The sequence below is a fragment of the Thunnus thynnus genome, chromosome 20, assembly GCF_963924715.1.
Source record: "Thunnus thynnus chromosome 20, fThuThy2.1, whole genome shotgun sequence".
NCBI lineage: Eukaryota > Metazoa > Chordata > Actinopteri > Scombriformes > Scombridae > Thunnus > Thunnus thynnus.
The window spans coordinates 20,277,743-20,337,521 of record NC_089536.1 but is presented as its reverse complement, the minus strand read 5'-3'; the positions used below and the strand labels follow the sequence as shown (position 1 = coordinate 20,337,521).

Below are 59,779 nucleotides of genomic sequence, written 5' to 3'. Positions count from 1 at the left end.
CGAGAGTTCGTCCCTCTGGCTCATCCGATTTAGCATTTACCATATGTCAATATACTTGCTGAAGGTTGAACCGAAATGTCGTAAACTAATAAATATTCCAGCAGTGTGCAGGAGTTTTTCTCATTTTTATTCAAATTGTGCTTCCCTCTGACGCACCTGTTGCATATTTCTGTATGCAAAAGCTTTGTTTTCATTTAAAGTCACGAATAAACAAGCTGTTTTTTAAGTAATTTCATTGTAATGTGAGTGCCTTCATCAGTGTGACAAACTACAACAATTAGTGAAGTCAAGCAGCAGATGAGCTCTTTAAAGCATCCTGCACCCTGCTTGTTTGACATAAAAAGGTTAGAGCACCAACATTTTCTCCATGTTGTGTCATTGTTAAGAGATGCGTGTGCTGGTTTGTTGCCCTGAGGCCAAAGGATTGCTGTAAAAATAGATGCAAAAACAGCATTAACAATGAAAAAGTCTATTTGATGTTTTTTTTTTTTTCTTGAGCTACATTTTTGAAATCTAAAATGTATTTTAAATTCTAAATCAAACTCGACAACAGAAAATAACTGGATTTTACTCCATTCTGTAATAAGAATGAAATCGACATGACTAATTGGGTGGGATCTGAGTAGCCAGGCTGCGCTCACAGCTGACCAGTCGAGGTCTGTGTCTTTTAACATAACCTTGGGACAGCTAAACTGTGTGAGGCAGAGTTACGTAACGTTGGCCTGGTTTAGGGGTATTTATACTGAACTCCACAGATGTTGGAGAGGAGGGAGGGAGAGTAATGATATGTTGGTTTAACTCTTTTTTTTAAAGAAAGTGGAATATTCTGGATACATTTTCTATTTCAGATGAATCCCAGACTGCAGAAGAGGTTTGTGTGTGGAAAAAGATATTTGACTCTGAACGATGAAGCATGAATGTCTAGTTAACAATCGTCTGCTCTGTTAATTCTACTCCAGATCAATAGATCTTCATTAGCATAGAGGAGGTGTCAGACAGTTTGACACATGTTGCCTGTGTCCATTGGAGCTAATTGGGTCAAATCGTTGATATGGGACAAGTGGTTTTTGTACAGAAGTTTGATCAGTTTGTCCAGAAAAATAGAGAAACATATCAGATACATATATGGCAAACAAATTCATAATGAATTAGCAAATGTAAAATCTTAATTTATCAATGAAATATCATTCAAATAATGAATAACATGGTTGGTATTTCACGTTTCAGTTCAACAGTACAATACTTTTAAGAACTGAAATACGCTCTCCTCCACACAGTACATTTACACACAAACCCAGAGGGACACTGTGTCAGCGAACTGATATGGAATCAGTGCATAACGCTGAATGGACATAATGAGAGGACAATATGAAAGTAGGTTCATCACAATGGAAGCGTCAATTAATTGACTGGTTCAATCCAAACAGCCCAGAGATCTCAGTTTAATTGGAGCGAAGCTTTAGTACAGACACTTGATAAGAGTGAGAGAACAGAGACGTGATCAGACCGATTGTACTGGAAGTCAGTTACATTAATTAGTACAGTGGTATTAGCGGGATTGTGGGTACAGTAGCGGTACAGGACGTCTTCAAAGGATGTGTGTGTATGTGCACTTTTTTTTATGCTGTATGAATGAACTGCCAGATGCCAATGACAATTTTCCACCTTGATGGACAATAAAATTGAATATTATTCTATTATAAAAGTAGGGAAGATATCTTCAATATCATCTGTCAATCAAACAGAGTGGGTGATTCTCACATCTTTTCATTTTCACTTGATGAGGTTGGAGTTTCTGTTGATGGCTGACTTTCAAATCACAAAACTCAAGACACACAGTGTCTCAAGGAGACAAGCCCTCTTCACCCACCCACCAAAACGCACACATACACACACACACACGCATACACACAGGTTGTGCTGTATTATCTGGTGGCCTTTTGGAGCTAGTGGCTGGTCTTTTTGAGTAATGGTGAAGATCATGCAGAGTGTCATATGCAACAAAATACTGAAAATGTAACATAAAAATGTTCATATATTCACCTCAATCATGTTGGTCTTATTATAAAATCATTGGAGCTTAGTGTGCAGTCATCTTGACTTTGACTAATAAAACGTTACCTTCAAGGGTCGTCAGTTTTATGTTTTATGAAGTTTTATTTCAAAAATGTTGAAATTGACACATTTCAGTAGGAACTGATGAATAAAAATGACATTTGGAGTCTTAACCAATAGAATCGATAAGCAAAACTACAAAACTATTAGACCCATGTTGTAAATGGAATTATCCTTTATGTTTAAAAATATTTGAATGATGAATATTTCATCACTGATATTTGTTATATTTGATATTTGGACTGTAAGTTCCTCATGTCATGTGTTCAAAATTGCTGCTGCATAAATAGGTTCAAAGCACTGATGATGGACAGAGTTAATCTAATTACTGGCTGCTGATGTTTGTGTAAAACTGATTGTTTCAGGATTAGTGGAGGAGGGACAGATCTTTAAAAAGACAGTTCTGGGTGAAACTGGATTGGTGGCCAGGGAGTGATGTGGGTAATGGTTATTATTACAACACACCCAATATAATGACATTCAGCCCCAACATCCCTGTGAGACTCTGGGTGATTAACTGGGAACGCAGAGAGGGGTGAGAGATGTAAACGAGATGAGGGGAAGGCGATACAGATGTAGATATAAATAAAAACAAGGAGCAGCAGTGAGGGAGGGAGAAGACGAGAGCGAAGCCAGAAGAAACGGCAGAACCAGTGGAGGCCCCAGAGAGGAGAGAGGAAGGAGGAGCTGTGTTGTTCAGTGTGATTAACTCCAGAGAAAGAAGCCTGCTGGAGGACTTACTGAAATAGCTGCTCCTTATTAAAATAACTACTGCGACTGCCACTCACCTGGCTGCTGCTTAGCATTGCAAATGTACACGACAAGATGGTACATTACTTCATCCATAGGATGCTTGATGCACAGAGAGTTTGTCCTTGTTCCAGTGAGACACTGAACGTGCCTGATCTCTAAAAGAGTATGCACCAATTTATCATTGGACTAGTAAAACGTTGTTAGACTCATGATGGAAACTTAAATAAAAGGATAAAAAAAAATCGATACAGCAGAACAAGAGATATTGTCTTTTTTAAACGTTTTTCTTCCTTGTCAAAAATTTGGTGCCTACGTTACCCACAATGGAGCGAGAGGTCTGGTAACCTCACTTATTTCTAACTCCATGCACCCAGACTTTTTAAATTTTCAAACTTGCAGCCTTCAGCCCCAACCGACACTGACTTAAGTGATTTTATCAATTTATCACATTTTGCACAGCTCCCTCTGGAGTCATATGGCTTTAACTTTACTTTTTGTGGAATCATTAGAGTTTCCCTTTACAATACATTTTACACTGCTATGTTTAGCATTTTAACATTAATCAGTCAACAGATTAATCTTCAATTGTTAATATCATGACTGTGTATCTGCCTCTGTTGGCCTTTAAAGGATAGGTTCACAAGTTTTTCAAGTCTTTGTTAAAACAACAGTCACGTGCCCAAATGAACAGTGAAAGAGGTTTTCCTCTCTGTAATTATTCCTCCTGTTCATACTGGCCATTAAAAGATCTCCTTCAAATGTGCTTTCAATATAAGTGATGGAGGCCAAAATCCACAGTGTGTCCACACAGTCATTTTGAGCAAAAACACATTTAAAAGTTGATGTGAAGGTTATATGAGGCTTCAGCAGTCTGAGTTAGTCATATCGAGTGGATATCTGACACATTTACAGTCTTTTTAGTATCAAATTCCCTCTTTGTGTTTCCTTGGACAGTGTTTGACTGTTGAGTTGTGGTGGAAGTATAGCAACAAAAAGACGGACTTTGGCACTAAAAAGACTGTAACGCTGAAAGATATCTACTTGATTTGACTCATCTGGATGAAGCTCCATATTAGCTTCAGATAAACTTTTAAATACATTTTTGCACAGAAGGAGGACTGTGGATTTTGCCCCTCATCACTCACATTGTAAGTGCATTATGAAGGGATCTTCCAATGGTCAGTATGAACAGGAGAATGATTATGACATGTTGGCACCTGACTGTTGTTTTAAGACAGACGTGAAAAATTGTGAACTGGTCCTTTAAGCTACATTTTTACACTGAGAGGCATAGAGTCAGATTTTAGGGGGAAACCTGCTAGATCACTTTATGGCACAAAACAAGATTTGTCCACAGTTCATACTGCAGCATTTGCAATGGCAACTCCCTTGAGGACGAAAACACAGACGTACAGTATGTACATATTAGCAGTTGCAGACAGTGCGCACATGGCCACAGAAGTTATCATGTAGACAAACACAGAGGTCACGCTGAACCCTTAAGCAGAGGCGGTTTCCAAAAGGAGAAGCTACAAAACTTACAGCAACTAGAGCTTGATGAGGCCTGACTGGCGGTACCAATACCATTAGTGTGATATAATGTCTACAAATTAACTGCCACTCAACTATGTCTCATAATTAGCCACACTAGAGGCATCGCTCTATGGACGGCATTGTTGGTTGGTATGTCGGTCCACCACTTTGGTCCAGACTAAAATATCTGCTAATGAATAGATTGTCAAGAATTCCTGGTGCCCAAAGAATGATGCCTACTAAGTGGAGACTGTATTGTAACCATGACAACAAAAGTCCCCAACCTTAAGGAGGTAGTAATTTTAACCCAAACCACAATGTTCCTTAGCTTTATCAAAACACTCATTTTAACCTAAACCATGATCTTCCCCTAAAATGTCTTTTTCAGCAGTGAATTTTAACAGTTTTGGAAGGCACTAACAAATTATGTCATCCTGATGGTTACTGGCGAGTGGATGAGTGCAAAGCTTCAAAGCGGCAGATCAGAAAACACTTCTACGTGGCGTTCTAGAGTGCATGGACCAACAACAAATTAATTTAGAGGATTTAACTAACTTTGGTGATCCCATTGTTTTTTTCATAAGTTTTGCCTTTTTGGTTTTGAGTAAAGTATCTCTACAACTATTGGATGGATTACCTTGGAATTTGGTACATACATCCATGGTACCCAAATGATGAATGATGATAATGGTGATCCTCTGACTTAAGATTGAGAGTGAAATACCTTGACAACTGTTTGGTGGATGGATGGATGGATTACCCCTGATACTCTGACTTTTTATCTAACACCATCAGCAGGTCAAGAGTTCAGTTTGTCCAGTACTTTGGTTTATCTATCTAACAACAGAAAAAAATCTATATTGTCCTTGGAGGTAAAATGTCCTCTGATAATCCAATCATCATTAACTCTGCTGTCACACACAACACGCGCACATTGCATGTGAGTATTTTTGCACAGGTTATGTTTCTGAGTTTTAGGCAGAAGCAGCAAATCTCTCTCAGTGCTGAAATTTTTGATGGTTTTAAGGTTTCTGCTTCTACGCTCTTCCCCTCCTTGTCACAGATGTCAAAGCTTTGTACTCCTCTACTAAACCATCTCTCATTCTTATATGTTTTCTCTCATACACCGATTCTCTCATCTTCCTCATGCAAGTTGCATTCAGTCAGTCCTGTGTGCTTCTGTATCTTCTTCTTCTTCTGTGTTAATGAGAACCAGATTTAATTTAAGACCATCCATTGAAACATTCACACTATTCACAGTATTGTCACCTGCATCTGTTTCAGTACAAATCCAAGACATTTTTATATGGCTGCACTATTACATCACAAAGAAAACTGTACCATCTCCAACAGACAAACACTCTCTGTGCTGTCTGGACACAAAATAACATTTTCCTGACAAAAAGAAGCTCTGTGATTGGCTGATTTAATGGGAAACGTTGACACTTCGACCTTTTACAGCTACAGGTTAGAAAAGTCCGCAGCTGTGTAGAAATCGATGGCTCGACTTCATCAATGGATTTTATGTCTTGTGTAGTAAGGTTGAGTTGTTCTGGGTTTTTTTTCCCTTCCTAACAATCAAGATTAAACTTTTGCTGATTCATGTGGAGAAACTCAGTTGTTTAAGCAGCGTCATAGAATTCAAGCAAAAACAATTGAAACAAGCATAAAAAACATTGAGTAGCTATTGGAAATTTCTGCTACATGTTTGAGCTGAGAAACCAAACTCTGTATTATGTCTTCCCTTCTTGTAATCAGTCCATCCACTGATGTGTCCATCCATCTGTCAATGACCTGACACTGGATCACTCAGTACTTACTGTAAGTGTACAGCTGTATTTGTCTATGTTCATGTACCCATTATCTGTCCATCCATCTACTGTATCCATCCATGTATCCATTTGTCAATGTGTCCCATCCTCTTGCCCCATTACCATCATCCATGTTCTGTGGATTTTTATGGACATTGATCTAATAACTGTTTATATCATCACAGCAATAACTCATGACAGAGCATGTGCACTGTATATGAAACAATGATTTGCCCTCCAGGTTGTTGGCTATAAGCATTTCCTGCAGAACGGTAAAGTGCCACTGCCCCATATAAAGTGATGAAGATGTTGTTTAGTCTCTGGAAAACTTTAAACTTTAAAAGGAATGTTAAAGAGGCAGGTTAGATGGCAGGAGTATGTGCATAAAAGGTGATATTTTTTACAAAAAAACAAAAAGTCTCCCTCTGCTCAAAAATGTGTTTTTCTTTTTGTTCCTTCAGTTGGATGTTTGAGCTTCACTGTGCAGAATGATGTATGTGCAGATTTGACACTAGAAAGCTGTTTTCACATTCAGCTGCTAAAAGTGGAAAGTTTCTTGCCTTAAATCTGAGTTTAAGTCATGTACCTACAAGCATGATTTGTGACATCACAATTTGTTTGGAGCCAATCGTGGTCCAATATTCAACTTACACAAGTTTGATGTGGAAACTTGAATCCTCCAGGGCACAAACACTGAGAAGGGACTTTACAGTGATGAAGGAGACATCTTGCATCCAGCAGTTAAACTTTTGAAATGAAAAATATTTGAATAATGAGGGAGAAGGAGTAGATGTGATTTTACCAAGACAATTCTTTTTTAGTTGAGAAACCAAATCAAACACAAATATTCCACACAGAGATTTTTTATATATCTTAAAACATGTCTGGGGGAGATCTTTAATGAAACAGAGGCAAAAAATAAACCCTTGGAAATTCAACAAAAATAACTTAAGCTGAAGGAAAAGAAAAAAAAAACAACCAAACAAATAAAATCAGCAGCCTCACAGCCTGCTGCCACCATTTTACCATCACATAACTGGAACCTAACACCTGCTCAGGTGTAAGTATAGGGTGACCCAACCAAACAGATATATGGCCTCAAATCATACAAAATAATTAAGAAAACATTCATTTAAGATTTCTTTGTTACTGCTGACATCACTGTTCATCTCTGGGCAGACACGCACAGTCCAAAATCTCCAAAAATCTTTTGGTGATGCAAGTGTCTACTCATTGGTAACTTTATGAAATTTTCTGCTATAAATAATATTTTACCTGCACTTTGCAGGTTGGTTAATTCAAAATCCTGATGGCATAATGACATTTTTTGGCTAGTGTACAGGACCAGTCAAAAGTTTGGACACACCTTCCCATTCCCTTGAATGATAAAGTGTGTCCAAACTTTTTAAGTGGCACTGTTTTAAAAACATGTTACACCTTTAAAATCGCAGGTTGATCTTTTAGAGTATACATTCAATAAGATGACTACTGAGGTATGAGCGGTCTTTAGGTTTGCCAGCCAAAAATGTACAAAAAACAAAAAGAACAAGATTGGACAGGGTGGTAAAGCTCTGAGGGAAGGGAGACAAAAAGACTTTGGGGAAATGAGATTCATTACAGTTCTCTCTAGAAAATGATGTCGGTAATGGACAAGGCAGCGTCAGGGCTGATTTGTATCTGTTGAGGAGAGTTTGGGGGCCGGGGCCGAGGCCCTTCAAATTGCTAATCAAAGCTGGCCAAGAAGACTGACAGCTATTCTCACTGGGTGTCTGCACAAAGCTCATTCACTTCTATAAGTGTGTGTGGAGTTGTAATAGGCCTAAATGAAGCTGGATATTTGCATCTCCTTTGATTTGGTAAAGGTCACTGCTGACAGGGAGGTCCAGGGGGGACTCAGCAAAAAGAAACACACACACACACACACACACACACACACACACACACACACACACACACACACACACACACACACACACACACACACACACACACACACACACACTGCCCTGATTGGAGACAACAGTGTTACATTCTGCTTTCCCTGCCTTGTGTCGAAAATCATCCAAACTGAATCACTTAATATATTCATTCTTCTTTATTTCTCATTGTGCTTTTCAGTTTCCATTTAGCATAACGTCTGTTTAGATAGCGTTCATTTATTCACATATTATTCTTTATTTAGTCTTTATTTACCCCCGAGTCTTCCTTCTTCCCTTTTGTGAATTTGCTGCTCCATTGTGTGGCTGTTTTTCTCAATATGATGACTATTCATCTCCAAAGTTCCTCGACATCTCCCTCTCTCTGCCTCCAACTCTCCATATATTCCATAAAAACACAAAAACTTTGGCAGACAACCAATTTTTCTGTTTGACGTGTCCCCCTGTCCTGAAACTTCTTTATAAAAGTTGTTTCCCCTCAGGTGCAAACCAATTACTATATAATAAATGAATGTGACCCACAGCAAACAGACTTTAAATGTTCCTCTGCTTATCGTTTTTAAACCATACTTTCTCTATAATATTACTACTTGAGGAGGGGAAACCACGAAATAGGTTTACTATGCCTGAGTGAATTGAATATTTGTATGTGTGTGTGTGTTTGTGTGTATTTGTGTCAGGGGATGTTGTGGTCTTCCTGTGCTCTGATTCAGCCCCTCTGGGCTCTGCTGCCCTCTTTGCCTTTCCTTTTCTAATTGGCCGACTGAGTGCAGCCAAACAGTCAGAGGAACATCACTAATGATTCACCTAACCGACTCTAATAACTCTGCTGTCCCTCTCTGTCACCGTCTCTCATTCAACACCTTTGTACTGACTGTGATTTTGTAATCACCTCTGGTTGGCTTTTGATTGTTGGTTATTTGTAATATGTTCATATTAGTTTGGTGAGACTGTCCCATAGACTGTAAAAAAAAAAACAATGGATGTGGACACTGTGATGTCACCCCAACTCTGTTTTGAAGCCTCGAGTTTGCATTTTGACCGTTGCCATCTTGGATTTTTGGAGCCATAAGTGATGAGAAGTCACCATATTTAGACGAGAGGGTGGAGCTGACTCTGACGCCAGCTGCTAGCTTGGTTAGCACGGTGCATTTACAGTCTATGGTTAACTGTGATAATGTTAATGTTAATTTTCGCTAGCAAAACACAGGCTTAAAACCATTTAACAAAAATGCACTCACCGTTAAAAACTGAACATCCGACTCCTCAGAGGGTCTTTTAGTACAACCAAACGCTGAGCAAGACTTTTCTAGGTGACCAAAATGTTACAATTAACTTTGATGAACTGAAAACATATTGAAATAGGGACGGCTACAGCTACGCCTATACTCTTTGAATCTGGGGTTATGCTATGGTTACGTTACCGAACCAAAGTTGTAGCTGTGGTAGCAACTTTCCTGTGATCGCATCCACCTGTCACTCAAAGCGGCTACGCCCTTAATTATGCATAACTTTAAGCCTGAATGGGGAAATTAGCTATGGAGACCGAAACCGTTTTTTGTACCAAGCTGTTAACATGTTTATTTTCTGCGGGGATTTTAACATGGGGTTCCATGGGGATTGACTCACTTTTGGAGTCAGTCTCAAGTGGCTGTTCGAGGAACTGCAGTTTTTGGCACTTCTGTGTTGGCTTTATTTGTCAACCCCAGAGGTTGCCGCTTGGACTGTCCTCTCAAGAAAAAGGGCAGTATCAGTTGTTTCAGAAAATGCCAAAACAGACCTAGGTGAAAAAGCTCTCTTGTCTGTTAGTAGCAAAGAAGAGAGTAGAGTGATGTTATTATAGATCCACAAAGTAGGGAGGTGATCAGGTTGTATGAATGAGTGAACAAAATGTTGGACTTTGACACCAGAGATTGCTGTCCGCTTACCGTTTCCTACCGACAGTTGACATTTGTTTCTCTTAACCATGGACATGATATTTCCCTAACCTTAACCACGTTGTTTTTGTACCTAAAATCAATCAAATCTTAACTATAGCAGTGTCAGATCAGACATGGTTTTATTTTTGTAACAGTGATTTGTTTTGGAAGGCACAGAGTAAATGATGTTGTCCTGCCAAAAGGGGCGCCAGATCAGAAAATGCTTCTAGAAGGCAATTACGGACAATGTACTTGACTGTTGTTTTATTTGGAGAACTTGTTGGGTTTGAAGTATAATGGCTAATCTATGTCTTTCTCCAACTAAATTTTGTGCTCAAATCTCCAGTGAGCTTGTTAAAATGAAAGATCTGGCTATGTGAGTGTAGGACATTGGCAATAAATAAAGCAATGTTCTGTTTTTTTTCCAGGGAACTAGCAGGTTTGGGTTTATTTGCTATAAACAGTCTATTACGTGACATAAGTATCTTTGACTGAACAGTAATTTAATGTATCAATGAAACCCGTTCAATCTTTTCAGTATGATTTTACTGTGTCATGTTATTCTGAAAAACTTGTTTGCATTAACATTTCTGCTGCAATAAGGTTTTCTTCTATTCTCCGTACTAACTTCAATTTAGTGCACCATTCACTGCTCTATGGTGAGAGGCCCAACAGTCATTTAGATTATGTGTAAAGAAACCTCAGTGTTGTGGCTGAGACATTCACATATTCCAGCTACACTATTCAGCTCTCTAAAATTACAGATATGGATATGAGCTCATGCCAGCCATTGTAAACATGATACAGTTTACACGGACCAACCTTTACTTCAATATCAGGGTAAATGCACTCAGCAAAAACAATCAATGTCACAGTTGTTTTATAGATTATGTGCGGCCATTCTGTTAGTTCTGCCTGGTATTAACCAACAGCTGGTCAGCTGGTTAAGTGATAGACATATAAGCCAGTGATCAATATGGAGCTGGGTAAGCCTCAACTTAAAGGTCATTCTGGACCAATTAATATCTCAAAAGTCTGATAATAATATGTAAAGATATACACATGATAATATGTTGTTTTTTTTGATATGTCATACTGTGTGATGCAAAACTGCTGAATTACCACCGCACTTCGGAACACATTTACTTAAAAGGGATGTACTATGCACATTTCCAGGTCTATATTTTTACTCTGGGGCTCTACTAGTATGTCTTTGCATGATTTACAGTTTAAAAAACTCCTTATTTATTTTATACTGGCTCCTTATGCAGCCCCTCAGTTCAGCCTCTGTTTGAAACAGCTCCGTTTTAGCTCCTGTCTCTTTAAGCCCCTCTTTCTGACTAGCCCATTCTGTTCTGATTGGCCAGCTTCTGGAAGCTGCCCCTCACCATGGATGTATAATAAGATCTGGATATAGCACTGCCGCTCAGCCTTGCTACCAATTTTTCCTAGTAGCCACACAAATCCGCTGTGGCAAGCAATTCTTATTGGATTGAATAGGTGCCATCTTTGAGTCCAGTATCCAGATATTATAATGCATACATGCCTTTGACAGACTTCCGCCAAAACCCCCAAGAAATGCACCACGCCGTGAGCCAATTTGACATTGTGGCCAAACCATGTTATTACAACTTCCGGGTCCATCACGTGATTGCACACTGGCCCATAAAACATTTTTCTCACACATAATCATTGGAAAAGGCGTGACTGTAAAACGGTGAATAATTTTTCCTCCCTTCATTTTACTATCAGAATTTGATCCATTCAGTCTGATAACATTTGAAAAGTCTAAAAAAGCCACATGATTTGATGATTTTATCCCCATTCAAGTGAGCGGAGAGCCAACTGGAAGTTAGCTGGCTCAATCAGCAGAGGTCTGTAGTGCACATGCTCTATGGGCCCAAAAATCATTAAACGTAAGCAACATCTCTAATTTCTTTACATCAGGAATCCAATTTTTTGGCTTCATGCGTCACTGAGCAACTTTCATAGGAATGAACATGGCGCCATCTTTGTGTCCAGTATCCAGTTCTTCTTAATACATCCATGCTTCTGCCTTCTCCGTAGGCTATGGAAACCAACAGTAGTAGGTTTCATTACTTTTTCTCGCTCTTTATTCAAAATGGAAACTTCCAAAATATGCAAGTGGACAACACAAACAGCCTGTGGAACAACCTTAGCAACATGAAAATCTTACCTTGTCCAGCTTCGTAAAAATGTGTCAAAGTGTCTTAATATATTTTTTTCTGCACCACTATTAGGATAAAGAATCTTCTGCAGAAATCTAATTCATATATGCACAATAAACACAAGAACAGGGACTCCTCTAACGGCCACCTTTTTGCCTTTTGGTGCATAACGACCAAAACATCAAGCAATGTGTCACCTCTAGTTCCCTTATTAAAGCAGCAGCCGACGCATGACCTTATATGTTCTCTGTTGTGTTAATGCGTGAGGGAACAGACAGCAGCAGAGGGAGAGATTTAAATTATTCTCCAGGCAAACAAAATGGAGTCGCAGCAAACAGTTCCCAACGTCACATCTCATATCAACAAATCAAACTCCACCAACCCAACTAGCACTGAGAAGTCAGCAACATTTACTCTGGTCACAACATGTGGAGCACTAAATATCTTTGACTATAAACATTGTGTCAGTCTGTCAGATCCTCTGCTGTGTTGCTGTGTGGATGTGGCACCAAACGGGTTCAGTCCTGCAGCATCGGAAACATCAGACTCACTCGTTAGCTTTGTGTTCTGAACTCACAGTGTGGGCTGTCAGGTTTAGCACACACCAACAGTTCACACATGCTGTACACACACAAACAGACTGTATGAGCAGATGAAAGACAAAGGATTGATAGCTGGCACCTCAAAATCAAGCCAATCTAAGAAAGAGGAAAGAAAAAAACCTCATAACTGACACATAAACGTCACATCAATGCAGCATCATCAACAGTGCAAGTTATACTATTTAATTTCCCACCAAGTTTGTTTTTGTGTGTGTGTTTTCTGTGCATGTTCACACATGAATGCATGCACGCACACATACACACCGTTGCACAAACATCATGTGAAAATGACAAGACGTACACACACACTGAACCTCCCATCCACTGCCTCATAAGGTGATTTTAATTTGTAATTACCAATCCAGCTCCCTGGGGTATAAACTCTTTATATTAGAATGTGGTCCAATGAGACCTGAACAAAGGATAGCACACACACACACACACACACACACACACAGTCCAACCTATGAAAGCACAGACTCCAGTGTAGATTCATGACCATATAAATGCAGATAAAGCATTGCCTGAATTAACATATGTAATTGGTATTCATTAAAAGGCTCTTGCATGAGCAAAGCCTTCATCAAACTGAGACCATTAGAATACTAAAATATTGGCATTGCAGTTTTACTGAAATGTTCATCTTGAGAAATCAGTGTAACACAATCATCAGATAACTGTCTGCAAAGAGGCTACATATCATCTCCACTATGATCTAATTTGTTGACAGTTTTCATTTGTCGATCCCATCGTTCGATAAACTGTAAAAACATGTAAATGTATCACCCAGGACTGTCACACAAGCCCTGCATGGTAGGTTGCTGAATATAAAAGATCCATACACCAAACACACAAGCATGAAGCGCTCCTCTCATGATGTGGTTGCATGACATTACACTCTATAAGTAGAGATCGATGGGCTGATGTTTGTGATCAATCAGCTTCCTGTTTGAAGTGTGCGGTCAGTCTGTTTTGTCCCGGAGGAGATGACCTTATAATCATCTGACCCAAACCCCTACACCCTGTCAGAGCAGCTGAGAGAGACATCTGTCAGGAGGCACTAATGCAACGGTGTGTGTGTGTGTGTGTATGTACAGTATGTTACATGTTACGTACACAGAATTTCCCAGTTCATAAATGAACCATATCCATGTTTTACAGTAATTTAAGATGGACAAGTTGTGTTTACAGAAATCCGTCAGTTCTCAGTCGTTATAGCCCATAGACTTACAGTCTTATATACAGTCTCTGCTGTGGCCCAATAGCCAAGGACCTCCAATATGTCTGCCTTCATGTTATTACTTCAAATTAACACCTAGCACCACCAGGCATAGGCCTACATGTGTGTATGTTTGCAGTGAGACATTTGACTAAATAATAAATAACTGATGTTGTGCAGACCTTATTCAAAGGAAAGGTGTCTGTTTTACCAATTTACTTCCTTCAGAAAGTGACCTGGGCTAGCCTAACATAACATTGTTATAGCCGAGACTGTAGCATCAATGAAATAACACAATGAAGGCAATTTGGAGAACTTTGTACAGCAAAACCCACAAAGGCGACTTCTTGTTGTAATATAATAGGATTTATTCTTCTACTTTAACGATAACAACCACAGCCGAAACTATTGAAGAATAGCAAATATCAATATAACTGGAAATCCTAGCTAATGGTGTAATTATATACTGTGTGTGTGTGTGTGTGTGGGGGGGGGTGTCTTAGTAAACGATGATCGTCTTAGTAGATGATCAGATGTCCGTCTTTTTCTCTGGATCGCGTTGAGCGGGTCCAGCGGCACGGTACAGCGTGTGATCCTGTTGTCCTGGCTCGTCAGCTGGGTCTGAGTCATGTCTCCATCCAATCCGGTGTGTAGCAGAGGAACGGGAAGCAGAGATCTCGTCCACATTGGAAGATAAAAGGGATTTGATCGCCTCTTATGCCTCAAAAACACTGCATGGCTTGTATTAGTTAGCCAGTTATAAACTTGTAATCACTCTGGTACTGAACAAAGCTGAGTTAAACTTTGGCCAAGTGATTAGGATAAGAAAAACGTGACCCCTTTGTCCTTTGTTCTTGTCTGATCAGAAGGGCATCTCTGTCAGCTTTGCAGGAGCGCAGTACAGAAAGGGTGTCTCTCAACAGCAATGGGACATCGCACAGAGAGACTGGATTTGAAATTGCCCACTGGTTTTGTTGTTAAGATGATGTCATTGGTCGCAGGCCACACTCAACCAATGGTAGCTGAAAGCTGGGTCCGTGGGCAAAGTTAACATCCAGGTGTGACGTACCCACAGGATTCTGGGAGACTGAGTCTCTTAAGGACTCTCTTTGTTCCTTAGAGTGAGAAACACTCTGTAAGGCCCTACACATGTCTACAGCAGTCTTGGGCAAGTTACTTGTTACATATCACTAATTGGAACAGTAATTACATTACTTGACTAATTATTCGACAGCAATAGCGATTTGTTATGTTACATTTCTTTTGTTACTCCCAGCTCCATCAAAGGTGCCTTTAAACATCTCCAAAGCCTCCACACCCACACTTCACACACATCTTCATGTAAATAATACAAGCTGGAGTTACTGTGAGTAGCATCTCTCCTCTTTTGATAGAGGTTAGCTGCTAAGCTAACATGTCCCACACCAGTCTGTCTACTGAACGCACAGACACCAAACTAATATCAGCCCTCCGTCAAACCCCCGTTAAGACACAGAACAAGCCGAGCCCCAAATTGTTAAAGAAATTATTAGAATTATTAGAAATGATCACATTAGTTACTAGCAGCTGTGTGAGGCTGATTTCGCACACAGCGGGGCTTTGAACTAAATGCTAACTTTAGCATGCTGGTGTTGATGACGCAGGTAAATGTTTACCATGTTCACCATCTTAGTTTAGCGTATCAGCATGCTAATATTTGCTTGTTAGCATTAATCATAAAGTACAACTGCAGGTATTTGGTCATAAATCTTTTGGACAAACTGAAAGTTTTGACCTGATGATGGCACTAGATGCAAAATCAGGAGATCATCAAAGTGATTATGCTTCATCTTGACAGGGACATGGATGTCTGTACCAAATTCTATGGATCCATCCAATAACTGTTGAGACATTTCTTCCAGAACCACAATGTCAACCTCATTGTGGCTCTAAAGAAAAAATCAGGGGGTCACCAAAGTCAGTAGGATGCATCCTCTCTGCACCATGAATGTCTGTACAAGATTTCAAGAGAATCCATCCAATTATCCAATATTTCAATCTGGATCAAAGTGAAAAAACAAAATGGTTACACATACTAGCATCAGAAAAAAGCAGAATGCTTCCAGAGTCTCTTGCTCAATTTTTCAGGAGGCTCCTCAAATGGATTTTGTAGTTAAAGTTGACCACATGGGATTTTCCCAAGTAATACACAAGATAATGTCTTGACTTTTTGAAATGTAGCCCTCCAGCGTGAGTTCATCTACTGATTGTAGAAGTTTAAAGGTCACTCTCCACCCCCCCTCCTCCCTTTTATTTCCCAGGACCCCTGAGCACAGCAGCATCAAAGCCTCGCCTGGATCAATTCATTAAGGGGCTTCCCTCTGATCACAGCCCTGCACGGCTCCTCAACTGGAGTACACTGACAAACACACACACACACACACACACACACACACACACAGAAAACATTAATTTACACACACACATCCACGCAGACAGAGACAAACCAAGTGCTCAACAGCAGCAATTTAAAATGCTTTTTTTATGCTCAAAGTGCTTTTATATAGAAGCGATATGTCATCTTCTGTATATACTTGTTTTATATCTGCTCAGCTCTCATACAGGTTTATAAATCACTGTAGTTATATGAGCAAAATTTTAAGCAAGACCGATCGAAACTGAGTCAGAGCCTGGCAATATTTCAGCATTGGTTTACCCCTAATCAGATTATTTTTAGGTAGTCTATGAGAGAATAGAGTGGTAGAAGTGGAACAAACACACAAAAGCAAAGGGAATGTGTATGTATATCATTATATACAGAAATGTAAAATGTATTTCAGCTGCTGTTTCATTGTAGACTGTGAAAGTTCTCTTAACTTACTAGCATTTCCAGGAGCTTTATATCATGACAACTTCATGACATCTGACAAAACCCAACTGACTGTCGAGGAAGACCATGAGATGCTGTTGAAAGCCCTGGAAAAAGCCAGTGAATGGACCTTATGATAAGATTTTTTTCTTTCTCCTATTTTACTTTAAGTTTTTGTTCTAGCCACTTTCTCTGCCTGGTCTCTTTCTACTTCAGTTAGTAATTTACTACATCTCCCAGAATGCCATTGGTAGTTGACAATCTTGAAAATGGAAAAGGAAATATGGATACGAGAGATAAATGGTAGCGATCAACGTAGTAAGAGCAAGAGAAGGAGCTTCTCTATTAGCAAAACATGCTAAAGTTGAGTCTGATTATTAGTGTGCTGGTTGGCTGCATCGCATTCTGGTGTATTTTCTGCATCTGCAGGTGTACTGTAGAAATTAGTCTCTGTGCCTCTTTTACAGTGGTTTCACACACTGTGCCACTGGTTTGGCAGCTCTTGAAAGAAGGCTTTTGATGTTTCAGATCACTGGAAGTTTCTCTACTGTCAAACTCCTTTGTTTCTGCTAGAAATAATCTGAAAGTGATGTTTGTCCAATTATCCATATGAATGAGAAAAATTTACCAAAATAGACCCAAAACCGCCAATAACACCACCAGTAGCTGATGCAAACATGTGTTTTAGGATTAAGAAATTTTCCATTAACCCAAAGCCAAAATATGAATATTCATAAATGCTGTGAAGTCATCAAATGAAATATTCAACACATTCGGGATATTCAAAGTGTCTCCTAATGAAGGGGGCAACATTGCTCTAGTAAATCAGAGACCTGCAGGCACTTGGTGAATCTAGTTCAAGATGAACATTAATTCAACAGGATTATTTAGAATTCATTCAAACAGCCTCTCTGCTTTTTAAACCACACTCACACACACACACACACACACACACACACACACAGAAGGGGTACAGATTTGTTTCCCTATTTTTAATCAAATGAAATAGAAAACACAACATGCTTTATTTAGACACGTTGCCCTCTCTTTTCACGCAGGTGCTAAACTGGTAGAAATGGAAATGCAAGTGACATTTTCATTGGCTGCAAGTTCATCTTGTTTGTGCTTGTACCATTTAGGTGAAAAGGCAATTTGTGCACGTACAGTATTTCCAGAGCTGCCGCCGCACATAACCACAAATCAAGGAGGTGCTAGATGCAAAACATAAAGTAAATGAAAACAAGTCAAAGCACCTGCACACCTATTTCCATGCAAACACCCTGTTTATTTTCTAGGCTTTCGGTCACACAGCACGACACATGCCAAACACACACATAACACATAGTCTGTTACAAACAGAGCAGCGCTCATTAATTATCAGTCAGCACACCTGAGGTGATAGAAGACATCAAACACCCTTCATAGGGTGCAACATTCAAGAATATCACAGAGCATTACATAAAGACATGCTCACTTTCAAATGTTTCTTTGACAGGTAATGTACTGAAACTATCCAAACACAGGAGACATGACACAAGTGCAAACTTAAAGCCCCTAAAAACTTGGTTTCTAATCTTACATATTTCTCTATAACAATAAATATTCATGACTAAATAAGCAACAATCAAATTAAAAGTAAGTTTGAAAAATATTATTTAAGGGGCACCCCACAGATTTTACCCATGAACTTCAGTTTACTTGTCACAAGGAGTACTACTCAGCCTGTGAAAACAGTTGTTTAATGTCTACTGAGGCTCTGGAGGGAAGTTTCAAAAGTCTTAGAAAATAACTGATGATGTCATCTTGATACAAATTTATAACACAAGCCAGTACGAACTGGGCTTGTGTAGCTTGAAAGATGTGGGCATTTACCAGGCGGGGGGGCCTAATTAACTACACTGTCCAGTTGCATTATGGGAAATGAGGTCCAGGGTTTTTGGAGTTACTGCTTCAATTTTGATCATTCTTTAAGACTCAAGTCTACATTGTAGACTACAAGTCTGCAGCCATGCTAGTGGCTCTGTGAGGCTCAGCATAGCGGACCTTTGAGCTAGACAGTGATGTCATCAATGATAACATGCTGTTGTTTAGCAAGTATAATTTTTTACCATGTTCACCATATTAGTTTTAGTATGTTAGCATACTAACATTTGCTAATTAGAAATAAACACAAAGTACAGCTGAGACTGATGGGAATGTCATTAGTTTTGCACTTTTTTGGTTCAACAAACTGAACTTTTGACTCAATGAGTAAGCTAGATGAAAAGTCAAGGAATCAAAGTCATTTGAGTTCATCCTGTGGGCACCATGAATGTCTGAATCAAATTGCATGCCAATCCATTCAATAAATGTTGAAATATTTTAGTCTGGACCAAAGTGATGGACCAACGGGCCAACTGACATTGCCTTTCATAGATGCTGCTAGCTTGGCTAAAAAAATCATAGATACAGTAGATGAGTTTATGGCCACATTTTACTGGCTGAAAGGATGTGCAATATTTTCAGATAACCAAACTCTTCCACTAGTCCTAATTATTATGCCCAGCTAAAGTCAGGCATACCTACCTACAGACTATATGTTGGACATTCTCACTCCCGTGAAATTTTAATTCCAAAGAAGGACAAAACACACCAAAAACCTAAATAACTTCCTGGAGCTTCATTCAAATAAAAAATCCTGTGTTTCCTGTATTAATAAAAACAAATTATTTCCACGCCATGAAATCATACGATGAAACTCCTGATGCTCATTCGGGTTGTTGACAGCTCGGTGACCTTCTGCACATTGCCGTCCAATCAATACTCAGTGCTCATTCTTACATAACACACATCTGTCTAGTTATACTGTATTTACACTCTGTATTTCACATCATATAGAATCATATCAGCCTTAATCAGCCATCCTTCACTCATTTGATTTGCTCTTCTTGTCATCATCCCCACCCCCATGTCATCCATCTCTCCCTTCATTCCTCTATCCTCTACCTGTCGCCTCTCTGCTCCCTACACCCTCATCCCAAAACTCCTCTTCATTACTAGTATTTTGTATTTATATTTAGTACTGGTAAAATAAATAATGTTTATTTATTGAAATTTTTGTGTGTATTAATGATGTGTGCGTCTCAGCTGGAATTGATTAATCGGCCCTGTAAAGACAAACATGTAGACTGAGTTTGGCCAGTTTGGTTACCTCAACATTATGTGCTCATTGTGGTATAACCTTTGCCAAAACTATGATGGATTGAATGTAAGGATTACTGCTGCTTGATTGTGCAATGTGTAATATTTGTGTTCAGGTCACTAACCTCTGTTTTGTCTCGTCTCCAGGGTGTTCAAGCTAAGAGTCCCCAGGGTACCTGAGCACCAATTTAAAGGTTCTGGGAGATACCATGTGGTAATTAGTGTAGGGTGTAAGTGTGCTTTAATTTGCTGTTCAGGTTTTCTGTGATTCTATTGTAATATGTAGCATAAATTAAGATCCTGCAGACTATTTGATATTAGTGCAGTATAAATGTATTTTAATGTATTTGTTGTGTTTTGTGTAGTTTTGATGTCAGGTGAAGGGCTTCAGTCAGGACTACATGCTGCCTGTGGTCCATAATACTTTATGTGGTGACTTCTGTCTGTATTGTTACTATGTCTTCATTGTGGGTGAAATAAACACCTGGTTGGTCTGCACCTAACTTCTGCCTCAAGCCTCCTGCTTTTAAAGTTCCAACCGCTACACGGCCAACCCAACGCCATCTTTCTTTCTCTTTCTCCTCACATCTTTGGTCCTCAGCCAATCGTTTCTTCCTCCAATGTTCCACCTCTCCCTCCCCCACTTCCTTCTTCCCTTTCTTTCCTTCTTTCTTTTCTGTCGGCCTCCTCCCCACTGCCCTACATTTACTCTCTTCCTTTCATTCCCTCTACTACACTTTCCCTCGTCCTCTCTCTCTCTCTTACACTGATATCCAGCATGCAATAGAGTGAAAATCATAGGAAAGTGGAGGAAGCGTGAGTTTTGCTCTGGAATGACAAGACATAAAGGAGGGGATTTTGGGAGAGGCGATTAGCGGAAAGCAAAACAAAAAGCCCCTTGTCAATCTAGCTTATAATTCCATTAAAACTGTACATGTGGTAGTTTACTTTGAGAAAAGCTGTTATAATTGGCCTCAGCAGTGGCATCTGTGTGAGTGTATGTTTGTGAGAGTGAGAAAAGACAGTTTGAGCACATATGGCAGGTTTATCTGCACTTTTATACATTTTTTTCCATGTGCATGTGTGCTGATTTGTGACTGAACGTGGATGTATGTGTGTGTATGTGTGTACGTGTGTGTGTGTGTGTGTGTGTTTGTGTGTGCGTCCGTGAGCTGCAGTCTTTAGCAGTGCGCGCTAGCCTGGATTCCTGGTTTTGGCATCTTCTGATCTCCCGCACAGGTTGGAATTTAAACAAAAGAAGACGGCAAAGCTGGAGTTGGACCCTGCTGACTCCTGAATCTTTGGGATGCAAACAGACGCTCACAACACACACGCACACACACGCACACACACACACACACACACATAGACACACGCACATACACAGAAATCTGCAAACAAGTGTGTTATCTATGCCCAAGGCATGAGGGGAGGGCGGGGAAGAGACGCTAAGAGACAGCAGAAGAAAGGATGGCGAAGTGGGAACGAGGGGTTGGTGGTGGGGGAGAAGGGGTGGGAGGGGGGGTCGTGTGATGATGTTCGTGTGTGTGTGTGGTGAGGGGGGACGCAGGGAAAGCAGGAGATAGACGGGGACAGGAGGAGCGATAAGTAGATGATGAGCAGGAGTGACCGCAGCAGATGTTGACTGTCCTCCCTCTACCGTGCAAACACATTGGACATGCAGTGACACACTTGCAAACACACACACACACACACACACACATAAACAGGGATGGAGAGACAAAAAAAGACCAAAAAAAAGATAAAAAAGTGATTCTACTCACTCATCTACAATCCATATTTCAATTTTTTTCCCACCTCTTTTATTTTTTTCCCCCCATCTCTCTCCTCCCTCCTCTCTTTCCAGGCTTTTTTCCTCTGGGGATGATGGGAGATGCAGCTGGATATAACTCCCCAACACACACATACACACACACACATGCACACACACACACACACACACACACACATGCACACACACACACCCCCTCTCTCTCTTTCCTCTCTCTCTCTCTCTCTCCTATCTGGCACCGAGGAGTGGTAAACAGAGGAGGAGATCTCATTTGGTTCCTGAACTGTTGCAGCGCTCAGTGCAGCCACACACACACACACACACACATACTATCACTCAATTCCTCTCATATAAACACACATATATATGCACACACACACACACACACACACTCACACAGCGCACAGGGGTCTTGGCAGCACAAGATCCTAACAGTGCTGGACCGCTCTGGACTCGCACCTGACAGCACTGACTGAGCAGAGCTTACAGAAGAAGAAGAAGAAAAGAAGAAGAAGAAGAGGTGACACAGGAGGAGAAAGGGGGGAAAAAAGGGAGCTAAGAGGATAAGAGGAGCGTTTTGTGTTTTTCGAATCCACCGGATCGAGTCCCCCAGCTGACGATGGAGAACACATGAGGAAGAAAGAGAACTATGGGGACACTCAGGGGAAAAAAATGCTGCTGAGTAAAGTTTGTGGATATTTCTAGAGGGAATTTTTAACCCTTAAACTTTGGGGAAGGATCACAGAGGAGGGTCGACTGTGCGAACAGTGCAAAGAGGAAAAAAGGTGAGAGCACAGTCAGTGATTTTATGCATGAAAACACCAACAAGCTGCTGTTTTATTGTGAATCATGCTGCTCTTTCAAAACTAAAAAAAAATGGATTATAATCTCTTAGTTTAAAGGTAAGATTTTTTTGCAATAACCTTTCTGCATTTTTTTTGTTTTTAATGTATCATGTGTCTTACTTAAAGCGCAAAACGTCAACTTACAATCATTTTTCAGGAGCTGATTCTAAACACTTCATTTGCTTTGAGTTGCTCTTTTTTTTAAACATATAAAGTCAGGTGATGGTCATCTGTCAGCCTCCAGTAGTGATTCTGACTGACCTGTTTAAAATGTCCTCTGTCCTCTTTTCATTATTGATTCCATAAGCATGTAAGATCAATAGATGCGTCATGTGTTTAATCATTCTGGCTAAAATCAATTATTTCTGAGTTTTTACAGATGCAAATCAGTTTGTTCTTTGATTATCGCTGAAGCGTTGTCGCTTCAGCTTGATGAAAATTGAGAGCAAATGATAGATATTCAGTGTCTGCTGTGGCTTGTTATGTCATCATGACACTATTTGTAACCTGTTTTGATGGGTTTGTGATGTATAAAAGTCATTTTCTCTTCAATGACCTTTGCTTGTCTTTAACATTCTCCCACTTGTCTCCAAACATCTCTGCTTCCTGTTCAGAGCCTGCAGGTGGGACCTTTGACAAACAGGCTCTCCCAGCAGCATGGCGTTCATCAACCCTTCCTCCTGCCACCTTTTCCTCTTCTTTCTCTTCTCCTCCCTGATCAACCAGCCTGCCCTCACCCAGGACCCATCTGCCACCACAGTAACAGTAACCAAAGGCGACCTCATTGTCCCCACCACGGTGAACAACCAGACGACTCCCACTTATGTTGAGACGACCCAGAACACCCCTGTAGAGACGGGGCTGTCCACTCCCTCCAGCGGGGGAGACGCGGATGATGAGGACATCCCCCCTGTTGGCGGGACGCGTTGCCAGGGCTACTACGATGTGATGGGCCAGTGGGACCCGCCGTTCAACTGTAACGCTGGCATCTTTCTGTACTGCTGCGGCACTTGCTTCTACCGCTTCTGCTGCCAGTTCCGCCAACAGCGGCTGGACCAGAACATCTGCTCCAACTACGACACGCCCATCTGGGCCAACACCGGCAAACCCGTGGCCACCATTACAGAGGGCGACGAGGACCAGGACCGGGACCGCACGCAGCTGATTGTCTACATCATCTGCGGTGTGGTGGCCATCATGGTGCTGGTGGGCATCTTCACCAAACTGGGCCTGGAGAAGAGACGTGGGGGAAGCGGAGGAGGAGGGGGAAGCGGAGGAGGAGGAGCAGGAGGAGGAGCGGGGGCGGGGCAAGCTGACCTCAACTCCAGGTGAGGAGCATGAGGATGTGTGTAAGTGTGTGTGTGTGTGTGTGTGTGTGTGTGTGTTCGTCAGGAGGGGGAATACATTGGAAACATTGAATAGATTAGAGCAAAAATCAGAGTTTGTGTGTGCATGTGTGTGTGTGTTTATGTAAGCCTGCATGTATGTGTGTGTGCTTGCATGTGTTTTCTGACGCTTTGCAGGAAGGTTGGAAAGTTGGAAATTCTTCCCAGGAGAAATCAGACAAAAAGGAATCGTAATTCAGAGTAGGAAACTCAAAATGTTCAAGATGTCATTTTGAGTTAGTCGCTAGGTGACACAACCTGGCAGCTGCGAATTTACAACTTCCAACTTTGAATGGAGCGCATGCGAATCTGTAGGCCTTACTAACATGTGTGCATGTGTGTACGTCTAGGCCTTCTCCAACAACACATAACCACGTCTCTCCAGCTCATTCCAACCTGTTTAGCTATTTCCAAAACTTAGTCTCAGAAGCTGATCCATGTATCCTAGAGGAATAACTGGAACTTGTGTTGAACTTAATATTGACCTTGGATACAAATCATGGAAATTTTGTGCACCACCAAATTAGGGAAAAGTCAGACTTTTAAGTTGGAAAAATTCTTGATCTTAAAAATATTTTAAGAAAAGTTAAGTGTTTTCTGAGCCATGTAATTCTCTATATCACCCATCAGGTGTGTAAGCATGTTGTGAATGAGACCATCTCACCCCTACACGCACATTATTCACACCTTATTTTACTTTTGCTCATAATAATTCTTTTAAACATGTGTCTAATTTTTTCATTTTTCTTTGTTTTCATTTCTTTGTGCTTGTTTCTTTGTTTTTCCTTTTTTGTTTTTCTTTTTCATATGTATTTCACCCCTTTTGTACCATTTGCTCTGCTTGTAAGCATGACTTATATTTGAAATAAACATAAGATTAAAAAAAAGAAAAAGAAAAGAAAAGTTGAGTTTGCTGCAGTAGGTGTTTAAAGCGCTCTCGAATGAGAAACGTCTTTCTGTGCAAGAATTCCTTCTTTCACATTTGCTTCATGTGTGTTAAGTTTTTACAATGATGCAAATCACTTCTTACAGTTTTGGATTGAAAAACAAATTGTTATGTCATTAGATTTTTGTCTCCTTGAGCTGAGAAAAAAAGATTAAAAACACAACCTGGTGTAGAAAATAAGCTTGTAGCATCTACAGTTGGGTACTTCAGTTTTAAACCACATCTCTCTTGACACATGCACGCACACGTAAACACACACTCCTGCCGCAGTTGGGTTAAATACATGGTCCAGGGTTCAATCTGTTCCCCTCAGGAAATCATTACAGCAAACAGCGCACAGCATGGGCTCAAATCTTCCCGCTTTCATCCCAAACTATCTAACCCTCGCTGCCTCTCCTCATTTTCTTCTCTATCCGTAGCAAAGGCTTTTTTTTTTTTTTTTTAGCTCTCCGAGCTTCTTGTTTTTGATCTTGTTTTCTTCCTTAAATGTCTGTTTCATCACGTGCCATTTGTTCCTCTCTCACCCTTCGTCTCTCTCTCGCACGTTCTGCTGTTTACGTTCTTCAAAGTCTTCTTTCATCCAACCTTTTCTGCTTTCCGTCTCTTCCGTTCCTCCTCTCAAAGACCCGAGGCTTGGTTTCAACCACTCGCATCTTTATTCGTTCCTTTCTTTTCACCTCCATCTCCTCCTTCGTTTCACCTTTCAGCTCATCCTTTCCGTCAGTGACGCACCTTACTTGTCTCTCTCCTTCCGCTTTCGCTCACTTAGTGGTTTGTTTTAGCATTTTCAATTGAGAAAGTGGACACACGCAGACAGACGAACTCTCCCCACCGAACCCCCATCGACCGGCAGCTCCGTTTGCGCGTCTCCCATTAACCTGAGCCGCAAACTCATTCGGCGGATAACACACAGCCAGGATTAATATTTCCTGCAGGGTAGCACCTCACCGAAATAGAAACACTCTCCGGCTGCATAAACACCCTCCCTCTGTGAGCCCATCTCGACAGATTACCGCTCCTCCTCGAGATTAAACAAACTTCACCAAGATTACAGCTTTACCGTTTCTGGACTGCTCTGCCTGCACGCTCATTTAGTTATTAGCCTGCTGACATAAATCCCTGGTCCAAAATTGTACGTGTGACTAAGACTTCATGTACTCTACGCACTTCATGAAGTGAAATGCATAAATACGTACATTTAACCACCACCCACTTTTGGAAAAGCACAAAAGGCAACTTCTGCCCTTTGCTCTCATGCCGTCGCATCTCTCACACTCTGTTGTGCACCTACTCTCTTATTATTTTTATTTTTAATTTCCCACCGCCTCTTTCTCTTCATCTCAAAATTCTGCAAGCAGAAGATGATTAACGCTCTAAAATCCCACCAGTTCTCCCGAATCAGCTTTGAAACTTCAAATCCAAAGCGAACCCCCTCTCAGATTACCCTCCTCCTACGCACACACACACACCTTCTAATACGTGCCCAACACACACACACACACACACACACTTCTTCCAACCAAATCAAGTTCAGTCTCTTTGCATGTCGCACTAATCTTCAGCCAACAAAGGGAACGGAGAACGTCGCCTTAGGTCATACGTGTCACGTCTAATGAAAGGCCTCAAATGGAGAGGGGTTGGCTTTACACCGAGAGAGTAAACAAACACCGATGACCTTCATGTTGTTACACACACACACACACACACGCATACGCACACACACGCGCACGCAATGATTTATAGTTCAATTAACAACAAGAATGATAGTGGTGGCATTTAGGTTGCATGAGCACGGTTCAGATCACCACATTGAGAGGTCGGGATAGCCTGGGGGCGAGATGCACTGCAATACATTGTTCACCTAATGCAAAAGCGAGAGGCCAAGGACCAACATGGTGGCAGCAGAGGTCACACGGTCCAAACAGAGTGTGTGTGTCCATGTGCAAATGTGGCAAAGTGGAAGTGCATTCATGCGTAAGTGTGTGCATGTATGTGTCTGACCACTCCAGCTGCTGTCAACAGGAAAACCTTGTAACTCCAAGTCAAATATAAATAAATATAGTCAAATATTAGACACAGTTCAACACCATCTTATGATTGTGAAACCTGCTCAAACAGCCTCCATATAGTGTCCAAAACATTTCATAAATATGGATGTTTTTCTTTACATTCTGGAGTTACGAGGTTTTCACATGGCATCAGCACTTCATGAACATGGATCTATATGTTTGACTGCGTTCGGATGCAGTTCATCTGTGTGTGTGTGTGTGTGTGTGTGCACTGCAGTAGGCTTTTTAGCCATCATGTTATGTAATGAAGGACACAGGGTCACTTAAAGGGTTTGGCTGCTCTGCCCTGGTTTAAAGCAGATACTCAATACAGTGTGGGCATACATATGACCGCATGCAACAAATGGGATCACTTTCTTTTCCATTTCACCCCCCCCCCCCCCTCTCTCTCTTTGCCTTTCACTCACACACACACACACACACACACATCATAATAACACCAGGATTTGGTGTCATATACTATTATTTTTGGACAGTTGATGTGATTTTCATGGACTTTCAACTGTGAAATCATACATTTGTGTTGCACATGTATCCACATAAACAGGGAACATACAGAGACTATTTCTAGAGCTACAGGCTTCTAGTGAGACTTTAAAAAGCGATGTGTATGTTGTAACTAATGGCTTTACTAATGTTTAATCAGTGATCCGCCTAAGCTAACAGGTTGGGAGATATCTCTTCGTCTGTCCAGCATAACTTGCTTTGTCTTTTAATAACGTTTTAATTCATCTTGATGGCTTATTAGAAAGTGAGAAACTCATGACCCTTCATTAATGACTTTCTAACATTTATAACTGCAGACTTGATGACTTGTTAGGAAATGATTAAGTCATTGATGAAGGGTTATGCGTTTGCAGTTTTTAATTAGCTATCAGGTTTGCAAATCATTAATCAAGGGTTCCTTCATTATAATAATTTGCAGTTTGATACATAACAATTAAAACAGTCATTTAAATACAGTTGTTCTCTGAGGAAGGTACTGCAATAATAGGAGTCTTTGTTAAGAAGTCTGAGGCTCTGCAAATGGTCAAACTGTTGAGTGGAGGTCTTGGTACATCAATAGACAATGTAAGTTACACTAGAAGAGGATATACACCAGCAAATGGTGTTTTTTCACAATCTGGTAACATAAAATTTGTCTTATTATGTTATTTATGGTTACGACATGTAAGCCTTTATAAAGTTAGTCCTATTAGGAAGTCTTATCCAAATGGTTTCTGACCTCTCATAATAAACTAAAGAGATCCCAGAGTACATTAGTCCTATATGCAGTCTGGCTCTGAAAGCGTCATCAATGTGAAGTTTTATCAACTTCACACTCATATTGGCACCTGATACTTTAATAAATTACATAAGTTCATCTTCTGGGTTATACAAAACGGTCAAATCATGAACAAATGTATTAAATGTATTATATAAATCCGGATTTTTGGGGGGAAAAAAGTACCAAATAGTTCCAGCTCACTACTGAACTACAGGTTCCATAAGGTGGATCTTTTTGGGAATTAGCAATGTCACGTCTTCTTGTAGGTTATATAAACTCACACATGAGCATCAACATACAGTACGTGCACACATACACATGCCTATTGTACTATCCAACCGTATTTCTCTGGTATGCTCCACCTCTCTGTTGGTGCTATTTTTCTGTGACCTCCTCTGGTTTAAGGAGGGAGGAAAAGACACAGATCACACCGATGTGAGCCCTAAATACTTGCCATGTGAGAAAACACGTCTGAATAAACACATGAAAAAAGACAGAAGTTTTCAGTGAGTTTCGTCCTCCTCAGATTCACTTTCGCAGCTGCCCTCCATCTCTCCTGCCTTCTGATTACCTCCAGGGTTGTACTGTCACTCTCTATCACCTCTCACCTGTCACCACGGTGTGTTTCTACATGTATGTTTGCTTGTGAGCAAACGTGTTAAAGTTTGCACACGTATGCGCCCGTGTCACCACTCGCCGCGGTTCTTCCCAAAGTGAAAGGACATATAAGTTGACAGCTTCCTGGCTGAATCAGATGTGACAATTTTCACCCTCCAGCTACTTTACCTTCCTCTGTCCTCCTCTACTTGCTCCTCTTCAGTCCTGCCGGGCTTCGCGTGGGCCCACACACACTTAAATGTGGGTCAGTGCCCACTGACTCAAGGGTTTGGCTGTGCGCTGTTTCTGTGTTTATCTTTGTGGTTGGCCTGTTATCAGGGTGAGGGAAAAATGGTTGACATCTGAAAAGTTCAAAGATTGGCAGCTTGCATCTTTCATGCCTTAAAGGTGGCATTTCCAGCTTTGAAGCCATAGATAATAATTATTCCAAGATGAAAATTCAGTCTGTTATAGTCAAGCCCAAGTTCATAGACCAGCAGACACACTGTGAGTTGGCCCCTGTAGCTCCATTTCATCCTCCTAAACTTCCAAAAAGTAATGTGTTTACAGCTTCAAATATGCATGAAAAACAGCTAAAAACAACCCTGATAACTGTGTGGACTACTTGAAAACTTCTAATTTAGCATACAACGGCGTTGCTTCCATTTTGAAGGTGGCAGAGGAGATAGCCTACAAATTAGCTTGTTAGCATGAAAATAAAACCATAGATGCTACGTGTTCAGTATCTAACAACTGAATAATAACCCAGAAAACTATATAGGTGTCATGAGAAATTCAAAATCACCATAGAACCATGTTTTTGTCATTTTAAAGGTGGGGAAAAAAAGAAAAAATACATGGCAACCTCTTTTCTTGATGGAGAGGCTAAACAAGTTAGCTTGTTAGCAGCAGTCAGATGCAGATGTTTACCTGCATCTAACTGCTAAACAAATAACCATATAGGCTACATGAAAACTGATCAATCACCATAAAACTACACTGATTTATTTTAAAAGTTGCTGTAAAAAAGAAAGGAAAAAAATCATAGGACAACCTCTGTGCTACAGAGATGATTCCTACATCTCATAGCTATATATTAACCCATAAAATTGTATACAAAATGTAAGTTGTTTAAAAATAAATCACCATAGGAGCATGTTTCTTCAGTTTTCAAGATGGTTAAAAATACATATTGAATATACAAGACTCTTGACAGACGGAGAGGCTATGTGTTAGCTTGTTAGCACAAAACCACAAGCACTCTGCATCTAACAGTTCAACAATAACCCACACAGTTATGTAGGCTACTTGAAAACTGTAAAATCACCATATGTGTCACCACTAATCCTGTTTGTTACACATATTATAATTACAGCTACATGCTGTGTCCAAGAAATCAACAGTCAGATGTAAACATAAGTGTAGATGACTCATTGCCTGCATGTTTTTTATGCCCAAAAAGCATATAAACTTTTATATGCTTTTATAGATTTGATGCACAAATACATTGAAGAAAGCGCAAACAGAAGAGATTCGGTCGACCTGAGTGTCTCATAGATGATCATTTATATAACTGAGGAAAGTTAGATTGTTCTTCAACTAAATATGAGATGCAAACTGACAACAAACCAAACAAACAAACATCAGACAAAAATGTGTGGCTTACTGTTAATGATCTATAAATCTAAGCTTTAATTTGTTTTTGAATGATTTCAGAGACAATGGAGCAGACACAACAAAGAAATCTAAAATAGCAGAAATATAAACCCACTGCAGTGCCACAAAAATACTTGATATTTACAGTATGTGCAGGCTTTTATGTGTGAGTGTGTGTTTTAGATGTATGTTGTCATCTTCTCACTCTTTATCAGTAATCATCAGTGACAGCAAATCTGGTTTTAACTGCACCTTTGATGAAAAGAAAGAGTGATGAGTGATGAGACAGCAGTGACAACGGAGGGGAAATAAAGAGATTGTGACACAAAGATGTTCTCCACAGCTGCTTTCCTTTTTCAGTGTAAAGGATTATCTAAAAGCTTTGTTTTGATAGATAAATTGCATGAAGAATAGTGTTAAGAAAGTGGAAAGTGATGACAAAAGAGCAAGGAGACACTCAGGATTGATGAGTCCAATGGACGGACATCAGTTATCTGTGTGTTTGTGTGTGTGTGTGTGTGTTTGGCAGATAGAGGTTAACTGCTGTCTTAAGGAAAAGGTCAGAAACAAAACACACTTGCACCACGGCTCCTCAACAGGCTAATCTGGCCGCTGTAGTGGCTTCAGTCTGTCATTATTTGTTTATTATTCCCTCATATTGCTACATAATAATGAGGCTATTGTGAAACCAGTAAATAACTTTACCAGGATGTTATCAGACATAGCGTCAGGGCTACAAAACGTAAAAATGAAACACAAATACAATTTTAAATTCAGCTGAAGCAGCGCAGAGATAAAATGATGGATGGACATTTGCATCCACATGTGCAGTTACAGGATCAATAATGTGTGCAATAATGCATGAACAGGACATGAGAACTGCACTGTATGTCCTGAACATACATACATACAGGCCTGACTGTATTCAGGACATTTTACATTAGTGCAATCAATGGAGTCATGCTGCAGGGAGACACAGAGATATGCAGAGAGAGAGGATTTGTCTGATTGGTTCAATAGTTCAAAGTTTGGTTTCTATGATATTAGTTGTAACAAATCAGTGTGTGTGTGTGCTCTGATCTGGGTGATCTGGGCATGTAATTGATTGTTACAGGACATTAGCAAAGTCTCATCTCACTGTGGCGGTGATGTGATGGGAGAGCATGGAGGTACTGATGATCTCACAGATCTCGGGCACATTGTTGTTACGTAACATGCTATGGGAAGGCTACTCATGGAAAATATTAGCATTATACACAGTAAGAGCATCATGTTCTGTAAGGTTTTTGCAAAAGTAGAAATGAAGAACAACATGAGTATGTATTTTGTTGCCAAAAATAGGAGTACTTTTCTACAGATGCATGTTTTTTTATGTATTGGAGCCCAAAGTTATTAAAAGTTATTCTTGTTTAGTAATTGCAGTAAAACTGCAAGTTTTTCCAAAATTGCACATCAGCAGAGAAAACATCTGTAATTGTTGAAAGAATTCAGTGTCAGAGTGATCACTGCCTGAAGAAGTGGATTCTGGGTAACAAAGTCCGGTGGTCATTTTAAGCATTTACAAGGACGTTGGACTGCTGATCTTTGACTTGACCTGGGTTCATAGCATTGGATCATTCTATCTAGGGAAGTGTGGCTACTTTATGCAAGCATGTTATGCAAACTGGTGAATGATGTGAGCATTGGTTGAATTTGTGTAAATTATCACAAATTCCTGGTGGGACTGATTACAGTAATGTAAAGGACAGGCACAAATTAATGCAAATGTAATGCTGCATATTAATGACATCACTCAGTTTGTAAACGCTGTACATGATGGAACAGCTAGAAATACATTTTGGGAGATTTGAAGGATGTGATGCTTTTTTTTCTGATGATCTCAGTTGTGGTTCAGTAGTTGGAGTGATGTGTTATAAAAAACTTTTGCAGCATTTTCAACTGTTGCTGGGTTGTGCCTTACCTGAGCAGGTATCATAACCAAGTAACATTATCCTACCATAATCATAGTCAATCGATCACAGCTCTCAATCAACACCCAACACAGCAAACATCAAAGCTACTATGAGTCTTCAAATCTTATAACAGAGCAATCATTTCCAAAATGACCACCAGCGCACTTATTAGAGGGCCTGAATTTGGTGAATGAGACGATAATGACTCGTTGACAAATGGTTGACTTAGTATTTCTAGAGAGAGGGTGAGGCTTTTGAATTCACTGGAGCAGCTATTGTTTGCATTGCAGTTTAAGATACTTCTGCATTGGTTTCAGCCTCAAGCTCTGGTAGTTGCCACTTGGTTAGACCAAACGAGAAGAACTGAACTCACCCATGTTAATGTATTGCTTTTTGTACAACAACTTGGTGAAACGTAGAACTAAAACTTTACCAATAAAACAGGAACAGGAAATCTGTGGGTACACTGGAAGTATTTCAACTTACACAGGCTGTACCTTATTGAAAACCTGTATCTACTCATTAAAAACATCATTAATTTGGTGTTCCTTACTTGCAACCACCACAAGCTATTTCTGTCAGTCTACCCCACCCTGTAAGTCTAAATGTTTTAATCAGCTGCACGGCCATCTTCGCTCTTTCAAAGGCATCCACAGAAACTCTCATGAAGCTAAGCCAACGCTCCATAAACATTACATCGCCTGGAGACAGGTGCAGATTTTTGTTGCGGATTAAAAGTCCAAATCAGCAAGTTGTTTGAGCGGCGAGCCAAGAGAAGAGCGCGTGGAGGCCCGAGGCACTGCACAGCGATGAGTCAGAGAGGAGATGAGGAGCAGAGAGAGACTGGAGAAGAAGAAGACAAACGGTATGGTTTAAAGAGCAAGGAGAAGAGAAAGAGACAGATTTAGGGCTGAGTTTAGGTGAGGGGGGAGGGTGGTGGCGGTGGGTGAGGGGGGAGGGGGGGACGGGGACGGGGGGGTGGTGAGGAGACTGAAAGAAGAAGAGTAGAGGAAATGATTTACATCGATGCAGAAGAGGGAGAGAGATCAGGAGGTGTTGAAGGTTGTGTGATGCAAATGTTTAGAAGGGGACAACTTGTGCGTCATAATCTAATACACACTTTCACATGCGCAGTGTGTGTAAAAGGATTCACAATAAGATGATTAAGATCTGAATTGATTTGAATGAATGAATATAATTTGCTGTTGTAAAATCAGATTCCATAAACAGGGTGCAGCTCAGATACGTAATTCAAGCAGTTTTAAGGCTTCAGAGGGGAAATCCAACAGAAGTCTGTTTTTCAGTGTCTTTTTTTTTATTGTAATTTACCTTTTCTGGTTCCCCAACCTCCCTCAACATGCCTCATCTACTTTTAATTGAATTTGTGATTTCCTACATTTCCCAGAAAGCTTTTAATCAACCTCCAAATACCAAAAATAGACCCAGAAATACATCATCAGTAGCTATTATTTAGGGTTTTATTTTAATGTTTCAGGTATGTAAACATGCACACAAACTGTAAACACTTATACCATTTAACTACATGTGATACTTTTGGCTGATAAAACAAGCAGCTTGATCATATCTGACACCAAAACAGCTTCATGCCGTAAACAAAGTCCCCGCAGGAGCCACTTTTTGGCATCTGTGACACCATTACTCAGTTTGTAGATGATCAGAGAAGTGGCCAGAGGGTCTCACTTTTCTATTTGGCAGGTTGAGTGTGAACACGTTGCCCGTGGCTGTCGCTGTCAGGTCGGCCATACTCTAAGTTGTGTGTGTTTTGTATACCCGTGCGTGTGCGTGCGTGCGTATGTGTGTGTGTGTGTGTGTGTGATAGTGGGGGATAAGCGTACGAGTTTCGTTAGTGGAACGGAGGCGTCAGTGTTTGAATTATTGATCAAGGGAGTGAAATAGCATCAACACTGTAAATTCAGCAAATGCACAGGGAAAGGAAATGTGTTTATTCAAAGTGATGAGTGCATGTGTGTGTGTATCTGTGTGTATCTTTGTGTGTGTGTGTGTGTGTGAGACAAAGAGGGAGGTGTCATCAGCTGTGGGAAGGAGGTTTTGGGTGGTCGGGTAGCATGTGTCTTCAGATGATAGTAAATTAATGAAATGAATGGAAAGTCCTTGCACAGGGAAGTGCACAAATGTGTGTGTGTGTGTGTGTGTGTGTGTGTGTGTGTGTGTGTGTGTGTGTGTGTGATCCTGTGATTCCTTTGCATTTCTTGCATCCAAACAAAACAAGCCCTGAGTCCAAACACGACCATATTGCAGGAAATCAGCAAAACATGCCGCCAGTCAAATACAGCCAACTGGAATTCATCCTCAAGGATGAATAAAACCTATATAAATGTTTTAAATTTGCCACTTTTTACTTAAAATGTTTTCTCAGCAAGGAAAAATGACAACACTAAAACTAGGAATTAGACATAAAATGCAGTAGAAAAAACCCCAAACAAGTAATATGGTTATTTGGCTCAATTTGATAGGTTTAGTGAAGTAAAAGATTCTTCCAGAATATAAGGTCACATGACACAAGTATCAATGCCAAGATAAAGGCAATGGCTTCAAATGTCTCAAACATGGACCATGATTCCTGATTTAGTTCAGTCAGCTTGGAGAGAACAAAGTGCACACAGTGTGTAGTTAGCTCAACATCTGCACAACATTATGCAGAAAATGGCAAAACCATCCCAAAAATAAAATAAAGATGTTTAGATGTTTGCTGGGTATTGATATGGTTACATGCACATGTGATGATTCCATGTGATCTGTACCATTGTCAACATCTGTTAACATCTGTTAACCCAAACAATACATACACACACACACACAGAGTAATCGCCAGATGTAGAATTACACACCCCACCTCTTTTCACACTTGATACATAACAATGCACACACACACACACACACACACACGCACACACAGGCAGCTCCCACACATAGTGAACACACCCTCCCCTGGGATGAAAGGATGTCCTGTAAATGCAATGCTTGCATGTGTGTGTGTGTGTGTTTGTGTGTGTGTGTGTGTGAGTGTGTGTGTGTGTGTGAGTGTGTGTGTGTGTGTGTGTGTGAGTGTGTGTGTGTGTGTGTGAGTGTGTGTGCGCAGGAGTTCCAGCTGTTGGGGAAAGCCCTGTGGTCCTGTGGTCCACATTTGTGAGGACAGCAGATGATTTTTGTTATTGGGTTCACTGACCGTCTGATGTAGTATGTACTATCTGTCTATCTAATCAGACTGGAATGGTGAGGACAGACAGCATTTGTGTGTCACAATGTGAACACACAGAAAGATACTGAGTAAACAAAATGTTTCACCAATCACTGACATCCTTGGTTATTACAATTTACTCTCCTCACTGCCAATCACCTGGGGCCAAGACTAAAACTGTGTGTACGCACAAAGCCAGAAATATGCATGTGCATTCTTTTCATCAGATTTGTAAAGCCATGCGTACGCATGGTTCTGTTTTATAAATCTCAGTCAGTGAGGAACTGGGCGCACGTGCATGATTTTCATTTCCACTTGCACAATTAGCCATAAATGGATGAAGACACACCATTCACCAGCTGTTTTCATATCAATAAGCTGCCTGCTCCACCAGTCTGTACAGCTGTCAGTGAAACAAACAGGAAAGAAGAAGTGCAGTTTCCCAGATTGTGTTGCACCGGCGAGGTTCTCCAACAGCCAGAACAGCTGTCATTACACATAACTATGTGGCTTTTTATAGCAGTTGTTTTCAAAGTGGGGTCAGGGTTACAGGGGGTCCCCAGCAAAAAGGGGAATCATTTATTTTCACTATAATTTCATCCATAAGTAACACAATGACAGAATGTTTGACTGTTTTGGTCATAGGTTTCATACATCTAAAAGCAAAAGTTTTATCAGATGGGGGAACCCTGGGATAAAATCTTATCAAATGGGGGTCCGTGGTCTAATTTGTGTCAGTTTAGGGGTCCATGACGTGAATAGTGTTCATATAATTAATTCATCACATGGACATGTAAACCATTGCTGTCAGTGATATTTCAGAAATGTAATCAATGATTAGTTTGTAGCTCTCTAGATGCAATACAACAATACAGACGTAATACAACACAAGCAAGGATCTAGTCAGGAGAGAACAATACAAGTAAGTGCCATAAAGCTGAGTTAAGGTCTGATAGGATGAAGGTGCCAACAGGCAGTGCACAGAGGCAATGCACTTTACAAGCTGTGTCACAACTAAGGATGTAAGAATATTAACAGCAATATAAAATGTTGACTTCTTTATAAATGAAAAGAATGATCAAATTAATGACACAAAAATGATTAATCAACATAACGTCTGTAAATGTGCCTTTGACTGGCATTTTACAAATCTCTGTGTAAACAAACAAAAAATCAGTGCAGCTGATTATCAACCAAAACAAACAATGTTTTACTCCATCTCTCTCCTTACATTTCATATCCACCCCATCACATCACCTTAAGATCGCTTTAGAAAAAAACATGTATGCCTGGTCTGAAGAATGTGTGAGGTGAGCAGATTCTGTGTTTATAAATACCAGTTTATATGCTGGAAATGGCGTATGAATGGTTTTTGTGTTGCTGTCAACAGTGATGCTTTTCTGTCAATCATCTGCTTCGGATTCAAATGTTTTATCATTTTTTACAAATGTAGAACTTTCATTCAACCTGGTTTATCATTGGAGAGAAAACTGCAAGCCTTTATATGTTTATTTGTGTGTGTGTGTGTTGGCCAACAGGACACTGACAGACCTGCTGAAGCAACAAAGTGGTGAGGTGAGCTCGGTGGAAAACGCCACGGCCGGTTCACCCGGCGGAGGGAGAGCCAACGGCATCTCAGCCAGGATGCTGCGCAGCAGGAGTGGTGAGTAGAGAGAGAGAGAGAGAGCAAACACGCAGGTACAGAGAGGATCTCCACAGGCTTAGTGACAGTCACATACATTAACACGCACAGGCTGTGAGTGCTTAATAAGCACAAAAACAAACGCAGGAACACTGGAGATACACACAGAACCAATCCAAACACAGATCTGTATTTGTGTGTGTGAAGTCAATGAGATCACACTCTCATGCCAGTAATATATATACAACAACATAACACACAACTTCAAGGAGTTCAGCAAACAACTTCCATGCAGCAGTTTGGTTTCAGCCCATTTTGCATCTTTTTCTCTTATTTTTCTCTATTTGCATAAGAAACAGTATTATATGACACATATAGTGTGTTATTATACTCCCTTTTCTTTTCATGCATATACAAATATGTCTGATATTACCAACACACACACACACACACACACATTAAAGCAAATATATTCATACAGTAATGTTCAGTAATCTGTTGAAATCTCATTTATTGTAATTACATGTTAATCTGCCCTAAAGTAAAGTAAGCATTCTAGTGTAAATTATCTGCATATGAATGAAATCAAACTGTAAAAATCTTTTATTCTTCTTTTATCCTTTTCTTCTTAGAAACATGTGATTCACAAAAACTCAAAGAATCTATATCAGAAAGTTTAAAAAAAAAAATAGTAAATACAAAACAAATTGCAATCAAACTCAAGACCTCAATGTTAACTGTATCCAGGATACTGGTAGAGCACAGAAGTGTAAAAGCAGGGGTATAGTGGTAATTGGGAAACCTGTTTCATAGTATGAACTAAATCATTTAAAAGGTTGAAGGGAAAGAGTTATCGGACAAGTGAAACCCTCCATTACAGCAATAGAACTGTCAGAGCTCCTGTAGTTGATTAAAATAATGTCGGAAAGAAGGTGAAAAACACAGAAGTGACTAATTATTGTTGTAAAAAGTTGCCCAACAGAACTGAGTCAAGCAAATTTACACCACTGTTTTACGCCACATAAAACCCCACAAACAATCCTAATGTTACACTTCTTTCTTGTCAACTACTGTACACTACACACATGCTACACAAAATCATACACACACACAAACACACACACACACACACACACATTAAACACAGAGTCAGAGTCAGAGCTCTTCCAGTCTGTCACTCTTGTTTTTCCCAGAGGCTTCCCCCTCTCTTTACCTCTCAAACACACACACACACACACACACACACACACACACACACACACACACACACACACACACACACACACACTTCATCTCAAACACAGTCTCCAGTTCGGAGTTCCTCTCATGTGTCTTCAAGCTCACATCCCTGGTAGAGTTAGGGGAGAATATTGGCTTTTTCCACATTCAAAACCAGGGATTCAAACTGCAGCTGCGACTTTGGCTCATGTTGCTTTTTCGTCTACTTTTTGGCACGAGGATGATTTTTTTGGTTGCAGCATTGTGGTTTTTCAGAAACCTTGCATGCAAGTCTAGCATGTTACAGAATTTGATCTTCAAAATCGAACATTCGCATGACGCCCTAAAAGTGAGAAGACGACAATAAGACACAACAAAGTGTCAAGCCAAGGCTTTTATCTGCTGCTGCGTAGACATGCATCTATCAAAATGATTGCTGTCCACATGCACGATTTCACTCCACAGCCATGATGAGGATCAAGTTTGGCTAAAATCTGCTCTCTGTTCAGACAGGAAACAGTCAAATAAGATGAATCGTCTGCAGAATTTCTAACTTTACGTCTGTTAGACATTAGCTGGTGAGTAATGTATTCAGGTACTGTGTGGCAGAGGGGAGAAGACAGAGTGAAAGAGAGTGAACAATAGAGCGTCTTCGTCTGTAAGTAGAACACATGCTTGTTGCACGTGCAACACTGGTGCACTACACACACACACACACACACACAGTCTAATTACTATGTTAATGTAATCAGGCTGCACCCCTACAGGCAGCATGTGCCATTTTCTATACATCCAGATACAGCAGCGTACATGCATCACAGATCCTGCCCAGGTACAGGCAGCTCATCTAGGTAAAGAGCGACGGTGTCGGCATGTTTTTCACGTCTGAGTTGGTTTTAAATTTTGCAAAAGAGCGACTCCATAAAGCTTCAGCTGACTGGTTGTGTTTTTAAGTACGTGAGTGAGTGTGTGTGTGTAGGAATTTGTATGCGTTGGTGTGCGCCTCCGTGTGAACATGTGAGCGTGCAGGGGTGTGTGTGTGTGTGTGTGTGTCAGAAGGAGGGAGAGGGGTAGAGTGTTTGATACCAGCGACCCCCTGCAGCTTTTATCTCTCATCTCTCGCTATGTAGTATTTCACAGGCTGCTAATGACATGATACGACACACTTTATGCGGTGGATGCTTTAATCCAGAGTGCTTCATTGATTATAGACACTTGGAAACAGACTCATTATGTGGAACACTTTAAACAAGAGGAGTGTTGTTAGCCTCATTATTGTGTTTCCACATTGCTGACTAATTTTTGTTTGTGGGCAAAGAGCTGGAAGTACAGTAAGAAGCAGCAACATTGAAAAGCTCACTAAAGAAATCCACCTAGCTATGATGGAGTGAATGAAAAAGGGAGTTTCAGATCACAGAGGCCAGCCTGTGATCCAGATACCACAGAACTTCTTCCCTACAGTTATCAGATCATAAATATTAATGGAGACATATCAGTTGATTTTGATGGTTAGGATCATCTCTACTGACCAACACTGATTGGTTTCTGTGTGTGTGTATGCTTGGCTGGAGAGATTGTCTACAGAATCTTGTCATTAACGATTGCTGCAGCTGCTAGTCAAAATATAATTCACACACACATGCACAGTGGCTATCAAGAAAAAAATAACTAAATTATATCTATAAATGAGGGCTGGCAAGACTCAGAGATGTTGGTATTTGGCAGTGGTGTAAAGTATCTAGTGTAAGTACATTTACTCAAGTACTGTACTTAAGTACAATTTTGAGATACTTGTACTTTACTTGAGTATTTCCATTTCATGCTATTTTATACTTCTACTCCTCTACATTTATCTGAGAGCTGCAGTTACTTGTTACTTTTTAGATACGAATTTTGCTTTTAAAAATGTGTTTTGGCTGGTTGGGGCCTCCTGTTACATTTCAGGTGTCTGTGGGTTGTTTGCAGTTCCAACATACTGTAGAGTGATCTCCCCTCTAAACTTATCAAAGGGTTTTATTTTTAAAAAGTGTTCAAGATATAAGGGCTCTAGATAAAATGATCCAATATTTGCATACAAAAAACAAGAAAGATTAGATAAAACTCAAAAAAATGAATGTGTGAAGCAGAACTTTGTTTTTTCTTCTTTCCTACACCATTAATCATCTATGACCCCTCATATCCTTCTTGTATATATACATTATTTAGCCCTTCAGCTACAATGACAAAATGCTACTTACACATTAATCAGTATTAAGAGTCTTATCAACAGTCTCATTAACTATCTAATAATATAGTATATAATAATATATCACTCACAGCGGACATTTTTCTGCAGCTACAGTAGATTTTGCTGGTGAATATTTCTGTACTTTTACTTAAGTAGGCTTTTAAATGACGTATTTACTTGTGATGGAGTATTTTACATTGTTGGAATGATACTTTTACTTAAGTGAAGGATCTGAATCCTTCTTCTACCACTGGCATCTGGATCTGGATCTCTCAAGAAGTGAAGTTATCACCTTTTTTTATTTCTTCACCTTCTCCCACCGTTCCTCCTGTTGCGGCCCTTACAAACATTTAAGTCTTATTTAAACACTAGGTCATTTTAAGTCTCCCCCTGCTGAGAACCACCGACTGCTTGTGGATTGACATGATCATCCCGCAGCTTCTGGGGGGCCAGATGGCGTCACACTACTGGATGGTTTTGAAGCACATGGTGGTAGTTGTGTGAGTCCACTTGACAGGAGTGAAAGGTGGAGGACTTGGCAATAAAATCAGTGTTGATGATGATGATGATACCTACTGTACTGATGCTAATGTGTTCCATGTTTATACACATAACACCCACTTCTTCCCAGAGGAGGAAAATGTCCACTGGCTTTTTGTGATCAATCAACACGGACGGCAAAAAACGTTTGTGCCGATAAAACAAAAATCCTCACCGTGTAGTTTCTGAACACACTGGCTGTGTTGCCTGAGAAGAAAAAAAGTTCAAAATCTTTGCCTGAAGACTGTCTGGTAACCTGAGAGCTGTCTACACATGTTGTTGCACATCTTGTTGGTCTTATCATGGTTTTAAGCAAAACTCATAGGTTGACCTTTGAGAGTCAGAACATCAGTGCTTCACATCATGAATCACCTCCCCCCGTCCCAGATCTTCCTTCTCCTAATCTGTCTGAACTCTGCTGGAGTTACATGAATGTTTTTACTTTATTTGTACTTTTTGGACTCCTCTGATCACCTATAATTGTCACAGACTGAGGGTTTAGGTTGACACACGCTGTACGTGTATGTAAATAACGCCAAATGTTCCCTAATTGAGCCACGGGACAAAGTGGAACACTAGATAGATTGCCTGGGCAGAAAACAGATGAACAGTATTGGTTTTTCCACAGCAGACAAGATGGCAGACAGAGGCCTTTGGAAAAAGTACTGCTCATTACACACAGAGTAATTGAACACGCTCTAACTGATCGGAGGCAAGTGTTAAACAGCCTGCCGCCGTTCTGTCTGTGGCTGACATTCACTTTATTGGTTAGAAATGTCAAAAAGCCAGAAATCTTTCAAGTTAACGACAGTTTTTTGAGATCTACAGGAACCATCGGCGGCTGGTGTAAACCGAGGACACTAAAGAAATATTTGATCTAAAAGTCTCCAACATACATGACTCATTGCGTGAAGAAAGCTTGAAGCAAAAACTGATGACCTATTTATCAAAGACGATTGCAGAAGTAGCATGACCCAGTAATGAATCACTCTTCTTAACACATATTCACCTTTCCTTCTCCTGCGTCTCTTTTTTTTTTTTTTTTTTTAAACTCCAGCTGTCAGAGGAGTTGTTTTTTGAGCGGTCATAAGAGGTAACTGACTTATTCTTGTAAATGGATGATCTCTGTATGAATCTGTGCTCCCTCGCTCGTGTCATGTTGATTATTCTGACATCATGTGTAGGTCCAACTCAGCAGATCTCACAGAGCGGGGAATGTAAAGTACGTGGGGGTGGAAGAGAGTTGTGTTTGTCTGCTCCAACTCTGCTGCAGTAAATGATGATGCACACAGACTTTCATTTAGATCTCACTGATGACAGACGCCGCGCTACGCACTCTGCTTTCTAGCTTTATTCTGGGCGTTTGAGTATGCTTATTCGTATCGTCGCTGTGTCTCAAACAGTCACACAGGGACGTTCACATTTCATCCTGCTGATGACAGACGCCATGCAATGCACTCTCTCCTTTATCACTTTCCCCACGGCACTTAAGACTCCTTTTATGTATCATTTCAAATACACAAACACACACTCAGAGATGCGCATTCATACCAAAAAAAAAAAACACACCATATACAGAAACATGTGCTATACTCCCTGCTTTTCTTAGTGTCTTTGTGTTTCACGGTCATGAACATTCACAAAAGCTCGCCAGTGTAAACTGCAGGCAGATGGTATAGGTGAGAGAGAGAGAGAGAAAAAAACACAAATCCCATTACATCAAAAATTCCTTTAACATTGACTCCTATTAAGTTGCTGACCTGAATCTAAATCTAAATGTCCCGCCTCTCGCTGGTGCATCATTAGTGCTTCTGCTGTGCTTCCAGACGAGCTGCAAAGTCAAAATATCCAACGCTCTATGAGCCTGCGCTTATTGAAATGATAGCCTTGTTCATATGATGAGATAAAAATGTGGGCTATACTCTTCTTCTTTCTCAAAAAAAAAAAGTGAATCAGACAATGTTTCATGTCTTGGTGGTGCTTTATTATTGAATATCATTAGCAGCTTTTTTTAAAGCCAGCATTTAAATTGTGGTCAATTTTCAGTCCCAGTTCTTTGAAACTTCTCATCACTGTATGATTGTCTCTGTGTGGATTCTAACCTGGAAGCAGTTTACTATCGTTTAAACTAAATGGTCACATGGGCTTGATTAAAACTATGCTAGAATGTTTTTGTGCACTAATGAGGACTAACGTCCAATATATTTGTTGACTAAAATATCCAGAAATCATCTTGACAAAGAGGGGACTAAATTTTCCCATAAAATAGTATGACTGAGAGTCTACAGTCACACTGAGGCTGTACTAAGCTGCATGCTAACTTCAGCATGCTAACTGCTCACAATAACAATGCTAACATGCTGATGTTTAGTGGGTGGGATCCCACTAAAATTTAAATGAGCTTTCCATTAAGTTTACCAATAACTCCCCATAAGATTTTATAGTTCTTACAATACTATAATTTTCTTATAAATCTCTGCACAATATAAAAATGTTACAACCCTACTAATTACCAACTGACTGCAGCTGTGACTGCGGCACCAACCCAGGCAGATCATATTGCATATTTTTTGAAATATGCAATATGATGGCCCCCATAACTAAATGCCAATGAATTACCAATTTTTAAGTACCACATTTTTTAAGTGAAGGGAGACTTTAAAAGTTGTCTTCAAAAGACTTACTGTAACTTTCACATGATACATTTCAGAACAAGTACTATTACTTCTCGAGCTTTATCTAAATCAATTAACAACACATTTCTCTGAGTGGGATATTCTGTCTTTCTACCAGGTCACCCCTTAATATTCTGTAATATGCCAGGGAAACACGCACTGTGGAAAAGTTCACTCTCTTACTCCCTCAAATCTGACCGCTTGTTTCAACACTCCTGCATCGTTCAGACAGATCATAGAGAGGAAGGCTCATCTTCCTCATTGTACACCTTAACTGCTCGCCGCCTGCAATTCCCACTGAGACAGAAGATATTACATAACTCATTAAGCAGTGTTCCTGCCCTCTTGTTCTGCATTTTAAAGATCCCGATTTCAGACATTTGCTTAATGGAGAACTTATTACGTCACTAATCCCCCCCCCCTGCCCTTGTAAAACCATATATTGTCATTTTTACACTTCATTTTTTGTGTGGACTTAACAAACAAGATATAATGTGTAAGTAGTGATCTTTAGAGATGCTGGTAGGTGGATTTTGTCACCTTTAGACATCACCAGGCTAGTTGTCTCCCCATGTATCCAATCTTTGAGCAAAGATAAGCTATCCAGCTGCTGGTTGTAGCTTTATATTTACTGTACAAACATAAGAGTGTATTGATCTTCTCATCTAACTCTCCGCAAGAAAGCAAATATGCATATTTCCCAAAATGTCGAACTATTCCTTGAAATGTCATGAGCATTTGCACCAGTGCTATCTGAGGCTGAGCAGAGCATCAATAGTACACACATGCTAACAACATCTGAGACCTCTGAGGTTCTCATCATTACCAGTGAATACACAGTACCAGTATGTCTTGATCTGTCAGTCATGAGGAAAAAATAGACAATGAAGATGCCAATAATGATGAAGATGAAGATAGTGATCATGATGACGATGACAGTATGAAAAGGAATTTTTCCTCATAATCCACTAATCTGGCACATGCTGAGAGGTCAGCACCACTGGATTACACTGGATGATTTTTCTGTATCTGTGCACACACACACTGCATATTACAACATATGAAACGTCTCATGAGCTAATCAGCTTAAACTACAGCACATTGATGATAGTGTGTGTGTGTGTGTGTGTGTGTGTGAACAGTGATTAAGGTAAAGGCTCAGAGTTGTAAGTGGTGTTACTGTAAAGACGAACCCTTGACAACTCTCCACCTCTCTGGCTTCAACATAATTTTCTAATTTATTCCACCAGAACATCCCGCCTTCCTCCACATTTCTCTCTCTCCCTCTCTGTTCATCTAAACCACATATGACTGTTTCTCTTTTAAGTGTGTGAGTGTGTGTGTGTGTGCAGTGATTAGTATTCAGAAGTTGTGCCATGTGTACCTCTGTCTTAGCACTGACGGTCACTGATGTGATGAAATCCGCGCTTCAGTGACACTCTGCCACACACAGACATTCACATGCACAAACTCATGCACTCATGCACAAATAGACTTGACTTGTGCATGGCAAATCAGACTGGCGAGCATATCAATACGCTTTACTGTTTCAGTCAGTCAAAAGATCTGTCAATATAACACACAAACAGGCCCTGATGCACACACAAACACACATTTTATAGAATAAAGACGTTTAAAAAAAAAATGCTAAACACCACTGATTTGGTTGCTGTCTCTCCCAAATGACCTTATAAAGCAAGTTGTGTGTGTGTGTGTGTGTGTGTGTGTCTCTCCGTGTGAACATTCGTGATTGCTGTATGTGTGTCCATCCATCCCTGAGGCTGACATCAAGTGCACTGGCTGCATCAGTGGACTTCATTAATGCTAATAGCCAGTTCTTTACTCTCAGCTAGTTTGTTCCATTGCTCATTAACCTCAGTTCGTTTAGCATGAGACTGGCTGGCCATCTAATAGATTTGGCTGCGTAATATATTTTTGATATGATGCGAGGGGTTGTGCAATATATTGCTTGTTCTTATCACTGGTGGTGTAATATGTGCAATATGTGTAATTTTGCTTGTGATGTGCTACATTATGTGTTGCTTTGTTTATATTGTTTGTTTTTTATTAATACTACCATGGAGGCAGGTGTCGTATCGTATCGTAAGGTTTGGGACCTCTGTCTCACCCAAAGTCACAAAGGGAAAAGGGAGATGCTTTTTAATCCCTGTTAATCCAGAATTCATGTGACATTTTCACATTACACATTCCCACCTGAGGGATCTGAGTTGTACTTGAACACAACACAAAGACAGCCAGCTGACCACCAACATGCACACATCCGCACCTGTGTGACAGGAAATAACTAGCTGTTAGTCAGAGTTCTGCATTATAATTAACAAATCAACCTGAAAAGAAAAGAAAAGAAATCTAAATTGTTGTTGAAGTACAACTGGTACTGTAAGGTTTTACTTTGCTTTACACTGGTGTTGTCAGCCTGTGGTCTTTTGCATGGGGAAAAATAAAGAAAAGGTGGAGGCAAAAATAAGGAGAAACTGCACTAAATAAGTGAAATCACTGACTCCCCAATATGAAGGGATAATTGTGGGGAAAGATGTTTAATGACAGCCCAGCAGCTCCGACGGCCAACTGCCAGCTTGGTGTGAAGAGGTGCTTGCTTGATAAACAAACATTGATCAGTAGCTGAACTGATGGGGCTGCATACGACAATTTTTGGAACTTTCCAAAACTGACAAACACACCACTGCCATATGTGAGAAGGTGAGATGATATCCAGGGTTTGAACTTCGCTCTCTTATTTTCTTCTTCGCACAACCATGTAATTTGTAACTTTTTATGTATAACTGAGGGCAACATCATGATTGCCTTCCATTTGTCCAAAAAGTGTGCACTGTTATCCGCAGCCACCTTTGATTGTGGCAGTGCATAACAACACCTTTGGCTTCAGACACATTTGGATGATACTTTGTGTGAACTACTTTGTTTCAAACCCTGACCTTTAGTTTTACTGTAGTTTTCTTGTAATTTATCACGTTCACTGCAACCTTTTCACCAAACTTAAAGTTGATTAAACAATTGGACGAATCTGTAAAACCCTACAGTTGCCCCACAGACCCGCAGGGTCCCCAAGAGTTCAATGTGTGTAAGTTGGTGTGAGCCCTGTCTTGTGAAAGGGCCCATGTCAGAATCTAGTTGTTGTACCTTTATAAATTCAGTTTATACTGTGCTGACATCATGCGAATTCCCAAATAAACGTGTGTAGAATCACAAAGACCATAAATCTAACTTTGGCCTACAGTGTTTCAACACACTGTAGGAGCGCTGGTTGGATCTGGAGCTGCAGGCAAATTATAATGAAGCTGCCATGTGTAGTCTGCTGTGTGCACTGTACACAATGGGTACTTGAAGATGACAGGGTGCTTACAGACCGCACAGAGTGGAAAGAACTGTTAGTCAGAAAAGTTGCACAGCTCAGTTTTTGCTTGAGGGAATACTCAGGGGTCAATCCAGCCATGGGTTAATGCCAGTGTACAATGTATAGACTCATACAAAAATAATCCCTCTCAATCATCACTTATGACTCACTAGAAGTGTGTGGTGGTCTATTTGTCTGCAGAGACTCTGTCCTCTGTCTGTATTTTCTTATTATTTTGCTTTGTTCAGAACGCTTCTGGGCATCAACCTTTGAGCAGTAGGTGTGTAGCCCCCAGCCAATAACAGTATGCAGGTGTGAGGTCAGGACTCGTAGTGTAGCGACATGGTTATATCGCTGTCTCCGTCTCTCTCCTCTGCTCCACTCTGCTCCACTCTGCTCTGTCTCTGTGTCATGGATGTATAAAGAGCTGCAGGTTTGCGTGTCTGCTTGAGGGCAGCGCTGAGCTACACACGCAGAGCAGAATATTTGTGCTTTAGAACATAGCCGCTGTGAAACAATCAGAAAATAACGTTTTATTTAACTGATTCACAGCTTTCTTCTAACCAGCGCTGCTCACTATCTTCATTCGCTCTCTAGCTCGCTCGACCACCACTGCTCTCACTCTCACTCTCTCTCTCAGGGGAGGAGAGGCCAACTTTGAGTGTTGAGTTTGAGTGTTTGTAAACATCAACTAACAAATCCTGCATACTATACCTTTAAAAAGCAAACATTTATTGCAGGCCTGAGATGGGAAACCTGGTCTCCAGTGTAAAATTCAGATATTCTCATCAAATGTGTGCAGTCACTCTGGCAGAATGGGGGTTTTACAGCAAAGACCCACTACAAAAATGTGTTTGTTTGACCTCCACTTTTCCTCCTGAAGAAAATACTTGTTATGTAATACTTTTTAAAGGTTATGCGTATTACTAAAGATACTGTAAATACCACTAACTGACTGTTCTCTCTTTCTATGTCTTACCAGAGCAGTACCATCTGAATAACGCAGCTTATGGTCCATTTGGGCAAGGACTTCCACACCCGCACAGCAACCACAGCACAGTGGGACTCAACAAATATACCTCCCTAAAAGCTGTGGGTAAGTCGGACACACACTCTCACACATCTACACACGAAATGATGCTGACTCCAACTGACACAGTAACCTTTTAAGTACAGTAGGTTGGCAGTGCAGGAGTTGTGAACTGATGAGGGTCTCTTTGCCTCTTGGCAAACAGAGAGTTGATCTTAAAGAGGAGGCCGCACACCGCTTCTTCCAAAACTGTGGTGTGATTGGTAGATAATGTTAATCGTCTGTAAATGTTAATGAGTGATTTATGTAGACTCGGTTTTCTTTTACAGTACACTTACTGCACAACTGGCCTAAAGACAAGCTTGTGGAACTGTCTAAGCAGAGTTATAATACAGAAACCTCACTGTACAGCAATATTTTAGTAGAGTCTAACCAGACACCATAGGTCACTGCCAAGGACAGAGCTCTAAAATACATGTAGTTCATGTAACACAGCCTGTGGGAACAGTGCTAGAGCTCTTGGGCAAGAGGAAACTATTGGGGCAAACATGATGAAAGCTATATAACTGGAAAACGAACCATCCTCCCAAAGAAAATACATTTTTCCCCAACCTTGGTCTTGTTTCCATAGTTTGGGCATCTGATGTCGCTGGCATTAGCAGATGCATCCAAATATTGGATGCTTCTAGTGTTTTGGAGGACAGACCATAAAAAACTACAAGGACATTATATCACTCATAGTTTTTTAAAGGAACATTCTGGTGCTTGGAAGTTTTACTGCTTCCTACATTGTTAGTTAGTGGAGCCCCAAAATCCAAATTTGGTGAAAAGGTAGGTGAAAGATCAGACAGAACCAGCAACCGAGTGGAGGAAAAATGAACAGTAGCTGCTCTGGCCTCTATCGGTTAAAAGGTAGAGGTCTTTTGAAGCCATGACCACACCCATCATCACAGCTGGGAGTGGTAAGGTGTGGTCCAACCCCAGCTGTGATGAAGCATGGTAACCAATTGTTATGGTACATCACTGCTACTCAGCATGTAGGAAAAACTTGTCGCCACTAAATGGCAGGATAAGCAGGATTACTAGACTGGGTGCAGTTACTCTCTAACATAGTTTGGTATTTCACATCAAGTTTACCCCAAACACAATGTAGCAGAGTCTGAGTTTTCTTTTTCACAGCAGCAATTTCTTAACTTTAAAACATTTCTGTACCGACTTCAACATTCAGCCTTGTTGATTGCTAAGTAGAGACCATAGAAATCACTGTGTAGTACACTTAACTTTCCACTATTTTTTTAGTGTTTGAATTATGAATGTAAAATATGCCTCATCTGTAATAGCTCAAAAATTGCCACAATGGAGTGGAAATTGGAGTGTGCTGCTTTACTGCTTTTTGCTAAAATTCCCCAATGCAATGCTTCGCATTTGAATTATGTGTATTCTGTGATCAACAATAAGTGTTTATTGTGTTGGGGATAGTGAATCAGTGATCAACGGAGTGATTTCAGACACAGGCAGAATAATAGCTTGCAGTATCACAGGAACCTCTATATGGACATAAATCTACCCTATCAGCCTGCCATCTACCTCATGTAATCATTCTCAAGTATTTCTCCTTTTCTAATGTTGTTCTCTTTGTCACTATTTGCTTTTTTTACTGGACTTCTATGATGCCTCCACATATGATCTGTGATGTAACAGCAAAGCTACTACAACTTACTACAACAAAGAGACTGGGAGATTTTTACCAGGTGTTTCATGTCAAAAAAGGTCACACGCAAACGTTGTTGTCCTTGACTAGCGGGTGTAATAGTGCGCAAAACTAATTCCAACCTCAGGCACCCCATTAGAACAAAACAAAGCTCTACTAGTCAGCCAAAGGCAAATTGCTGCTTGACAAGGTATTGTTTTTAACCTTTACTATCAATGGAGAGTTGACTGAGCCATTTTCGAGCAGGAACCTTCTTTAAACTGTATGTACACTTGGGAGATGGCCATTAAAAGCAAAGACTTCTACAGATAGGCACTCTTTACATCACTACGCCTGTTGAGCTTCCCAATCCAGTGATAACGGTGTCAGAGTTACAATCTAAAGTCATGATCAATTTTTTAAACAATGCATGCTTGATTTCAGGCAGAGCTAGACAAATGTAGGTTGTCATTAGCTGGGCATGCTACCAGTTGCAAATAAACACACTGTTAAATCCATTTCTTACATGTTCGCCCTTTATTTTTGGTTTTGGAAAGGCAATTAAAAAAGACACGATCCTACTCTTTGGTTACCAAGAAGCGAAGTATCGCTCTTCTGAATCCAAAGCTTGTTTGGTGGAGAAAAGTCAGAAGAAGGACCAAAAGCAAATATCTCAGACCTCTGGGCTACCACGGTGGATGATGGTGAAGGAGGTTAAAACATAAGAGCATACATCCGTATCAATTCTTATCATCATACAACCGTACCATGCAGTCTACATATTCATGTAAACATTTCTTTCTCAAAAGATCTACAAGTTAAATGTGCATCAGTTACATATTATAAAATGCATCACCTTGGTTAAAAAAATGTATTTGCTTTTGATAAAAGGTGAAAACTGCTGTTTAGATTCAGACTTTTGGACAAAAATGATGAAAGCACACACAAAGACAAGGTTACCGTTCATGTAGCCAAGAAGCTGGCGGCGATGACCTCAGTGTTTAGTTTATTTAAATAATTCTCTGTGACATTCATGCCAGCCCATGACACACATACACATGCACACTCCAGACTCTGGGCGAGGGTATTTATAAACCTTCATTGCTATGTCCCCACATCCTGGCACACATACCTTTACCTCCATCATCTCCATTGCACTCCTTAGTTTCTCCCTGATCATCACCCTCCCTGCCTTCTGCCCTCTCATATCCAGTGAAAGAGGAATACCGCTAGTATTCACCTGGAGGGCATACACCAATTGGAAATACTTAAATCACCAGCTTTCCCATTTGATCTTCTTCAAACCTTCCCTCATCCTGACCTTCCTTCACTGTCTTCTGACTCTCTCTAAATGTTATCTTTCCACTCATTTTCTTCTGAATGAAGCATTTTATGGACAAGAAAGTCCATTTTATTTATAATATGAGAAAAATATAACTGAGAATAATATTACTTTTTATGCCTCTGACAGCTGACACTGACCCTCCCCACAAGGCACTGCTTTTGTCTTTTGTACTTTTTATTATTTTCCATACCATCATATTGTCATCTTATCCTTGTTTTCTATCTGTTTAGGTAGCTTCTTTTAAATTTTCACCTCCTTCTACTCAACCCTTACTTAACCTCACTGTCACTCTTGTTGTCTATCTTTACCTTCTCATTTCTCAGTTCCCTTTGTTAATTAAGATGGCTAACATAAGATTAACTGTTTTCGTATTGTTTCTTGTTATCATTAAGTCCTTGAAACAGGACCATGTCACTTTTGCTGCCACTCAGCAAGAGTGACATTTATGGATAATGGTAAAATGTAGTGTCATAGTAGCACAAGTAGAGTCAGTTATACAGCAATTCCTATCTAATCACTAGTGGTATTTGTACTTCATTTGTAAGAGGAATGCATTTCTTCTTTCAAAAGTTGCATAGAATCGCTTTAAAAGTTTCTAAAATACTTTGAGGAGCAAACGAAGCTGACATTGCTGACAGGTTGACGCCGGGAGGTCCTAACATAAATGCATCATGGATTAGGTGTGATTTAGTAGGCAGTGCTCCTACAATGACATACTCTGTGTTTGCACATTGGCAGTTCATTTAAGGCTTCCTCTGCATATGACTCAGAACTGCATCAGACTGTGACAAATTGAAAATGACTCTGAAATATAAACAAGCTTAAAGTGGCCAAATATAGCATGTGTTTGCTTCAGTGGCCTAATTGTTAAAGGATACAAACAGAGCATTCTACAGCAAGTCATAATAATATCATACAAATTCATACCAAATTTGGTCCTGCTTTTGTTGGTCATCATTTCTATTGGATATAAAAAACATTATTATCACGAAAGTAATTGCTGAGATCTGGGAACAGATCTCTACACAAGCCAACAGTTTTGCCAGATTATCTGAACTATTTCATTTGGAAGTAAAACTCAAAGTTCAATTAAATTCATTCAGTTTTATTTATATAGCGCCAAATCACAACAGAAAGTCATCTCAGGGCACTTATCACATAGAGCAGGTCTAGACTTTACTCTTTAATTTACAGAGACCCAACAATTCCCCCATGAGCAAACACTTGGTGACAGTGGTAAGGAAAAACTCCCCTTTAACGGGAAGAAACTTCAAGCAAAACCTGGCTCTTGGTGGGCAGCCATCTGCCTTGACCAGTTGGGTTGAGAGAGAAAGTGAGCGCAAAAAGCCCAAAATATCTGTAATAATCTTTTGTTGCACAGGAAAACTATATCACCTCACAAATAAGTATCGTAAGTCAAAGTTGAACCAGGAGGTGGACAGTTAGGGTACTAATTTTACCATTTGCCTCCATTTTTTCTACCAAATACATTTGGCTAACCTGCTCAAGTTTCTTATCTTGTCTGACTTCTGTTTAGCAATATTACTGTGTTCAGAGATCTCAGCATTTAAATTAGATAGGAAAGATGGCCAAAACCAGGGAAAAAAGAACTATTAAACTGAAATGTTTCTTTTTCACACCAATGAATGCTCTGTTTGTACATTATTCCGTGTTTCTTTTTCTCACATGTAATCTCCACATTTTTCTTTGCAGCCGATAGTGCATCTCGTAGCTACTACAAGAGCTTCCCGCTCATGGACTTTTCCCAGTACCAACCCGTGGCGCCTCCTGCCTTCCAGCCAGTGCAGCCCAAAGAGAAGTCATACATCCACCAGCCCCTGCCAGTGCACCATGACCTCCATGCCCCTCTCTCCATCTCCATCCCCTCCAGCCACCTGGAGCACTCACGCCTCCCCAAGACCACCACGCACCCACTGCTCACTAGCTCGGCTTTCAAAGCCTGGGAGCCGAGTGGCCGCCATGTCCAAAGGCAGGCCTCCGCCCCGGGGCACTCCTCTTCCTCCATGCACAGCTCTGCCCGGAGACACGGTTATTCAACCCGTAGGCAACGGAGCATAGAGAACATGCCAGATCTCTTTAGCCAGCCCTACATAGGGATTTACGGAGGAGTTGGAAGCGGGGCAGGGCACGGGCAGCATGTCCAGGGGCAATACCCATCTCAACCCACCTACTACCACCACACGAGGCAAAAGAGTTACTCCACCCACAGTACGAATGAAGTGACCGTCTGAGTGCCATGGCCTCAGAGAGCGGCCTGCTGCAATGTTAAACATACTAACAAAAAGCTTTGGTGTTAAGTACATGCCAGAGTTTGGGACAGTTGGCCCGAGAGTAGAGGGATATTAAACTGGGAGACTCTAGGAAATATGCAGATTCAAGAGATGGAAGGGGTGTTTTGATAAGTGGGAACAGAAATATTCAGGAGGAAAATAGCATAGCAGAGCCACCACTATCACAGACTACGGAGAGAAAACGATAATATTAGACTCAAGCAGCATTTAAAGGGTCTTGTACATTGATCGTATGAAGTTTATAGACTACCTGAAAGTAAATCTACCAAGGTTGTTTGAAACCACTCTCAGGCTCATTTAGGCCATCACTGTTCCTCTGCATTTCAGACCTCAATCACCTCAGTTGTGGCACTACAGTGTGGTCTCTTATATCCAGTTGTATAGGTCTTAAGATAATAACTGAACGTTTTTATGATAAAATATAGGGATAACAGCGGTTTGTTCAATTAGCGCAAAGAAAACCAACTTGCACCAACTCTTTTGTCTGTGATGACATTTTCCATATTGGTTTCAGGTCAGACTTGACAGAAATCAACACTGAGTTTGTGTTAGCCAAGTAACCCTGATTAAACTTAGGGACAGTAGGTCATTGTCACATGTGGCTACAAAAAAACAGCCTGACTCATGTTTAGGATTGATTGTTAAAAACATTCCACAATGAGCCTGGAGCTGACTGAACTGCCATACTTTATAGCAATGTCTATTCAATGAGCCAGTCGGTGCAAACATGCAGATATTGCCATTCAATGTATTTGATGTAAATGTGTAACCTTTAAGATCCATTTTGTGGGTTCAGACTGAAGAGTAAAACCTAAAAAACCATTTACTTAAATTTGGTGGTACACTGACTAATATGTGACCTTTTGTGGCAACTAGCAGAAATTGCAACAACATTGATGAAACGTATGTCCTTCGACACACACAGTCCCTCCCTCTTAGAAATAGTGTGACATTTCGGGGAATTGAGAAGATTGATACCACTCTCATGTCTGTGCGGTAAATATGAAGCTATGCCCAGCAGCTATTTAGCTTAGCTTAGCAACAGTGACAACAAGACTCCCAGAAGTCACTGCTTCTGGCCAAAGAATAGTCTGGCACTTAACTATAGGTAAAACCACATCATACTGTCTTTAAATTTTGGATGCAATGAGTTTATTAGTCAGCCATTTCCCCATTTCCAGTCTTTGTGCTAAGCTAAACTAACCACCTGCTGGCAGTAGCTTCATATTTATTGTACAGACATGAGAGTGGCATCAATCTTCTCATCTAACTCTCAGCAAGAAAATAAATAAGTGCATTTCTCAAAATGTCAAACCATTACTCTTAGATACATTGATTAAATCACTACTGTATGTCACAGGGATCTGTACATTGAGAGCTAATTGGTGCAGAAATTAGAAACATCTACTTAATAGAAACATCAAGTAACAAGGTAATACATCCCCATGATGAATACTGGATTATAAAGCTGTTTAGTCATTTGCTTTTGGCATGAATTTTTTTCACTTAATGCGTTGTAGTGGTGGTTGAGAATTAGGAAGTCCTTCATAACTTCAGTGGGTCAGGTGTTTTTGCTCATAAACAGCATTAAGTGTGATCGTGAAATCTGGAGAGCTGAGCACCAGGCCAAATATTTATTGGTAATTCATATTAGACCTTGCTATGGTCAGTTTGAGCTCTGGGGAAGTAAAAAGCCAACTTATTTTAAGCATGAATAACACATAAAGGTTTCCTTCATCAGAAATATAGCTATGTCGGGCTTCAGAGGACCTTTCAACACTTGATCATATTTAAAGCATTCAACTCCAGCTCCAAGCTGATAAAACTGTTCCTCCCTGTGAGATAGCAACTACCAAATCTAACAAGTTCAAAGGAAAATTATTCCTTCAAAACATGTACATAATATCTAAAGTCAAGGCATTGAAATTTAGATTCAGTTTAGATAAGTTATATATGCTGGAATTTTCTTCAATCTTCAAAGAAATGCCACATAGCATATAGTTCAAGTATAATCATAAATCCTCTAAAGGTAACGCACTTCAGGTTTCATTTCTTTGATAAGTTCCTTCTTTTCCTTCTTGTAAAAACACCTCAGTTATTTTGCATCTCTCAGTCTACCTCCCAGCACAGCTGTTTTCTCCTTCTTCCTTTCTCTCCGCTCTCGGCCTCTCCCACACTCTTTCCAAAGCGAAGCGCTTTGCATTCAGTGCCATCAGGCCAAGCACACAGGGACATCATCCCCGGGGTCACATTAACTTCGACGGTGAGGACAATGCCACCATCATGTCAGCTCCCATCAGCCTCCATCCCAACCAGAGAGAGGGAGAGGAGGAAAGAGAGGGGACGGAGTAAGAGCCAGAGGCTGGGACTCTAGAAAAGACGAGAAAGGGAGGAGAGAGAAGAGAAAAATAGAAAAACAAACCACATGTTTTCCTTCCTCGGGGGAAGGAAAGGCAGGGAGTCACTGTGGATCTGGGTCTCTCACTACTGAACTGTCTGGGCCATAACTCAAAGTGTGTGGAAGTGTGTGGATGCTTCTGTGTAATTTCCAGCCTCCGGGCACCATTGCAGGGGAATTCACGGAGGCATTTCCAGGCCTGGAGCATTAAACGTTTCTGATGTCGTCTCTGAAGCCTAGACAGCAAAGGACACTGTGCAGAGCTGCTGCTGGTGCTATGAACGTGCAACAGTTGATGCAATGCTTCCACATTATTTGTTGGTGAAGGTTTATGGCTGCAACACCCTCAGGAACTGCACAAAGAACCAGAAAAGCTTCTGTAAGGTTCTGTAATAACATTTGTGCTGAAAGAAAGAGCTGAGAGGATTTTATGATGCTAAAATTTTGATAGTAGAAGAATCAGTCAAACAAAAAGATCAATACAGTTGAGACAGAGCCAACTAACACTATATCTCACACGAGGTACACAAAGCACCGTTACTAAATGAGCGCCGACCAAACACCAAACCTCTTTTTGCAGCTAAACTACCTGCATATGAACAGCATGACTCCATTATATTTAAACAAATCAAATTCTGTTGTCTGGTTTAGACACTTTTCCACCCATACAACATTCTCCTAACAGCAGAAAGTGAATTGGTTTTTTCTTTCCAGAAAAACCTTGACACTGTAAAACTAGATTTCAAACATGTACAACATCTGAAAGCAACCATGATCATCAACGCAACAAGTGAAAACATCTTTAGGGTTCATATCTTCTCAAATGCAGCACGTGTTATCACACAAGTCTGGCAAAGTTGTCAAAACACCTTTTTGACATATTACACAAACCTCTTTTTTTTTTTTTTTTTTAAAAGAGTTCAGATTCTTCCATAATGTTTTTTATGTAATACATTAAGACACCAAATTATGATTAATACTGTGATTTAAAACTTCAGCCAGTAACATGGTTGATATCTAGAGAGTAAAGCTTGATTAAGGATAGAGGCTACATAATTTCATGACCCCGGCTGCAACACACAGAGACAGAAAACTACTTTTAACTTCATACCTGCGAAATCACTTCTGCACTTTGACTCCTGTACATGAATCCCGTTTTGTTCTTTTGTCACGTGAGAGAATTGAAAACCTGGCCTACTTGTGTAGCTCCAAGAGTAAAGTAAAGTATCAACACTGTCTGTTGCACAGTGGGTAAAAGCATCTAGTGCTTTCTGTTTGAAAGTTGTCACAAACTTAATGGACGCATTCACACCAAGTATTTTAAATTGTATATTTCAACAATGCCATCAGGTGGCACCAAATAACTGCATAGAGATATGAGAAAATATGAGTTTTGAAAATGAGAGAAAGAGTTACAGAGAATGAAACTGAAGGTTAGATTTTCCCTCCATTGCCAAAAAAACCATGAACATGCAGGAAGACATGTTTTGAAAGTTCCTTCCGGTACACAAGCTACATGTGAGTTATAGGCCTTGTAAATGAGCAGTATGAACATAAACCAAGTACAAAAATGGATCATATTCAAACTTTCGACTGTGGTACCACAAAGATATCACCTAGATACCTAACATGAGTGCTACTCCACAACAAAGTGTCATATTTGCCCTCATGCCCCCTCCAGACATTCACCACGCAGTGTCTCACCAAGATACAAACACATGGTCACTGTCTTTGTTTCTCACATCTTAATACAATAAGGTATAACCAGTTCTGGTAGATGGAATCACAATGTTACTGATGCTGTGTTAAAGAAACCAAACACTCTTTCACCCTCCTTCTTTTGTTCTCTCGTAATATGATGCAAAAGTGAACTATGTCTGTATTTACCGACTGTTTCTCACTACCCACGCAGCAAAGGATCCTGGTCAGGCATCGTTTCCTCTTAATGCTCGATGTTGTGAGTTAGAAATGTTGAGATCTGCTGGTTTATAGACAAAAATCAGCTTTTTATGAGCAATAGAAGTTTAGCTCTTTGCCGTTCTGAGTTGTTTTTGTGTGGAGAGACTGAACAAGTGCTTCCAGTGTTTTTCTTGGTCTAAACATGTTTTTTCTCCGCCTGAAACAACGGCCTCCCTCTGTTCTTTGTTCCATCAGTTTGCGCTAAATGTTTCTTGTGTACATGATGATTCAGTCTTTTTGAACACATGACAGTTTTTTAGGTTTTATGTAGTGCAAACATCATCTGAAAACCATTTGTTCTCCTTTATTTATGAATATTGTGTAAATGTGTATCTAATGGAATTTCCTATATATTTTGTTTAAATAAGGGCTTTATGAACTAAGTCATTTTATTTCTAAGATTCAAAGAGTATTTATTATAATTGCTGTTGATGTCAGATTTTAACAGAGTATATTATTTCATGTTGATGATTTTAGTAACATGAAACATGATGCATAGAGAGATCTATATTAGTTCAGTTGTGCAATTTTCTAACGTGCAGTAGAGGAGGTTAAAGTAGGCTTACTGTACTGTATGTCACATTATTCCACTGGGTTTTCACATTTATGGCAAAATGCAATGACAGAAATTAACTGCAGTGTAAAAAAAAAAGCAACGACAAAGCAGACAGGTTGTCTAAACCATTGATCGTGTTTCTATTGTGTAATTTCACAATGCTGACTGATAAATGGGATGCTGCACAAACGCTAGTACATTATTGGTGAGTATAAATTTGATATGCAGAGAAACATTTGCGAGCATGCAGCAGTTTGCACATGCAGAGAGGAGACTGTGATATTTAGTGCTGTGTCAGGATATTGGGCTATAACTGTATAACTGCAGTAGAAACGGTTTGGCTCTGTGAACTTCTGCAAGTTATCTTGTGGGGTCTGTTAGAGAGATGTAAGAGAATGGAGTACAATAAATTTATAAACTCCTTAATGCAGATATGATAGCCAAGCAAATCCAAAGTGTATTGGTGTGATAAACAGTATGTAGCAAAAATGTGTATATACTGTATGTAACTGTACTTCTTATTACAACAACTCATTTATACCCAGAAATGTTCCAGAGGACTGTTTAGTAACTGATGCCACTTTTGAAGATGAAATATTAAAGATTGTAAAATTACTATAAGGCTTTGGTTTGACTTGTGTTTGTATCAAAGAGAGGTTGGGCCTTTGAATCTTTTGGGCAAAACACTCCAAAAAGCAGCAGGCACCTTAAATGGGTCAGCCAAATTCAACAAACACATTGAACACAGAAAAAAAACTCCAGGCAGCCGAAAATCAAACAACAACTTGACAACAGTCAGCAGTTCTTTGTTGGATCAAGTTACTTGCACCAGCAAAACATCATAAGCAGTCAATATAGCCTTATTATTCAAAGTGATGTAACTCTGAGATTGGTTAAGATCATTTTTAGCAAGTCTTTGTTAGTAGACAACAGTGTGCATCATTAGTATAAATAATACAACACAATACAAATACAA

General features: G+C 40.2%; 1 protein-coding gene across 1 annotated transcript; it reads left to right on the top strand.

Moving 5' to 3' along the window:
* The first annotated feature begins 19,657 nt into the window (after window positions 1–19,657).
* Window positions 19,658–59,424, top strand: shisa8b (shisa family member 8b). The gene is given in 8 exon segments (XM_067577141.1): window positions 19,658–19,696; window positions 20,254–20,278; window positions 23,358–23,384; window positions 23,387–23,986; window positions 24,020–24,071; window positions 37,374–37,498; window positions 48,496–48,609; window positions 53,292–59,424. Coding segments are annotated over 8 exon segments (1,521 nt in total). The 3' UTR covers window positions 53,831–59,424.
* The last annotated feature ends 355 nt before the right edge of the window (window positions 59,425–59,779 follow it).